Consider the following 72,089-nt stretch of genomic DNA (forward strand, 5'->3'; position numbering starts at 1 on the left):
TACGAAAAAGGATGAAAATCTATTTTATCTGTTATTACCGTTGGGTTAATAAGTCGCACTATTGTTATGATTTGGAGCAATCGCGAACTGTTATCAGTGATCCAGCAAAATGCAAGCTTTAGAAATGTTTTCTTTCAATACTATTAGTGGCAGTGGTGGATTCAGAGGAGTGGCCATGGGATTATGGTCCCTTCAGAGATTTTGAGATTTTTATAAAAAGAGTTTTTAAGGAAACCCTTTCATTCTCGTATTGTAACCATAAAACCAACTTAATGCACTAAACTTTTGAGTATAAGTAGATTTCTTTCTACGCATTTTCATTTCTGTTGTATCAAAATGCAAATCATCTGTTACTGTAAAGATAATGGTAAACTAAAACCAACTTGTTACCTTCCTCCTCCCACCGAAAATCAGTACTGGATCCGCCCTTGAAGCAGTGGTCGGGTCAGGAATATTTGTGGGATTTCCCAAGTTCAAATAGATTTTCTCAAGTTGAGACATTTAAATCCTCTTAGATATATTTAAATTTAAGATTTGGTCACGTCTATCTGCATTTAGCGCCTGGTGGAGTGGAGGGGGAGCAGTTGTGACACACACAAAATGGAACGGGGTTTCTGGCTGCAAATGGCTGTTATATTTATTGAAAGGTTGAATCACAGAGATCGTGCAGAGATGTTTTTAGAGTTTGGATTGTTAGACTTGCCCTGTCTCTGCCATACAAAGTTAGTTTTATCATGCACCGAATATTTCTTCAGAATCAGTTTGAAAACAAACAATCCAAAATCAAACGTAATGAGGTTTTGCAATTGCACGGGGTTTTTCAGAAATTTAGGAGTTGTTCTTGAATAACTTTTTCATAAAAGACAAAAATGGGAGCTCGTACTTGTTCTTATACTTTATTCGAAACGAATTATTTCATAAGTTCGAGCATTGGATTATTATGAAGTTGTCAAATGTTTAACCAGGCTAGATAACTTATCTCTTCATGTATCGATTTTAAATGATGGTGAGGGGGGTTACTGTTGACAGCTGGTTGAATATTGAACCCAAAGGCTTATCGTGGTTACAAATGGCATGGAAATGTTGTTCACACTGGTATTATATATACATATTACTCTATTATGTATATATAGTGATTTTCCCCTAAAAAAGTGATTTTTTAATGGAATTTGCACAAAAATGTCTGTATTGTCTGGTCTGAAAGTATTGATACTTTGTCAGTTGTAACATAATGTTTATACTCACATGGATGAGAACATTTAAGGCATTACACAAGTTTAATATGATTAATTTTTAACTCAGGTTGTTTTAGGTAAACATAAGCCACACAATTAAACATAACTTTAAAACATTGGTGCATATTGGTATTTTAAGCCATGAACAAACCTTTAGCCATAAATTAAATGTACTGTAAATCATGTTCACTTCAGTCAAGAAAGTAGTCAGCAATAAATTGGGTGGGGGTCCAGACAACTGATATTTTCCCGAAGTGGGCCTCATTTTGCTCCTTAAAAAGTTCTTGACCCGTTTCTTTGTTGAGAACCATCTTTCAGCAGCACATTTCAGTAATACTGAATTATTTAAATAATAATAATAGTTTTCTAAAAATTTAATTGAAAAAGAATACAAATTTGGGGGGGCTCTAGACCCCTTGGACCCCCCTCGCTGGCTACGTCCTTGACTTCAGTCATGCTTACTGTTTGGTTTCCGTCTAATTTTCTCCGCAATGAAGACGAGTGACATTATTTTGTATTTAACTGGTGCGGGGCCCCTAGGCGTGCGCCTGTCTCCTAGGCTTCAATCCGGCCCTGCAACTGGAAATGATGTATTAGCGTGGTAGCACAATTTGGACTGTATGTCACTCAGTTGTCAAACACTATTTTATATTGTTGCCATACACTGTCACAAATTGTTGTCAGACATTATTTTGGTATACTGTCACAAGTTACTATAGACTGTTGTTATACATTATCCCGACTGTATAGACAGCTACCACGATGATTATACACCATACCTGGGTGTCCTTTACGGGATGAATAAAAGGTACGGATACCCCATATTCACTTTTTAATGGCCGCACTTAGAAAAACCAAACTCAGTATACGTCTATATGGTACAACACTTCACTTTTCGGCTTTTCGGTTGGTATCGCAAGATTGCCCCCTAAATACCAAATATTGGGCTCTACTAAAATTTTTAAATTTAAACCCCCGTCAAGTTAAGCCCATCGTTTTTGACGTTTTTATGAAAAACATTAAGAGCGAAATGTAAAGGTCACTATCTCAAGCCATTACACGATGGCGGATAGTTTAAATTTAAAATATTTCAAATCGAAAAAGTAAAATGAATTCAACATTTATTGTTTACCGGTGAGCAAAGTCCTTAGTAACATCCCTAGAAGCTTTACCTGATTCGAAAAGTTTAGATCTCCAGCCTTAACAGCTATTTTTTTGACTTAAGGGAACGTGTATTAATTTGTTGATGGTGTTCGTAAAATTAAGAAGTGGCTATTCATATAGTATCCTATACAGTATGGAGCTCAGTGAACACGAAAGTATAACGATTTTAATGATGGGCAAGAGTACACATTTGTTTTAATATATAATATGAATGTATAAGTTTGTATTTGAAAATACGACATTTTTTAACTTACAACGTTACAGAATATTTATATTTTTGTTGAATAGTTAACTATGGTCGAAAAGATGTATAATTATCCAAACGATTGATTTAGATACATTTCATAGGTCTGTATTAGTATGATATCTATTTAAAACCTCACTGACCTATAATTACTGAGAGACTAGGTTGGCTGAGCGTTAGCGAATGTGCTGGAAATGTCCATTTCTGTCTGTCTGCCCGCATGGTATCACAAAGACGAACCGACCCAGAGACGTTATCTAGCCTTTAAATGTTGCATGAAACTTAATTCCAACATAAAAATGAATTCTATAACGTTACGTGCAGTTTATGGGAACTGCCTTAACGACATCGAAGCCCATCACCGAATTTTATGTAACTAAAATAATTCGGGGGTTCGTTCCCTTACTATCAGATGTTCTTAGTAGCCTCAACATGGATGTGCCAACTCCTCCCTGCTTTGACTGGAGAGGCTGGTACAGAGCTAGCCTCCCCTTCTTTCGGGGGGACATGTCTTTGAGATGTTGTGCCTTAATTCTTCCTCATGGATCTCGATAGGAGGCGGCCCCTACCCCCTAATCTTACCTATTCTGAATATCCTGTCACTCCGGAAAGAGTGCTAAGGTTCTTACAGGACTAAGTACAATTTATAAGCTTCTTGTCCTAAGAGAGAGAGAAAAAATTAAAGCTATCACTCAGTAGACTGGCACAATTTCTTTTCTGCCTGCCGCTGGGGAGGAGAGGGTTGTAAAAACTTCTTTTCTGTATGATTGTCTGTCTGTCTATCTACAGGACATCTCGAGAATGAAAATGCTATACGATAGCTTGAAATTGTACTCAGCGAAGCCTTTCACGTTGCATACTTTTCATATATTGTAATATGTAGATTTGAAAAGTATATGTGATCACACATTCAGTTTTACTTAATTCACCTCGTAATGTTACAATAAACTGAAAATAAAAAAAAATTAAAAAATAGAAACTGGTTAACTACCTTTTTAAAAATTACAAAGGCTGTTCATTATTTATTATAAGTTTTTTTGAGTAAATTTGGTTGTTAGCATATTAAAATGTAAATTAATTTTTTCACGAAAATCACATTTGAAGTGGCATTTCTAAGATCTGTAAATCTGTGCAATACTGTATCACGTTACCGATTTCGAGTAGACCGGCTAAAAATAATATAACAATAATTTGATTGAGATTAAACTACATTTTAAAAGTGAGACTTCTTTACAAATTCTACGACTAAAGACTAAGAGGGTAGGGTGATTATGATTTTGCATTGTTTTTATGGAATAAAAATTACGGTCGTTAGCAAAGCATGCTATTCAGAAAAAATTCTGTAAATCTGTTTCTGAATAAAATTAGCCTTGAGGATTATACATTGTAGGACTTTCGTACTTTAAGCTCCAATTGTCTAGCATTTCAAACGTTTTCAAAAAGACAGCCCTTGTTGCAGAAGAGAATACCAACGTTTACAATGCAACAACTGGTTACAACGAATGCAGTGGACAGCCGAGATGGTTGTGGCCCTTACCGTTTCTAAACAATTTCAGGAGAGACAGGACAAAAAAGGACGTGATGGAAAATTGGGTTGACTGTACAACAATGTACCTACCTACTAGCAGTGCAGAAAATGACAAGGCTGGGTGGTTCTGAGTTGGTGGGGGAAGGGATGGGGGTAGAAATAAGGGCAGGAGATCCACCGACGGTCAGTCAGAGTCGATCTAGTCTGGAAGACACTTCAGCTACCTAGCTCGCCATCAACCTTGCCATCCTCCTTCAGTGAATTATCTGTGAGTAGACCTACTGTTGTATCCCAAGTTTTAATTTAATAGCCTATTTTTATAACTGATTAATTATGTGATGCTGTAGATCAGTTAGAAATAAGGTCTTACGTTTTAATAAACGAAATAGTTCATTATATCAAAATATTGTTATGTCTAAAAACAATGGTTATACATTTTAACTATAGTAACAACTTTCGTAGATCAAAAATGTTATAGAGAATTTTCAGTTAGAAGAAGAAACCACTAACAACTTCTTAAATATTGGTAATAACTTAAACTTGGGCAAAGCAGATTGGTAATCTTGCACAAAAGCTATATAGATCACAGTAAATTTTTACTAAGCAAGTATAAGATTGCAGATTTAAAACTAGCGGTTTTATTACACTATTCAGCTTCTTTTATTCTAATGTAATATATTTCACTTTTCTATGTGAATTGTCAACTTTAAACAGTTTTACAGTGGCGCACCCAGAAATATTCTCTGAGGGGTGTTCATACTATAGGGGGAGATTCCGGAGTTTCCCTGGAAAAATTCTTGAAATAATAGGTCATAAATTTGTTTTGAATAGTACTTCTTAACTAATATAAGGAGGTCATAGTGTATAAAGATTACAGTAAAACCACTCTACTACCAATAATCAGGGGAAGCTTACAGAAGGTTTATTAAAATCTTCTGTAACAAATACAGTTTATGAAGTGTATTTAACTAAATAAAATTTAAAGATAACATTAACAAAATAGTTCAGTTTAAATCACAAAGTAAAATCTTGATGTGTTCTCTCGAATCAAAAAGTACAGATGTCCGAGTTTGAAAGTTGACCAGAAAGTAAGTAATAGAGCTACATAACGGGAGTTATATTAAAAATTAGTTTGTTTTCTGCGTTTCTGCATATACAACTATTCATAAAAAAACTTCGAGTTTTTATATCAATAACAACGAAACGATATACGTGTACTGTAATTGTAATTGTGCTAGGTAAATTGTAAGAACAAAAGGTGTTATTAAATTACCATTTAAATTTTATTCTGGTCAATGTGGTCCACAAAATTCGGTATTGGTCACATCATGGAATTTGGCCATTATTTTGAACGTGTAATTTTGCAAATCACTAATTGAAACGTTTAATTTTTAATACAGATTAAATTGAACAAGTTTTTTTTTAATTCATTGTAACCGGTAACTGTTCGTTTTAACGCGCAATCGCCAGACTGCTCAGAGCGGTGTTACCTCGTAGTGACAACGAATGTTACAGTACAGAACTGCTCAGAGCTCGGCAAGTCACTCACTACTGTGACAACTGATCACGTCGCGACTACTGTAACAGTTACTTTGTACCGGTTACTCGTCTATACAGAGAGTACAAGTTACCGCAAACCGAAAGTACCCGGTACAGGTTACTGTTACAGATACTGTACACGCGTACCGCTGTTCTTGGCAAAACGTACTCAGACTAGTTTAACAGTAGCAGTGACTGGAACATGTACCTGTACCATTTTTATTCAATGTCATTTTTTTTAAGGGTGGTGTAATGTATACAGCCCAGGGGCCTAGAATTTATTTAGGAATGGTATAACAGCTGCTTGTTTTGGATAGCTGCCAATATACCCAATAACACATACATTTAAATCTGATGATTTTCATTTCAAAGGTTGATCGCAAATTTTAATGTACAAACTTGTGATCAGGACAAAACACCAACCGTATGGGTAAACAAAGTTTTAAGACTGGTTGTCCATATCCATATCCACATTTGTGTGCTTCTCAACAAACTCTTCCAACTCATTTGTCTGTTCCAGGAAAAAAAATCATGATGCTGCACGTTTTTAATGTGGATGCTGGAAACATGCTGTTCTTCGACGTCCTCATGTGTGCAGAACTGTAAGTATCTGTATCTCTAAATTACATCAATCCATGTAAAATGTGTATTTTTTATTTATTTGGCAGTGATAAATAAAATTATTGAGGAAAAATATCAAAAGAGTAATAGCTTGTAAAAAGGTGGAGAAGTGAAGAAATAACCAGAACCATACTGTACGTTCTGGTCTGTGAATAGGCCTATATGTTTTGGTGGCTTCTACTAGTATATGTAATACAAGCATAGGCGTAATTTGGGGGTGGCAAGGGGTGGCAGTTGCCACCCCAGAATTGTGGAGCCCGGTATTTTGCCACCCCAGAATTTTGAAGTAAATGTCTAAATAATTTACATATAACTTACTTAAAACTGGAAAATACAAGTCTACCAATAGGGAACCTTTTAACTTTATCAATTCTCCATTAATTTTGCTTAGTTTAGCACAGAAAGATAGCACGTCTTTTAAAAACTTGTAAATCATAAACTTAAAATGAAATATTGGTGTAGTAGAATTTACGAAATGAAATAAGGAACATTAAATGGCGTGAAGAGCGAGAATGAGCAATGTAGGCTGCTTCTCGTCTGCCGTCTGGAAACGGCAACTCTGTAATACACAGTTGGCGAGGGAGATTTGGCAACAGGGCACTGTTTGTAGTATATTGTCTTACAGCTAGAAGCAAGACAACGTCTGTCGTGTCGCCTGCCTACTTTAACCTTTACTCCTCAGTAGATGTATTCGATTAGTGCAGTTGCAGTACGATGTGAATTACATTTCAAGTGAACCGTCGTATGATTGCATGGACTAAGAGATGGTAAGTTTAGTTCAGTTATTTCTTATTTCGTAGGTTAAACTTAGGTGTTGGTCAGTTTCTGGAGTTTCCCCATCTTTGTTTACATCCAACTAGGCCTAATGCTGAAAAAATAGAAAATCTTTTTTACTGACTAGAATTCAATAAATGGCCCCCAAAAAAACATAACCTCAACTTCTAACTTTATTAGTTCTGCCAGTTAGTTCTGCATTGTTACGGTTATGGTTTTAGTTGTTTAAACATTTTATAGGTGTAATTGGTTGGTATAGGAGAAGTTTTTGCATATATAAGGGAAGTAGCTTGTTTTATAGTACGGTATGGAATACTAGGTTTATTTTTTGTTTGTTTGGCCACCTAAATGCTTTTACCGATGTCATATAACCTCACATTTAACGCAACACTACTTTAACCTATATATGTAAAAATAACAACGATACCATCCAATCACCTGAAATTAAGTAATTTCAGCTTATACCTCTAATTAGGTTATTGTTACTGTCATTTTAATAAACTCCCGCCTTCCTGTGTTTGACAGCTGTTTTTTGCAATGCCGTGGCTGTCAGGCTGCAGACGTTTGTGTCGAAGAGCCAATGACTAAAAAGGTCATACAAAATAATTAGTAAACATCCAGATCTTTTATGGTCTTGCAATTATTTAAAATACATGTTTTTACAATCAACTCGTAGAGTAAGGCACTAAATGAACATTTATCTTTAGGCAAAAAAAGATTATGTGTAATAAAAAATACCAGATTAATAGCAAATTTTAAACTATTTCGAAACCTGGTAATGTAGGCAGACTTGGGTTTTGTGTACGCCTACAGCTTCTTAAGTACAGTTTACAGTATGCAAATAAAAAGTATGACTGTTTTACTCATTGGCTGTTAGGCTGTGTTTATTCCGATACAAATTTTACACAAAATTTCCCAAAATTACAAAAACAAAACTTTGTAGATAAATCAAAATAAAGTAAAAATGAAGAATAATGGTTTTCTTAAAAAAACACCGTTTTTGAGATATCTACCATTTTGTTTTATTAAATTTTTATTTATATCTCGAGAATGTTTTGACCGATTTAACTCAAACTTGGCATGGTTTTTATCTAATACAATATCCATATTCAGAAGAATTACCAATTTAATTCAATCATTAGTTTCAAAATGATTGCCATTTAAAATTTCTTAACCTAAATTGTATGAAAACCATAAAACTTGAAGTCAAATGTCAGGGCATCTTTTTTGTTGCCCTTTCAATCCCCTATCAAATGGTACGATGTCAAAACAAAGAGATGAGAAATAGTGTCACACACAATAGCGCCCAAAATCAAAAAAATTGTGCAAAGCCTATGCATGTTTATATTAGACTTGTATTAATTTTAGGTTTAGGACTCTGTGTTCTAGTAGCATTTTGCCATTATTTAAATGTTCTTTTGCTATTCTTAATGGGGTTTTTTCAGGCTCAGAAGAACAAAAAAGGGCAGAGTTCGTTGCTGTCCTACTTTAGCTCAGGCCCAGCAAACAAAAAGAAACGGTTAGAAGATGAACTACCAGAAGGAGTTGTTTTGGAACATGAAACCAGAAACCGGCTGTAGTAGACGTTTTAGATTCGTCATCGGCTCAGTTAACAACCACAACTACAAATGAAGATACCACAACTACTCCTACAGATGAAGTGCAGAGTCCTAGCTGTTCCTCTAGTTTCATCTGACCAATTGACAATCACTGTAATTAATAAACGTGATCCTGCTCATGGCCCAGGTTTGGCTAAGGCGTTTTTTAGGGAAGGCTCATTCCAACCACGAGAATTAAATTTCCCTAAAACGGATGGTAGGAAATTTAGGCCAGAGTGGTATAAACTGTATCCTTGGCTGGAATACAGTCCTCTAACTGACAAAGCGTTCTGTTTTGCCTGCCGTTCGTTTTACAGCCCAGAAGAAAAAAATGCAGAAAATGTATTTACACTCAGTGGGTTTTCCAAATGGAAGAAAGCTGTAAAAGTATTTGAGAATCATGAAAAGAGTAACTCGCATCGAAGTAGTAGTAACACTAAACTCAGTTCTTTAAGAGAAGCCGACAAAAGTGGCACTGTTATTGAAAAAGTAAATCAAAAGTATTCAGAAGAAGTACAAGAAAACAGATTGTACTTAGAGGCTTTGTGTGAATCCCTGATATTTTGTGGGAGACAATCTATTGCTCTAAGAGGTCATGACGAATCTACAGATTCAAAAAAACAGAGGAAACTTTTTGGAGCTGATGAGGCCTTCGTTCCAAAGATAATAGTTTAGTAAACAAATTCTTTGTAGAGCATCGCAAAAATTTTCAATATACTTCAGCGACTTTCCAGAATGAGCTTCTGTCCATAATTGGGGAACAAATTAAGTTGCACATTGCCAAAGAAGTTAAAGATGCAAATGTTTTTGCCATTATAGCTGATGAGACCCAAGACTTAGCAAAGCACGAGCAAGTAGCTATTGTCTTGAGACATGTTAATGATAAACTAGAAGTTCATGAGTCGTTTGTGGGGTTTTACCGTGCTAGAAGAACTGATGGCGATACACTGGCAAATGTACTTAAGGACGTTTTGATTTCACTGGACTTGAATATTTAAACATCTGCGTGCTCAGTGCTATGATGGGGCTTCGAACATGAGGGGTCCCTACAAGGAGTGGCAGCTAGAATTTATACAAGAAGCCCCCATGGCAATGTACATTCACTGCAATGCACATATATTGAACTTGTGCATTGTAAGCTGTTGCACAAGCGTGAATTCAATAAGAAACACCTTCTTTTGTGCTTCAAAGTCTTTACAACTTCATTGAGAAATCAACTAAAAGACCATGCTGTTTTTGAAAACATTCAAAAAAGTGCAAAAAGCTTTAGTGGTGGAACAGCAACATTGAAGTCTTTGAGTGATACCAGATGGGCTTGCCGTGTCGAAGCAGTGCGTTCTTTGTTAGATAATTTTGATGCCACTCTTACGACACTACGAGAGATTTCTGAAACAGACCCTGACAGTGGTGGACAAGCCAATGCTTTGTTGAAAAATATGGAGGACTTCAACTTTGTATTTGACCTTCTATTACTCAGGAGAGTTCTAACACAATGTGACATACTGTCAAAGACCCTTCAGTCAAGGCAGTGTGACCTATGAAGTTGTGAAATCTGTAAAAAACAGCACACTTGAAGTTTTGCAATCCTTCAGAACAGATGAGTTTTTCAACCAAGTTGTTCAATCACTGCACAGAAATTGCTGACACGTGCGGGTTTAGAGCTGCCGAGTTGCCAAGAAAGGGCAAAAATTCCCTCAAAAAATCGGGGGTGGGAGTAAAGCTCCATTTGAATCTGTACAACAGTACTACAAAGTTTCAATCCTCTGGCCAGTTATTGATATCCTAAGCGAGGAGATAGAGGCCAGGCTTCAAGAAAACAACCTAGATGTACTTAACCACTTAAGCAAAGTTCTAGGTGGAAGTGATATTGACACAGCCAGTGTACAGTATGTGTGTAAATACTATAGTTTAGACTATGACATTCTTCTGTCTGAACTAAACTGTTTTAACAGAACGGAGGAATCAAGAAGCAAAAAGTATCCAAGAAAGAGCTGACGTTTTTGTACAAACATCTTTGAAAAGTGTGTTCCCTATGCTTTTTGAAACTTTTTTCGTTTGTACTATACAATTCCAATGAACTCGGCATCGTGTGAGAGATCCTTTTCATGCTTACGGCGGTTAAAGACATATACTAGAAACTCTATTGGCCAGGAGAGGTTGTCTTCGTTAGCCCTTTTTGGCTATTGAAAGGAGTGTAGAAATTAGACATTTCAAAAGTAATTGATGACTTCAATTCAAGCCAGAAGAGAAGGCTTCATTTTGTTTAAAACTAACTTGTGGATGCAGTCTGGTTATACATAGAATAAAGTGAAATTTGTTTGATCATGTTTACTTGATTTTTCCTTTTATAAAAAACAAACGGGCTGGGCACACATAAATTAAAATTGGGCACACTTTTGAGTTGTGTGTGAACAATAATTACCTCACTTGTTGGACCTTGTGGTTTAGTTAATAACTCAATTCATTAAAAAATTATTGTTTTAGGCTAAGTTGTTAGCAGTAAAATTTTTGTAAAAATAGCTTGAAAAAGCTTAAAATACTAACAAATTTAAAGCCAGTTTCTTACAATTTTCCGGGGGAGGGCCCCCGGACCCCCCCTCCACCTGGGGGTATTCCATACCCCCCAGTAGATCTTGCCACCCCAGTTAAAAAGCTGAAATGACGCCCCATGAATACAAGTGGCAGTGTTAAGCAGCATATTTATTCTAATTTTTAAAATGATGGGGTCATTATTATGAGTCATTGTTCACATAAAGTGGCAATCAAATTGTTTTGTGTTCAATTATATAATTTTATATATTTTTACTTATTCTGGAATATTACATATTGCTTATAAATGGATTGATGAAGTTAATATAAGCGTATCCATATAAAGCGATGGACATTATTGATTTCCAATAATGAGTTCAGAACATTAATAGTATGACGTATGCTTAACAAACAATGTTTTTTAAGCAGAACACAACGTGAAATACTGTGGAAAATACGTGTTTTAGGATCTTTAAGTAAACATGGAAGTAAAAATAGTTTTCTCTTCAAAATTTAACTGGAGAACATCTAAAGGTATCAGCTTTTGCAGAATTGTGATTGAAAAATCCAACAATGAAAGTTGGACTATGAATTTATCTCTATAAAATAAGTTTTTCTCCTTAATTATTTTGTTTTTGTCTATTAGTTTTCACATTTATTCATTTATTTTAATAACATTTTATACCTTTTCAGAGATTATCGTTACAGTCACCGAAAAGTAAAGTAAAATATAATAAAATAAATAACGAATTTCGGTCAACACGAAAGTTGAGTCAGAGTGAGTCAGTGCGGATGTTAAGACATGCAATATCCGATGTTAAGACACTGGTGCACTCCTTATTTACTTCAATGTATCTAGATATTCCAACTGAAAAGTCCAAACTACATTTTATTCCATAATTAAATAGACATGATAGAGAAAAGAGAGACCATATCAGAACTGATTAAAAATTTAAAATACCAAAACCATTTTTAGAGTAGTTATTAATTTAGTAGCCCTGTTTATGCTAGTACTTAACAAGAATGGAGCCAGGAAAAAATTTAGGGGGTCAAGACAACTGATACTTCCTCAAAGTGGTCAGAAAGTAAGGCCCCATTTTGTTCCTTAAGAAGTTCTTGACGTGTATCTGTATTTAGAGTAATCTTTCAGAAGTGCATATCAGTAATACTGAATTATTTAGATATTAATAATCTTTTACTAAAAAAGTAATTGAAACAATTGAAAATAAGGAGGGCTCCAGACCCCTTGGAGCCCCTTGCTGGCTGCTTCCTTGCCAGCGGCTTGTGAAGTCCTCTAGGTTTAGTGTTTATTGGTTTCATACTAATGCTTTGTGTTCATAATTCCAATATTTAGGCTATGGAGAACTCTAGTATTTTGACAGAGATTATTGAAATGTTCTCTAGATTTATGGTTCATATAAGTGAAATATTCTAGTGCGCTGTCACCTTCACTTAAATGTGCCCGTATTTCCAATATTTGGGCAACATGGAAGTCCGTAATGTGCCGTTGTTGTGTAAAGACCTCTAGGTTTTGGGTTTACATAATTCCAATTTTGGGCAGCAAGAACTTCAAAAAATGTCAAGCAGCCTGTAAAGTCCTCTGGGTTGTTTTTATATAAATGGATTTCTAATAGCTTAATAACATTTTAATTAATACTGCTGATCACATTTTCTAAATGTGTTTTTAAATAAACAAACTACTTGCAGCCAGTTTTAATGTGTTCACTGTTTTGTGTCAACAGAGTGTCCGTACTACAGGAACACATTTTTAACGTGACCAAGATCCCCATAAACAAGCAAGTATTGCTAGTGAGTGGGGGGATAGCACTCTTGCCAACCCAAAGAGTGTGCGCATACCCTGTCGGCACTGATACCAACCCGATCTTCCTGTACAACAAACAATACTACCTCCATCCAGGCAGTACAGTTCCTCTCGACCTGATGGTTCTTGAAGACGGACCAGGTAAATACTGATAAATCCTGTTTAGCTGCCAAATAAGTTGTCTTTTAATTTATGCTACAATGAGGAATTAATTTAATTTACTTATTTAGTCAGATGTAATTCAATAGAAAATTTACTATTGATAACAATTTTTTTGCTTCAGTGAGAAATATCACTTTTATCCACAATAATCCATAAATTCATGTATATATATATATATATATATATATACATATACAGGAGCGGCGTTAGGGTAGGACGCAGTTGGGCGACCGCCCAGGGGCGCCGGACGAAAAGGGCCGCTGGTAGCCTTTTTTGTATGTAATTTAATTGCAGTTAGGGGGCGCTGAAAAAATCTCACCCAGGGCACTAGTAATGTTAAAACCGGTATATACTCGTATATATGTGTGTGTCTGTGTTTATGGGCTTATACAATATAACGCGAGCTTGCAAACATGATAACTGCCGTAACTTTCAAAATATCCAAACTTAAATCGGTACAAAGGCAGTAAATACACTTAGCTTGGATGAGTTTGTTGGTCAGTCTTAACCAATGAAAAATTTCAAGATGGCAGAAATTCATATTTGGGCAAAAGTTTTAACTAAACTATTTCACAATATCAACATAGAAAGATACATTTTTAACATATATTATTTAAGTATAAACATCTTTTATTCTTTTACTGTTATTGATATCTCGGTTTCAAGATGGTGTCCATTTGAAGTTCGGAAAAGGAATGGCTATACAGCGCAATCCAAATTGTATGTACACTGAAGGGATCTTGGAGACTATAAGAGATACAACAAAGATTAAATGGAAAAAAGTTAGTGTAGTAACAAAACTAACAAATCATTGTAGTAAAGTTAGTTATTGGTTGAGTTATTCACTATTGGCACAAACCTTTACTAGAGGAATAAATCTGCTGGATTTAAAATTGTCAGAAGTCGACCAAACATTTTTACTGGATACGAGCTACTAAAGAAGGAACCTTTGCGGATTGATATGCTCCACCCTTAGCTACAAGTGTCTCATACATCACTTTTTGGCAACAGGGTTAAGTTCATGAATTAATAATACATCTTCAAGTTGATAGCCTCATGTAAAATCTATCTTTCTTCCGATTGGGACAGAAGGGGTATATTTCTACCAGATAGAATCAATCGCTACTGTAACAGATGTTATATTCTTATATTAACCGTATTTGGTCAGTGACTATAAAAAATTAATGTTGCCGCAGCTGAATTGTTCTGGTTGTTTGTGCACATAATATACTTTTATAAGTATTCTGTAGCTCATCTAAGAATGATTAAGTATTCATACAAATTATATTATTAAATAGCAGTTAACATTCAACACATTTCTTTGTTGCCAATGTTGGTAAAAGTCACAAAATAGCAATATCAATGCTATATTATTAAAACTATTGAAAAATTAAATTTGTGTACATGGCAAAGAATTAGTCAGTTCATATGTTTAAAAGTCCATGAGGCAATAAAAATCCTTTTTAAAATAAAAAGCTGAATATATGCTCCTGGACAAAAGCGTTAAATAATTTTTTAGTGGTATTTTGTAGTTGGCTATGATTTTAGAAATTAGCGATTTAACTAATGTTTCGTATGTTATGTACAATAACCTCAACAAATGTTCATCAGTTCATGGCTAATTTGCAAATCTTGTTTCAGAATTGTCAGATTTGCAGGATGAGGTGGATGAAGGATTGGCACTTGGAGACAGCATGAATGCTCTTGTCCTTCGGGCACATCTGGCTTTCCGCCTCTGCGGGATGTCTCAAGTAGCCTTGCAAGCATGCCAGCGCCTGGTGCACGAACAACACCTTCAACATCAGGGTATGCACCATAACCTTATTCTCTGATATCTAGGTTGCATTTGACAAAATAATGAGAACAATGTTTGTTTCTATTCCTCTACTTATATCCAAAATCAATGTATCTATCTTTTGTGAATTAACCAATAAATGCTGCATTTAGGTGTATGACAGTGAAAGAGATCCAATAAAAATCAGGTCAAGATGTCAGAATGATCTGCCAGGCAAATAACTACTTATCATTAATACACTTATCAATAGTAATGCCCACACTCCTAATAGGGTCAAAACATTTTTCATGCCTAAAAGTTATATAATTTTTCCTATTTTTAAATTTTATCAGTGAAATATAACTATATATTTAATAATAGCAAAACACTAGGAACCTGTCAAAAGTATAACTTTGCTTTGAAAAATCAAAAATTTTTCCGTTCCAGGTTTCATGATTGCAATCGCCAACATGAGTCTTACAGTGCCAGGTGCCAAATCTAAAACAGAGGAGTTCCTGACCGTGCTCCAGGAGTTTCTGGAAAAAAAGCCACACTATTTACAACTGATAGAAACGTAAGTTTGCTTTAAAAACTGAAAGCTTAGGCCTTTTGGGTTTCTTTAATGTTACTTTAGTCTCCATATGTAAAAGCCCTAAAACTTATTCCTTCCTTTGAGATCTTCTTCCAAGAATTTTCCAGACACATAGATCTCTTTAGATTGGTCGGTCAGAGTAATATAATCGGCATGGCTAAACTTCCTGGATGTATATATTTATTGGACAATAGTGGACCCAGTACTGATCCTTGAGGTAATCCATCATTTAATCTGTACCGAAGATTTTCTTGTTCATTCAGGTGGATCTTGAAACATCTGTTTCAAAACATGTTATTAAGTAGGGTTCTATTTTCTTACAGGGTATAATGCCTTTAAAAGTTTCAAGATAACACAACTGTTTCTTTTTTTAAATCCATTCTTAATGGTTTTTGTTAAAGCCATGACTTATAACAGTTTTGTTCTAAATCCACTATATTCAATTAGGATAAAATTCTTGGAAATGGGTTTGATTCTATGAGCCTTTCCAGTATTTTTAGCTTGTGTTAAGGAGTGTGATTGGTCTAAAATCCTCAGAATTGTTTCATCTACAACTCGCTTTAGGATGGTTACAATCCTATTTTTTTAAATGAACTTCAAAGGTTTCCGGTTGGCTGGATATCGTGGAATTTTCTGAAGCAGAAACCTAAGATGTTTGACAAATTTGGCATCTTTTTAGCACCGCTTCAAATTCTAATATGGTGGTCTTGCGTTATGCCACTAGCAGGTGGATCACCAAAAAGACATTTCCAGTATCTGCCTTCACCAAAACAGCTTTACCATCTACATTACATACTTGGAAAATTTGCAATCATTCCTATCATCTCTGTACAAAAATAATGTAAATTCAGTAAAGTTCATATTTACATCAGTTAAACTAGTTTATCGCTAAGTTTAAAAAATGTATGTTTGGCCAAACTATACTAAATTAACCAAACATTAAAATAATACTTATTTCATAAAAAAGAAGGCCAGGTTTTTGTGACTATTATTGTAGGTACCTGTTCTCATGTCAGCCTTTGCAAGGGTTTTATCAAAGAATAAGGGGGAGAATTAGTACAGTTCAAGATTGCTGTAAAGGGGTGAAGCCACAGACAGGATTTTAACTAGTGCTATCTCTAACTGAGTTCCTAAGACTGACAGCTTACAAAGAGAAAATCAACTGTGAAAACTAATTCTAATGTGTTTATCAAAGATACAAGTTAGCATGTTTAAAAAATGTATTCTTCAGGTCTTTAAACAATTTTACTTCCGGTGGACTCCATGCTTTTGAATTTTAATAATGTAGAAATTCTATTTAATTCTTAATCCTTCTTTCACCAAGGTCGCAGCTTCCTCCTCTTATGCAGCAAATGGCCCAATGCTGAGGATTCAGCGGCTAGGGAACAACATTCCATCCACCCTCGACATCTTTAACGCATCCAAATCTGCAATAAAAAGCCGGCTTGCATCACTGTAGCTGTTATTATTATTGGCTCGTCTCTACACCTACCCTGCCTGTGTTGTGTCTCAGTGTTTTATTTTATTATTCTTTTTCAACACTGTTACCTACGTAATAGTTCATTTCTTGTTTTGCATCGTTCTTGTTAAGCACCTTTCTTTGTTATTGTTATAATATGTATCTATTTATTGTTACACATTACTTGTTATCTATTTATACTTTCTTGTTATGCATCTTACAATTCATATCTATTTGTTCTCATATCTATGTATTCTATTGTTTTGAAACTTACTTGTTAAAATGGTTATGCTGTTGAAATAATAAAAATAAAAAAAATAAATAAATAAATATAAATCTGTTCTGTACGTACTGCTTACAGTTTGGAAGAGGTGGAAGCTACGTTGGCCAACATTCCTCTGCTGCCGAGTCTGGCAAAGCAAGTCTCCCAGGACCCTATGACCTCCATCTCCAGCTGCAAGGATATTGAAGAGCAGAGGGACAACATGACACTACTCGACTGGCTGCAAGCGCGTGGTTCCGGTGACACCGTCCAACAACTCTCGCAGACTTGCATGAGAGACATTCAACAGGTATGAGCTGCACAATAGTGTGACATTAAGATTTAAATGCCAAATAGATTACAGACATGACCATTTATGCAAGAGAAAAACTAAAGAGTTTTGATCCCCTCCTAAACACTTATCAAAACATAAAATATCTGTAGATATATAGTTAAAATAAATATTTAAACACGGACTGAAACTTAACGAAAGCAAATCTGAAACTATTCTCATTGGAACTTCCAGACTTCTGAGCAGTATCGACTTGAACAACTCTCCTACACTCATATTGAACGGTCATCCTATTTCATACAGTGACAAAGTCAAAAATCTTGGACTGACTATTACAAAAAATCTTAGTAGGGCCGATAATGTTACTGAGACTTGTGGCAGGGTATTTGCTGGTATTCATAGTCTTAAGTAATTTGCTATTTATTTACCCTTGAATTTAAAAGTAATGCTAGTGAAGACATTGATTTTCTGTCATTTCAATTACTGTAGCTTAGTTATAAATGACATGACGGTGGAGCTTTCGGACAGGTTACAACGTGCTCAAAATTATTGTACACGCTTTATCTTCAAACTTAGACGATATGACCTTATAACACCCTGTATCAATCAGTTACATCTGCTAAAATTAAATCTACTCCATCAGTTCCACATTCTTAACATGTTCCATGCTATTTTGTATAGTGTTCTATTTTGTTTTTTTTGTAGTTCACCGAAGAAACTGTCTCCAACATACAGACGCCTCTTACAAAGTTGATGGTCAGCTTTGGGGACAAAAACATGAGGACTATCCAAGGCCTTCCAGAGAGGTTTTCTGGTCTTGACAAACTCCTCAATAAACTCTCTTGTCTTGTGAAGGAACAGGGAGACCTCGCAGAGGTAAGCTCTAATTGAGATGTCATGGAGAAATGAAATTTTAAAATAAGAAACCAATATTCAAGTAACAAAAATCGTCACTCTTTTTTTTGTGAATTGAAATAAATAGTGCCAGAATGTGAGACACATTTTTAAGTTTAAAATGGAATCAGTTTTTTTCTTTTTTTTTAAAAGGACAATACCTATTTATTCTTTACATAATATTCAGTCAAAGACATTCTTTGAGGACAAGTACAAACTATCTAGTTCCGAAACGAAACGTAAACTACTAACTAAACTAAATCGAAACGTAGTGTTACTGATTTATTGTGTCACTGAACGATGGCAAATGTCCGGAAAAATCCTGTTTCCTTCATAGTTCCTTCAAATAGCCATCAATGAGCCATTGCAATGAGTTTATGAAATCTGTGGAACAGTAATACAACAGATTGTTTTAATATTCCAGTTACCATTACTCTTTACAAAAAACACTGTAGCTGCTCAAGTTTGATTATTTGAAACAGTTGCAAGAAGAACTTTTACTTTTTTATCAAACGGTTTTGGAACTGTTGTAGCTGTGGAGCATTGCCTGTTCCAATTACAATGACTAATATATAAAGCAAGCTGGTTCTTAGGGATTGAACAGAACAGTTGATTTTTAATAACAGATGATTTTTTTAAGAAAGGAAAAACAGTAAAAACCAGCTATTAAAATTCAAATCTTTTATCAATTGTTTTTGTAGTAACGAGCCCGAAGTATTTAAAAAATACCATTAACAAAACTTATTACGTGGCTGCTGATAATTATGCTCATGGATATCATTAGTTGTTCATATGTGCTTTTTATCCTAACTGTTGGATCTCACAGTTCGAGTAGACATCACATGTAGACTGCATATATGTGTAATCTCAACTCGGTATCGCTGACTTCTGTACTTTCTTTAAAGCTCATAAGGTCCACATGCCTTACTGCACCAGTATCACTGCTAAAACATGAAAGAGCCCAGGTTTAGACCTACCGTGTCGTAGTTTTACTTCTTTTTACGGCTTTTGTTTACGGCTGAATGTATACCCCCAATACTACAAATAATGGAACATTATAATCCAACTTAGCAGTATGCAGTGACACACTGGATTGGTTAGGAATATTCTCCAAAAATAACGGGTTGGAGAATGATCCCATGAGATATCTTTCAATGAACCCATGAACCACTGGCCTTTGCGAGATTCTTACCAAACAGAATAAGGGAGAGAGTCGATACATTACAAGGTCTATGGTACTGATGAAAAGTACTACAGTCACAAATAGGATTTGAACCTGTCCTGCCTCTAACTCAGTCCCAAAGTCCGGCATCTTAGACCGCTCGACTATTGGCACTCCCAAGCAGTGGCGGTAAAGCGTGACAGATCATGCCACGAAGAAAATGGGGGCACGATTATGTGGACCATATGAGCTGTTATTTCCAGTTTATGAATAAATATCAACTGAGAAAGAAGCACCTGACTGTCAGATTGCAGGTCTTATTGATGGCTAAGGGTTAAAGATGATTCATTACCATTTCAGATACATACTGATAGCTGAAAAGCTTTGTTTTGTTTTATTGATCTTAATGCTGCTTACCATATCAGAATCCTACATTCCTGAAGTGAGCTGAACGTAATCAAAATTTAATTCAATACTCACCAATGGAGAAATTAGTATTTTAATTTAGTTCAATAACAAAAGCGTTTGTAATATCCCGATCTGTCCACAGGCTATGGATATGAATTCCCGAAAAGCCAACATGCTGGGAGACACATCCATTCTGCCAGACCTGTGCATGAGTCACCGGCGCCAGTTAATTATAATGCAGAGAAACCATGGGAAAATCATGGAGATTAACTGGCGCGTGGATCATGCAAAGAGGGAGATGATCAAGATCCTGAATGGACGTTTGAAGTGAGTATTGCTTAGTAGAGACCTCTGTGATTTAAAATGTCTTATCAGACAGGCTACACTACTATGGTAGTTTGATACATAAAAATGTGATTCTATTATTATCTTTACTGTAAGAAAGAAAGTAGTTAGGTAGTTTTTAATTAGTTTAGTTTTAAACTTTATACAGCTCTCCTCACTTTTAATATCTTTTAGTTATACTGTTAAACAACGTAATTCTAATACAACCAGTCTTTTCTTAAAATATTCTTGATTATGTTGATAAAAAAATAATGTTATGTCTAGTTTTACTTTAATTATAAATGATACTAACCTACTGCAATAAAATCACACCATTAGTTGTATGATAGGTTTAATCTAATCAAATTTTTGTTCAGTACGGTAATATCAAAGATTTAGAATAATAACAAGTGAGCCAAAGGGGTTAGAGTTCAAAACATTTCAATTCCTATATTATCTGAAACAATTTTACTATGTTGTACTCTGTAATTAAATATAAGTTTCTGATAATGCAACATTCATCAATTCTAAGATTGATTTACACAACCAATAAACTAAAAATAGAATTAGATAATAAGTTTAAGAATTACATTTATTAATTTTAATAGTAAAAAGGTTTACAATTGTGAAAAGCTTTACAAATTCATTTTTCAAAAGCTCTCTTTGTATAATATAGATAATGTGTTGGACCATATGCACAAATTACAAGGACTCAATCCAGGATACCTGGAATATATTATCTTCACTCATATTTAACCTGTAAACGTTTTCCATCTTTAAGTGGTAGAAGAAATCTGTAACATTACATTTAAAGATACGTAATCAGGTGGATAACTAACCTAACACTTAGCTAAAATCTTGGTTAAAATAAACAAATCATATCAGTGTTTTCTGACTGATGCATATTACAACGTTGTATATGAAGGTATAATGCTGCAATAATATAAACTATTATTTCTTGAGTGTTTAGAAAATAACAGATGTTTTGTTTCCTTACTCTTAGTATTCTATCCTAATTTCATTGATGATATTGACAGATGGACATACAGTGTTCAGTGCCAGATGGCAGCATTATTAGAACACACTCACATGAGTTCCTCCGGGTTGGCGACACTGAAGGAAAAGCTAAACTTAGTTCAGCAGATCCACACTGTCCCTAGGCTCTATTTCACAGCTGTGGAAGAAGTCGTACGCAGGAGAAAATTCTCTTGTACATTTCTTAAGGTATGCCCAACCACATAGGCTACTGTTTAAAAATTTCATCTAGGAAGTGTGATTCTGAGAAGCAAATTAATTGCTTCGGGAAACATACATCTCTTAAGTTTTAGCTTATATAGATCACCATTAATTTTTCACCACACAAAATACGTTTAATATTACGCCTCATCATAAAATGTGAAAGTAGACAATGCCTTCTTGCTTTTTTTATTGCACATTTCTTTTTTAAAACTAACAATGATTGAAAAAGTTGAATTTTTATGGATTAGCCTAAATTTCTTATAAACAAATTAAACAGTATCAGAGTTTACTTTATGTGGGTAGTTCCTGCACAGGTGATTAATGATATTGTCTGAACTTCCCTTGACAGATTTGATTAAAAAAGTCAAAATGCAAACAATATTTTAGTTATATAATTTTATAATTAATTAGTAGTATAGTTTTGAAATAAAGAAATATACACAGTCCAATTGGCCTATTTTGTATGCAACATCTACCTAACTTTTCGCACCCATAGGCAAATTCAATGTGATATCGCTTACTAGGTCATTCCGACGCAAAGGTGGACTCAGCCCGACTCGCTGTGATACATGTCATTTTTAATCATGCCTGATGTATCTAATTTTATATATTTATGGACCGAGTCAGACTGGACTGGAATGACTGAGTTAGCAATGTCAGACTGCTATGAATCCTAAAAGGCTAGTATTATTCATTTACACTGAGACTACACAAACTACTGTTCCTTGTTTATAGTTTGTTATTAACGATGGAAGCTTTGAAAGGATAGCAGGATTTCAGACATTTGCCATTGTTATAGGTTATAAAAGGTATATAGGTTATAACGTTGTGTTATATCTTTTATAACCTATAACAAAGGCAAATGTCCGAAATCCTGTTATCCTTTCAAACTACTGTGTAATAAACTCTATATACTGAATGGAACACTACTTCTTAAAATTTATTTACTGCGGATGTTTCATAATATTAGCTTATATGTATTTTAATGTGACTATAAGCGAATTTGACCATTGAGTATTTTATTAATAGTCTTAAACTTTCAGAGCACAGTAAGCAATTTAACAGTAAACAAAGTAATATTATCTGATAATTACTTAGTCATAAGTATCTAATAGGGCCATTACTTGGATGAAAAGGTTTTAAATTGCTATTTTCAATATTCCAGTGGGCCAATGGAATCTCTAGTCAACTAAGCTCAATTCATGCAGCTGAAGTTGACAAACGTGAGCTCTTCCAGGCCCTATTTAAAGACCACATTTTGAGCAGTCTCTTTCCTGGACTACAAGACTTTCCTCCACCTTTTGCAACCCAGGCTCCAGAGCCATTTGATACCAAACTACCCAAGGTATGTCTAACAAATAATTTACATTGTGTATTGTAGAAGTTGGGAAAACTAAAGATTTCAGTTGTAAACACTGAGACTGAAGTGTGAGTCATCAAATTACAGAATTGTAATGGCTTTTTTACTAGACGAGGTATTGAGAATTATATTTACAAAAAAAAGTAAATACAAATTTATTCATTTATATAAACTGATTTAAAATGTGATTTTAATCCTTTCAAAGCTCTGAAGATTTACTTAAGATAAGTCGAGACATTAATATAGTTTACTTGCCTCAAAATCAAGATTAAAATTCAGAGACATTGACCTTTTCCTTCTTAAAACTTTGAACGTAAGCCATAAATTATAGACACATTGTGGTTTTGTCTTATGTTTATCATATCTAAAGTGATTTAAGTACATTTAAAAGAAATATTCTTTTGCAAGCATACAAGAAAGTGTTTAATGAATGGTTACATTTTAAATTTATTATTTGGTCTTCTTATACAATTTCAAACTATCTAAATTTATGGCAGGAACAAAAATGGATATATGAATAGTAAGAACAGAAATATGTACCTAAATTTATGTTTTTGATTTCTGAACAAATTAAAAAGAAGTAAAATAGCCAGATATTTTTACTCAATTCATGCAGGGATATATTTTATCTAAAAAAATCTTGTGTTGAGATTGAAATGTAAATAGGCTTATAAAATTGTTTTCCAAATTTTAAATATTGCAAACCTAAATATAAGGTTTTACTCAGTTTGTTTCTTTTCAGTCCAGTTAATTCCAGCTCTCGTTCTTTTTTCAGCTGGAATTAGACAATGTAAAGATGCTAAATGAAGATATGATCCCAGATTTTTCCACACCAGTTTCTTTGCCTGATTTTAAAGCCCTTTCTCAGTTCTTTCAGTCAAACTGTATTATAAGCCCAAAGAAACCAAAGGAGGAGGAATGCTTGGTGAGTTATTTAATGTTGTTGTATTTTCACAAGGTTACCATTACTAAATTCATATTTTACTATTATTTTGGATCAAAGTACCAAACTTATGTTCCAAATTAGTTTGTCATTATGTTAATATCAAAATAACTTTGATCTGATAACAGATTAAGACTAATAAATGTGAACCATAAATTGATGAAAAAAATGCCAGACAATGACTAATTGGCTGAGTATCAGCAGTGTTGGGCTGGAAAGTTTCATTTCTGTTTGTCTGTCTGTCCCACAATATCTTGATAATGAGCTGACCTCTAGACATTGCATAAGGCTTTGTTTCTATATTGGCAACGTCAAATTAAATGATGGTGCATGTCACCATATGATTTGGCTGAGCATTAGCGGACATTTTTATATCGTCCCTACGGTTATCCCTAGTGATAAGAAAAACTATGGAATGAATAAATTTGTAAATAAGCACTGACATTTTAACATGTAACACATATGGCCTTATGAAGTGAGTTATAGACTTGAAATCTTTTGTGCAATCTCAGCAAAACTGGTTATGTGACAAAAGGTAACTATAAATAGATTGGGTTGCAAAATCGGTGGATATTCAAACCAGTACAAGCAAGCTGAGGATGGCATTTGCTCAGTCCATGTACAGTGAGTGGTAAAATGATCTGTCAGTTTTCACCGCTGATCTGTGTGGTGAGTTGGTGATAAGGATAGACGTGTTCTAGTGCCCAGTCGTGGATATTTTTAGTAGCCATGGAACAATAGTCAGTTTACCCCTGCACATTTGTTGTCGAGACACTTGTTTTAAGGTGGTGATTCCTGCGTTGCTGTTCAGCAGCAATTCTGTATACATTTTAATATGGCTTGAAGAGGCAGAGTCCCTACTCGTAAGACAAATATTACGTTTTGATCCACCTATATAAAATGGCTGGTCCAGCAGCTAAAGCTTCATGATTACACAATGCAGAGGGGCTTACACAAACAAACCCCGTACACTGGACAAATTGAAAGTGGCCATTAGCCAAGACGTCTCAAACATTTCTCCTGCAAAGTTAGAGAAGGTGTTTGATAGCTCCAGTGCAAGACTGGAAGAGTGCATGATCAAAGAATATGATGTCATCTTCAGATATTAAACTGATCAATTTGGTTGGTTTGGTGTAATTTTCATCAGCTTCCATGAAACCCTCTTCTTTAATAAGCAATCAAATATCTTGTATCACTTTTAGTTCTTGTGTTATTTTAATTTTAAAACCATCAGGTCTTTTGGCCATTCTCTTTATATACTGTAGAGAGCATGTGTCTAGTGTGGCCTAACTTAGATGTGCCATCGGTGTATAAAACACAATGAGCACAGCTATCAATTGAACACTGTCATTTAAAAGCAATAAGTACCAATGAATAGCTTTTTTGTGAGAGAATCTGTGTGAAAAACAATTCCTTAATTAGAGTGTTTATGATTGCAGTTGGAAGAAGAGAGAGCAATAGAACAACCCTTGGAGAGCCAACCCTCTGGACCTGAACTGGAATTAATAAACTCGCTAGAGTATACCGAGAATAGAGTAGATTGCAAGGAAGATGTAAGTATTACTGGAATTGTTAAGCATGGCTGGGGTGTACCTTAAATGTCAGGATAGCAAATAATGGGCAACTTAAGTGCTTGAGTTTTTGAATATATGTTTATTGATCCAAAACATCTAAATAATAATTGTACATTGAACACAAGTTGTTCTTACAAAGCTGATTAAATACTGGAGACTACCAGACATACTAAAGAGCTGAGGGCTAGCGTGACTTACCCAGCACCATGGACAATAGGGCCAACAAAGACATGGCAGCACGGAGAATGACACCGGGCAGAACTCGTACAGGACTGGGCCCTGACTTGACTGCGCTGATGCGAGAATGAGATGACGATACAAGAGATGAGCAGACAAGAGCTACTAATTTTGGGTCTATATACTGAGGTGGTGGTTCCCTCTCCAGAGGAGGTGGAGCCTCCCCTACCGTGCCGTACCCCAGGGTATCTGAGCCCTGATTGGCCAGTAGATATTTTGGGTCTACACGTGTGACCTCCAAGAACGGAACTGGTTTCCCACAGCCGGGCCATTAGTGGTGAGCCGACATCCCGGACATTGGTTTTTCGAATGTTATTTTAAGCTGCGTGTGGCCTTTCCTCATGTGGTGTCGTCCTCCCTGGGAATCTTGGCTACATGAGTGTTTTTAAGTTGTTGCCTAATTCAAGATAATCCTGTCTGCATTCCCAGACGCTCTTTAATACCCTGGGAAGGAATGTTAAGAGGGCCACTGTCCTAAAAGCCTCTCAGATATCTGTCTACTTTCCTAACTGACTTCCAATTTGGAGTAGAATGATTCATAACATTACTAAACAATTGTAAGGGATTGTGTTTATAGGGAGTTAATGGAAATTTACAATACGCAGTTGAGTTGTTTGAAATACAGTGCCAAATTTACACACCCTGTAGGTGGAACTTCCTAGGGGTGAAATAAACTTTGAATTGCAAGAAAATAAACTGTTGAAACAAATACTAAAAAAAAAACGAGAACACTGCAAAAAAAATCTAAAAAACTCTCAGTGAAAAACGTTCTGTGTTATATTTAATAAACACTACAATTTGGTAGTATTTTTATAGGCAGCCACTAAAGTGTGAAATAGCCATAATGTGGAATTCTTGTTTAAAAGAACACTGCTAGGGTCTAAATCTAGTTTTTCAGTTTACAGCTGTCATGCATTACATAACTGTGCAGCTATTATTAATGTGCAAGGGCTTGACAGTCAAGAGAAACTTAAAAATATGTTTTACCGTCTTGGTATTAGTGTTATTTTTGGAAACTGAAAAATGGGTAATTTAGAAATGTACTTTAATTTAAGTTTTACAAAGATGCTAGGAAAAATTAGAAGTACATGTTTAAAAATAATGTTGTTTTACTGTTGAAGCAGGAAGTGAGTCAGCTGCACCAGACGAAGGAGCAAGTACAGAAATTCATAGCCACCGTGAGGAATGATCTTGGTTTCGTTGAAGGAATGCCTTCACAGTGAGCACAATCACGTCCACAGCCTACTGCAGCAGTTGACCAGTGCATACCGCAGTGAGGCGGACATCAAGGATCAACATATCTATGAGCTGAGACAGGTGTGTACCTCATTGTATGGGATTGATTCAAGTTAAATGTATTTTTAAATTTTGTCCTCCTCCTAAGTACATAGCCTAGGCAAAATGTTATGACGATGTCAAAAATTGAATCTAGCAGATATATCTGTCTAATTTGAACATATTTTAATTACAAAAATGTTTTTCGTCTAAATATCCTATACATACTCGTATGTTTATAATCATCAGTTTTTGCCTCCTAAAATGTTTAAGAAAGGATAAATTTTTATGGATAACAAAAAAAAGTATGTTAACCTCCCAGATTGCTGCTTCTCAAGTATTAATAATATTATTGTAGATAGTAGAACAGTAGCAAAAAGTATTTTTTTTTTAATATTTATGCTGTTATGTGTTGTGTGTGTATTTATGTGTTTTTTATTTTTAAAACTTTGCACTGTAACAGAAACTATGTATAATTTAGCTTAATTACATTTAAAACATGTAAACCAATATTTAAAACTTTTCCACCCCCCCCCCCCCCCACCCCCCCCCCCCCCCACCCCCCCCCCCCCCCACCCCCCCCCCCCCCCACCCCCCCCCCCCCCCACCCCCCCCCCCCCCCACATTTTTAGCCTTCATCTTTGTTTTTGGTTTGCCGTTAATCCTGATGCAGCAAAGGAGGTGTTTTTTCAACAACAAACATTACCAGTTTATTCATTGTTTTTATATAGTATTTTGCTAGATACTCGTACATACAATATCATTATTCTCATTGTAAATCCCCATCACGTCGCATTGAAAGCATTTAAGTATATATAATCAGCAGTTCATTTCTCATTTCTAAACGGCAGGGTAAATATCAAACATAAAATTTTGATCCGATCTCTCTTATCTCTGAAACAGTGGAATTACAAACCAAAGTAATCTATTAAATCTAAACATCATTTACTGTAAAATTTAGCCAACAGGGCTTCTTAGCTGCTAGTTCTAAACAATGCATTAGTCCGTCAAAAATTACCTATCGATAAGAATGGCCAATGTTTTTTCCAACTTGCCTATAACTTTTTTGTACTGTTTTAGTTTGTGTTGTGCATCGTAAACCATGCAAACAAATAATTCCTGGCATTCAAGCAATAATTGTTGTTTTCACTAGTGCGTTTTAATTTTACAATTTGAAATACAAACAGTTTTGCCAGATTTAGGAATCTTGGTAAAAATAACTTGTGATTTAGGTTATTTCGCAAGCTCGTATTGACACCTTGATTTGTTTAGTTTGTAGAGTTTAGTCTCTCCAGTCTCATTAATTTCAAGGTTGCCATCAAAGCTATCACGTCACACTTAGGGGTTATCTATCACTGCACTGTTACGCATTGTGGAACTCTCTCTCCTTATTTTGCTTCGATTTTAGTACAGCAACCTCATTATATACATTTGCACTGATTAAAAACTAATTGTTAGTGACATGTAAATTTTCATCCTAAATTCTAATTTGGTCTTAATTAACTTGAAACTAAGAAATATGCAGTACCCTTAAATTATTTCACCGATCAAGTTTCTGAATTAATTTACTTGTGTAATGAATTGATTGGTGGGAATGTAGACAAAAAATTATTATCGTAAAACAAATTTTCATTTTGTGCTAAAATAATTTATCAGGGGTACTCTTGTTTAAAGTGTTCTAAATATTTGGAAACGAAAATTTATAACAGGATATTACGGAATAATATATCCTTTCCTATAATACTATAATTTAATACTTTATAACTCTAAGGGAAATCTGTTCCTCTAATAATTTCATAAATAGGTGAAATAACAAAACTCAGCTGGAAGAGTCCCTTCAAAATTGAAGTATCTCAGTTTGAAATGACAATTGTTTTATAGAATGAAAAATAAGAAATATTAAATTTCCCCTTACTTTAAAAAACCGAAACCAACAATTTGGTTAAAACATTTTATATAATATGTAGCATGTATAAACGGGATTATGTGAATATTTAGTAGGCTGGGAAATAGCCTTTGCTCTCTGGAAAAAGATATAAAAAACCAATTTGTTTCATAAAAATATAATACAAATTGAAGACATAAACTATTATTGTCGGAAGCATTTTATACTGCCAAATGTGTTTGTAGCTGCTGATAGCGGAAAGCTATAATTATGTTTCATTTGACTAAGTACTTATTTTTTTTATCATCATTACAATTGTAAATATACTTTTGATGTATGTAGTTTAAAAATAAACAATTGGAGGAAAAGGAACAAATAAATCCTTAATCAGAATATTTTACCTTTAGCCACCTTCAAAGTTCCATTAGCAATGACAACCATTTAAATATTGTACAACCTACAAACGCACGGTGTACCTCTCATGCTTTATATAAAAACACTCTAAAGAGGCAGAAGACTGAAAGGAGCGGTCTTGTAGGACTGTAAGTCTAATATTTTCATCTTAACATTCGAATGCCACTTATTGTCTCAGCTATTATCTAAATATAAAACTCACTTGAATATGTATACTCTGAATATTACACGGTGCATCTTAAAACCTTTCTACCAAAAGCTCTAAGGGGTATAGGGCTGAGAGGATCAGTCTTGTAATAACACTGGACTGAGATTTGCGTCTTAAAGTTAAAACGTCACTTCCTGTCTTAGCTTTTAATTAAATGTATGTCAATCACTTAGATATGTACAACCTGCATAATACATGGTGTATCTCAAAAGTTTTATAGCAAAAGGTCTCAAGGTGCAGGAGACTGAGAGGATCGGTCTTGTAACAACACTGGACTGTTGATCTGAGATTTGCGTCTTAAAGTTGAAACGTCACTTCCTCTCTTAGCTTTTAATTAAACGTATGTCAATCACTTAGATACGTACAACCTGCATAATACATGGTGTACCTCACAAGTTTTATAACAGAAGCCCTAAAGGTACAGGACAGTGAGAGGATCGGTCTTGTAACAACACTGGACTGTTGATATCAGATTTGCATCTTAAAGTTCCAGACACTTCCTTTGTCCTTTTAGTAGGAGAGGTATTTAAGATAACATCAATGCAGAGAGAAAACTGGGTCATTTTGCGTACTAATTCTAAGGGAAATAAAAACATTTTGTTACATTTAGTTAAAAAAAAAACACTCTGTCTATCTTTCTGCACTATATCACTAAAAGGAACTAAACTTTAAACTTAAAACTTTACTTGAAGCCTTGTTTATCTAAGAAGAATACTGATTTTCATGCCAGTGCATGTCACTCCATTAGGTTTGGCTATGCGTTCGCAATTACATTTATTAATTAGCCTTATGTGTAACCATGATGTAAACGATATAATTACAAAACTAATTAATTTGTTAATAAACTCATTACACGTTCAAAAAATTCAAACTTGTGTCAGATTAGCACATGTCGCACAGCTACCTAGCACATATTGCATCATTTTATAGTGTATTCGTGTATGGAATTGTTTTATATAAACACTGATCTGAAGCCCAATGTAATGAAAACATTGTACGTATCATATATCAAGATATTTACACAAAGATTTAATTTAGACTTCAAATTTTCCATAAAACTCCATTTCTACAGTAATAAGTTCTGTTATCCATCAATTTTGTGTTACAACTTTTTTATGAATTAAATTCTGTCTGTCAGCAGGATATATCGAGAATGACCTCATTAAAACCCTACAACGACAAGTGGTGTAGCGGATTTCTATATCCTTTCAAATAGAACATATTTCGTAACTACATCTCAATAAAATTTACAAAATAAAATATGTAAAGGTTTTACAGTACCTTTTTTATTCTATTTTTATTCATATATTATTTATGATTTGTCTATTCCTCTATCATTGACATACCTTAAAAACACACTTATTTATATTTGAGCTTTCTTATAAGATTTCCCAAATTCTGCATAAAATACTTCCAATCCTAGTTAAATGATCAAATATTTTTGTTCTTTTTTATTTATTTCGAAATTTTTTCTCAAACTGCTGTAACATAAATTTCGAACATGATCAAAATAAAATTAACCCATTCGGAATAAAATTGCATAAATATAACAATGTTAATTAATTGCAAAAAAAGAAATCTATGATTCTAGTTTTTAAATAGTTCTGGCTTAAGCATGATATTGTATAGTATTTTAGTATGATCGTAGTTTTATCAGCGGCAAACGGCAATATTAAGAGTCATGGTGTAAGGAGACATGGTGACTGAGCATTTACATTAGAAACATTTTCCAAAACTTCTTTGAATATTTGTTTTCTCTCTTTAACCTTGTATCGCTGCTGCCGAGCGGAAGTATCCTGGATTGTGTCAGTACTCGGCAGATGTCCTAGTGTTGGTATTGCATCATTTCTCAAATTTCTAAAGTTTTTAGGAGAATATTGCAACAACTTGTGTTGCAATGATTGAAAAAACATTCACCTTTAAAATGAACTGAACATTTACTCTTTCAATATTTACCTTGTCTTTCTTCCGACAAGCCTGCATCCACTGCCTTGCCAAATCTTAATCTTTGGGGAACGTTTAATACTTCAAATCAGTTCCTTTTGTAGAGCGGTAGTATTTATTGCAACCAAACACTGCACACCCAGGCATTATAAAGTTAATGTTTTAAAATTAAAGTAACATACACATTGAAGAACGAACCACTAAAACAACAGACGAAGACAGCAGTAAACAACAACCACGTGGAACGGAGTAGGCCGGCGCGTGGCGGCTAGTGAGATCTGCGAACTGGCTGACGTCACCACGCCGCCCGTGACTCCGCCCACATGCGCATGAGCACACCCTTGTCTCCTTACACCCATCTCCTTATATAAAGCAAAAATTTCATCTGTTACCTCTTAATGTATGACCAACATGAGTGATCACATCTCAGGAAGTTTCCCTCAGTTTTCTGAATTTTGTAATATATTAAAGGTTAAACATGTTGACAGCATGGAACCTTATTTAATTTTTATATATTTATTCAGAGGACCTTAACCACTATTAGTTGTTCTTGACACACACTGTTTTAACAATTTTGTTCTCTTTATCTTCTTCGCTAATATATCATGAGATATTAATGTAAAATTATAAATAAAATGAAACACATATACTAAATTTAAAATCCATTTTGAATGTTTATATTTTATTAAAATCGTTTTATAGTACTTATTGTGAGAGCGGTGTTGATACAGGAATTCTTGAGCAAACAATACCCAAAAGCACATCTGAATTAGTTAACCAATAGTTTATATTTTTAATTATTGCCAATCTAAAACTACTTCCATTACACTTTTAAACTCACCAAATCTGATATTAACTTAACTAGATAATTTTATTCAAATAAAAGATACAATTTTGTGTCAAATGTTAGTTATGGATGACAAAGAAGAACCTTTGTTTGTTTTAAGAATAAATAGCTCAAACTCTAGGTTACTGCAATTTATGAGTTCCTGCATAATTCATTAGCTCATCCAGATCACGTACTTCCCTTGTCTCCTATAAAACAAGATTGTGTTCATTTATCTGTGAAATTTCTTTAATATTGAGGCGAACTTAGTCCTCTCTTCTATTTAATCTCTATACAAAAGGAGAACAATTTCCATATAATAAAGTTTATTAATAAAACTAAATTGAATTGAAAATGGAATGTGGAATAAAATAAGGTTTGATAAAAATTCCGTTGTGTTTCCAACAAAAGCATCACACTTAAAATTAAAATTTAATATATAATTGAAACGCAAAACATACAGTTTATATTGAAATAGGAGCTAATAATTATCCTATTTCTATAAAATTTTATTCTCCATTCAGTTAACTTACACGAGATCTCTCCCAGTCCTTCCCACCGAGCTTCTGCAGAAAAGCGCTGAATTTAACACCAATCGCACTTATTAGTATATTTGATGTTATAAGAGATAGTTCTACAATACTCTAACGTAAACAGTGAAAGATGTATTATTTACATCTGTCTAATGATGTTGAATTGATAATAAAGATGCTCCCTTGCAGTTCTGCGTGCACTAATATCAGATATGAAGGCAAAATTTTGGGCTAAACCACTATTAATTATTCCATGCCACAAACTAAGTAACTAAAGAAATATATTTCATTAATAGTTAAACGTATGGCTAAATGTTTGGGTAAAACCTTTTTTTGATAGTATATATATATATATATATATATATATATATATATATATATATATTTATATTTATATTATATTTTAACACAAGCACTAGTAGGGCTACGTTTTTTAGTTGGATGATCACCCTTTGTTTATTCCGTTGTATAAAAGCAGTAATGTTACGCTTGCAGTCCAACTTATTATTTTATTTAAAGTTTCACATGTTTGGATTCTAATTTATAAAAATAAAATTTTTGCATGGGGATAATACAATTATTTTGTATTTGGCCGTTTCTTTCACATATGTGTTAAAATAACCAAACTAACATATGATCGGAAGACCAAATACCTGTCAAATGACTTCTATTTACATTCATTAAATTTGTATAAATGGCAATAGCCGAATATATATATATATATATATATATATATATATATATATATATATATATATATATATATATATATATATATATATATACAGGGTGATTCATGAAGTTCTCCCCCCACTTCTACAGCACATTGTACTAGTAAAAATAATGAAAAAATGTTATATAAACATAGGTCCGAAAACGCTTCGTTAGCGAGTTACAGCTAGCGAAAGATTTCGCCTGAATTCCTGGGTAAAGAGTAAAATAAAGCCATACTGAACTTTTGGAAAGGTTAATTAAGTAAGAAATATCGTGGATTCTTATGTATTTTTACCTGATAAAGCTAATAAAATAGGTTTCAGAACTGTACCTGCAGTAGTTTTTTAGGGATTCAGGGTTAAATGCAAAAAATTGGGGCGAAACAATGTTTTTTTTAAGTTTGATTGTACAATAACTTTGTTAAATTGGTAATAAATACATAAAATTAACAAACATTAATTGTAGAGAATTTAATTCTGAGAAAATTGATATAATCAAAGTCTAAAATAAAACAGAAAATAAGTACCAAAAAATCGATTTTATTCAGTATAATACATTACTAGCTGTAAAGAAATACCGTACGGTATTTAGTTAAAATAAAACAAAAACAAAATGTTTGTTCCTTAATGATGAGATAAATTGAGAAAAACAAGATTAACTGTTAAATAAATTTGTTTGTAAATAAAAATATCATGTTTTATTACGTTGTATTAAAAAAAAATTTACATCAAATGTTCGAAAATAATAATGAAGCAATCATTTTCCCATTATTGTTTACTAATCATCGAAATGCAGTTTTTTGTTTTATTAATTTCTAAGTTTATCCGTTGAACAGCTGATCAACAATGGTATTCTGTACTGTTACGTTAGAACTGTGTATTAGTGGTGTTTTGCAAGCTACAGCAGGAGATCGGGTTCTGTGAATCGTGTTATTAAATGCAATTTTTCTGTGAGTTATAATTCGATTGTTTATTCAGCGAAAAAATGCCTTACTTATTTACATCAGAGGAATACGCTGATATGGTTTTTATTTTGGGTTACTGTAATGGTAATGCTAGAGCTGCTGTAGAAGAATATGAACTACGTTACCCTAATAGGAGGATTCCAGATACCAAAACAATTTCAGGAACTTTTCGTACTCTTCGGGAAACAGGATCACTACCAAGTACTAGAACCAATTATGAACGAGCTGTCCCAACTTGATGATGATATTGTTACTAATGCTGTTCATCGCAGTCCAGGTGTAAGTACACGACGTATTTCTAGGCGGATAGAAGTTTCGCAGTCAACGGTGTGGAGGTCACTTAATCGAAACAAATTTTATCCGTTTCATAAACAAAAAGGTTCAACATCTACAGCTAGGGGATGGTCCGCTTCGCTTGGAGTTTTGCAACTTTTTGAATATTAATAATCAACTCTACAAGCGTATTTTGTTTACGGATGAGGCACAATTCACTCGGGATGGTGTCAATAACTTGCACAATGAACACTCATGGACAGAAGAAAATCCACATGAGGTAGTGGTACAGAACTTTCAACACCGATTTAGCGTCAATGTCTGGTGTGGCCTTTTGCACAATCGGCTGATTGGACCTTTCATATTACCTGGACGCCTAAATGCTGAGTTCTATTTGCATTTCCTTCAAGAAGAGTTGCCGCAGCTGTTAGAGAATGTTTCCTTTACATCTCAGACAAAATTTGTACTTCCAGCATGACGGAGCACCTCCCCACTTTTCACGTGCCGTTTCTGCTTACTTAAATCATCAATTTTCTGGACACTGGATTGGTCGTGGAGGGTCTCACCCTTGGCCACCAAGATCACCAGATCTATCTCCATTGGATTATTGCATCTGGGGATGGATGAAAGACATTGTATACAAGACAAAAGTGAATTCTCGTGATGAATTAATTGCCCGTATTATGGATTCGGCTGTGCAGATACAGGGAAGTCCTGAAAAATTAAGAAACGCAACAAAAGCAATACACAAACGTGCTGCAAAATGTATTGATAATGATGGCCTCATTTTCGAACATCTATTATAAAAAGGTGCGTACGGTCGGCCCAACCTGATTAATTTTGCTTAAAACTAGTAATGTATTATACTGAATAAAATCGATTTTTTGGTAGTTATTTCTGTTTTATTTTAGACTTTGATTATATCAATTTTCTTAGAATTAAATTCTCTACAATTAATGTTTGTAGATTTTATGTATTTATTATCAATTTAACAAAGTTATTGTACATCAAACTTAAAAAAAACATTGTTTCGTGCCCCAATTTTTTGCATTTAACCCTGAATCCCTAAAAAACTACTACAGGTACAGTTCTGAAACCTATTTTATTAGCTTTATCAGGTAAAAATACATAAGAATCCACGATATTTCTTACTTAATTAACCTTTCCAAAAGTTCAGTATGGCTTTATTTTACTCTTTACCCAGGAATTCAGGCGAAATCTTTCGCTAGCTGTAACTCGCTAAGGAAGCATTTTCGGACCTATATTTATATAACATTTTTTCATTATTTTTACTAGTACAATGTGCTGTAGAAGTGGGGCGAGAACTTCATGAATCACCCTGTATATATATATATATATATATATATATATATATATATATATATATATAGATATATATATATATATAATTAATAGTTAAACTTATGGCTAAATGTTTGGGTAAAACTTTTTGTGATAGTATATAAAGTATTCAGGACCTACTATTTTTGTCAAATAGTAATTTGTGACCATTAGGTCTACATAATTACAAATATCCCCACCATAACCATAAAAATCACTCCGTGTCGCGTAGTAGGCTTCGTTGAGGCTGCAAGCATAATTTCAAGTCTATATCTACTATGTTACTGTGTCTTCTGTAAAATGATTGTCAAATAATAACACTCTTTAAAAAAATTTATATTCCACAATTGTTTCTCGTCATGGCTATGAAGCCATGTCAATATTTTCGATAACACTCAAGCAAGACCCGTAGAGTAACACGCTCTATCTTGAAACTCGATGTTGTACATATATTCTTTAAGGTTGATGGATAATTTCAATACTAGATCAGTTCTTTCAAAAATTTTTGTGCGGACAGAAAAAATAAACATACTGACAGAAAAGTAACTTTTCCAACTCCTAGAGTAATAGGATTCACTAAAGCTGAGACTTTTAAGGCCAGTATGACTAAACATCAAATAAAGGTGAATTGAACTAAAGATACACTAGGTAAAGACTCTTAAAATCTAGTCGCTATGGTATATTATTCATCATACTTGAATCACGTGATTTATTTATAAATTTCTTCATAACGTACAGAAAAACGTTTACAGAAAAAAAACCCACTCAACTCATAAAAATATTATGTGAATCAATATTCTTAGCTATTCATAATTTATATGGTTAATATAATTTTTTTTTAAGTATTTCTGTTGCATAAACAACAAAAATTTGTCTTGCGAAACATTAAAAATTTAGTTGCAGAATGAACGGAAAGTTTATTAGAAGTAATAATATTTAAAAAGTAAAAATTGTAAAAGTCTGCTTAAAGGCACCTGAGAAAAAAGTTATTTGGAGTATGGAGTGGTACACTTATAGGTTATCATTTATTTTTAGGTTCCGTAATAGAATTTTACTGGAAAAAACTAAATATATCATAATTTTTATAACTTCCATAATTACAATTTAGACGTCTAATGACTGGCTAAAACGTGCCTTACATGTGCAAGTAACTTTCTCGTGTGCCTTTAAGCCTACATTTATCATTTTCACTTTTTCCTTTATTTTATTTATAATAAACTTTGTGTTCATTCTGCAACTAAGTTTTTGATGTTTCGCATATTAAATTACTCTTATTCTAATGCCATTAAGTATTAATCAATAAGATTAAATAGTATATTTGTAGATATAGGTTTTTATTTAATATGGTAACAGTGTACATCAATGCATTTGGATAATTCTTAAACTTAAAATCGTTTGTACAGATAAAAAAATTGAAGTATTTTAGACGTTTGTAAAATTTTATTCCAAAAACACTATTCCGCATAAATTAATTGTTGAATTCATATTTCTGTTATAGTTGTAACGCAATGCGGTGACATATCAGGAGCTAATTTTAACAGCCCACATTGATAATAACCATATTTTACATTTTCAAAGGTAATATCCGTTTAGAATAATATTATTGGATATTATGAAAGCGAAGGATAATACTTTTAAAAATCGATATTATACAATTGGCCATCAAAAGGATCCTCCGGACAAGTTAAGCCAAGAACTCTGCTTAATAACCTGTTATCCAGATGAAATTTAACTCAGTCTGCCTGGAGTAATTATGGAAGTTACAAACCCTTTATTACTATTGAATAATCTCTTTACTTTGAGAGTGACTATTCAAAGGTTCCCAGTTCGGGAGCTCTGTTCGCTAACTTGTACAACTGCAGTATGGAGATATGACACTTTGTACCAATGAGTTTCTTAGGTAATCATATCGGTTAAGTTCAGGTTATTCTCACAGAACTGTAATACATTAATGTTAAATTCGATCATATTTGCTATTACAAAGGATAAGTCTAATCAGTGTTATTAGTGATACTGTATATTCATATTGATTCATTACAGTACGGTATATGTCCAATAAGTATATTATTATTTGCTTTACCTATATTAAAACTAATGACCAAACCCTTTTCGTGACAAATAATAAACTAATAAAAGGAATTTAGGTTTACACTTGGTACTCCTCCACAATTAGGAGTTTATACAGTTTTATATTAATTATTCCATATATCAAAGTTTTAACCTAAATAAGATATATATATATATATATATATATAAAATTCCACCATAGGAATTTAAAACGCGTGTCAGAGCAGCCATTTCTCAAACTATTTACGCGGCTGTGATGACTGAAAAATTTTATACTATTCCTCCTTATTAAAAAGCAAAGTGTTCAAATTTTATTATTTCGTTCTCAAACCAACAGTTAAATATATATCCTTTTTTATTTAGGTAATTTATAGTTATATTCCTTTATCACACTTAGAATTAAATTAAGGATGGAATATTGTTGTACTACTGTTATATACGGTTTTTATAATATTTACCTTTTACTTAGAGTGCCTAGGAATGGTTTTACTCTACTAATTATATTTTCTCTTAGCCTATTACTTTATCCTTTATATAAAAATGGCTTCATTAATTTTATTACTATAACCAGAATTATATTTTTTTAAATTATGTCATTTTTAGTTTTTATAATGATGATGGTTTTACGGTAACTTACGGTAAAGACGTATGGAGTAGTGCTTCAGCATGAAATCATCGTAGTACTATAATAAGAAGGATTGTATACTGTGCACCTGTACTGTGATCATACAAGAACTCATTAACCAAAAGTTCACCATACAGCATGTTACAATCTCAGAAGGAAGATTGTATACTGTACGCCTGTGTTCTGATCTAACCCCAGCTCATTAGTACATCATTAGACCAAGTCCTCGAGGACATCCGGATTGTTGAAACTTTTGTTCCTTCTTTTACAGACTGTCGCTGAGTATTATAACTACAAGTAATACTATTATACGTCTAAATGTATACAATAAAGAAGTTTGCCACACAGAAATGTTACAATCTGAGAAGGAGGAGTGTGTACTGTGCACCTGTGTTGTGATCATACAAAAACTCATTAGTATATCATTAGACCAAGTCCTCGAGGACATCCGGATTGTTGAAGCTTTTGTTACTTATTTTACAGAATGTCACTGAATTGCATAACTATAACTAATACTATACTACATCCAAATACACACAAGGCAGGAATTTACTACAAGGAAAAAGAGAAATTCTACGAACTTAGTGATAGGGTTCATTGATGCTCAGACAAATCTGTGATTAATCATCATACATCTCATTTTCATTTTTTTGGTAATTTGGTATTGAAAGAAAGTTTATTTAAAAATATAAAGTATAAAAATAATTATTTTTTATATATTGAGGATATTTCTGATATGTATGTTAATATGACGCACGCTAAAACTGTATACGGTTTTTCAGATTGTTTCAAAATTCATTTATCCTTTATTTTCTCGTTCATATCAAACTTACCCGTAAGATCAAATTTAAAATGTTAGTTAACATAAACTTTCATAAGCTCGATGATCCTTATGTATAAATGCTATTTAATACAACATCACGAGTAGATTAAGAATACTCATAAGATAAATACGTCCTATTTGGGAAAGTTAAAATACATGAAAAAGATACTTAATTTGGTTTTTGTATATATCATATTTATAAATAATAAGTAGTTTACACGCATGTTAATAAAACAAATTTGTAAACGTGACAGATGTTTTCCTCAAGACTTTTGCCACAGGTCATTGATTATTATTCAGGATCTCAAATCGAAAAAAAACTCTATTAGATCATTACATGTGCCGGTATGTGATTCGAAAATTAGAAGAGTAGATAGAAAGTGTTACAATTAATAATCACGGTCAAGTGTAATTGAGTTTAACGACGATTGCGTTTTAACTAGTGTATAATTATTGTCTAGGAATAATTTAAATAATACATTAATTATAAAAAAAAACTCTCATAAAAATAAAGCAAAGTGGTTTTCTGAATTCTAAATGTAATATTTATAGTATAAAATGTAGTTTTAACAAGGGATAGATAGGCTCGCAGTAGACTAATATGCTTCAAAAGTAATACAAAACAATCCTAATTTAGAAAATGGAGTAATAGAAAGGGAAAATTTCTCAAAACTGTGGGTCAAAGATTTTAATATTAATAAAACGAGAACATATTTTTTAAAAACTTTTATTGAGGTTGTAATAAGGAAATAGCCGTTTCGCCTGCTTTCAGTTACGGTACTTTTATTGGTAATTCTGAATAACGAAATAAAAATGGAATGCTGTAAATAAATCTTCCTCCGTAGACTAATGGATACGTTCGGCTCTCTAACTGAGAGATCACGGGTTCAAATCCCGGAAAGGTCCAAAAAAGTTTAGATATGATAATTATGGTGAAGAATAATAAACAGTGTGCACCAAAGCCGGCATAGCTAAAGCTGAGGCTTAAATGAGAGGAAAATAAAACTTAAGGAATAAAAAAAACTAGAGACTTTAAATAACTCAATAAACAGTTACAGTACGGTTTTAAAAGTTCACTTAGAATATAACAATAACATAATAGTTTTCTCATAATATCATAAAGTATCTAATATATATTTAAATTTCTTTTTCAGTTAATAATTAGTCTAATTAATGTACACATTACTCGTTTCTATTTAAAATGATGAATCAAGTTCATGAATAATTCTTTTAGAATATTGATTACATAAATGTAAAGAAGGAAAATATAATAAATGCAATGCCTTTAAAAACGTTAAGCTTCCTTTGTTCCTTATAAATCTGTGTAACCACCACATTTCCGTGACGTATATTACAGGCGAACGTTACATGTGGTCACCAACATTACTCCTTAACGGAAACACAAAGGCTTTTTTGTATATGAATGTCTTCGTGATATTGGTTTGCGTCAACTTCTTATAAGGGAGGTCAACCGTGTCGCATAACAAGTGTACCTTAGATTACATGCACAACCATGTTTATGGGTGATATCATTCTTGAGATTTGGTGCGGGTAGACAGACTGGCAGACCATTATACGAAAGTCTTTAAACACACATGAAAGTATTTGCATTTCCTCGGAAGATAAAATAAATATTGTTTCTTATCCGCTTAAATATGAACATTGAAAATATGTACCTGATATACTAGATGAATACTTAATTTCAATACATATAGGAATCTATCACACCAAATCATAAATACTTCCACCAAGAAAATCAAGGACATCGCACTTAGTGTTCCTCCACATAGGTCTAAAATAGTCCAGGTGTTTTAAGCGGTTTACTGTGTATAATAAAGAATCTAATGGGTCTATCTTTTGGAAAGAATTATTGAATAGAAATATTGTTTTATTCTATTTTGTTGTTGTTTTTACAGTGAGGTGTTATGACGTTCTCAAAGGCATTTCCCACACAAGCGTCTTATTTTATAGCAACACAGCATAAACATGCTTTAATTTAAAACTCCTGTCATTATATGTTTTAATAAAATTATAACCAAGTTTTTAGAAAAATGTCAAAAATAAAATTTGTTTAGTTGAATTTGCATTAAATATTGTAATATACAAGGTGTATGATTGTCTTTTATCATTAAATTTTTTCTCTAAAACTGAGCTTAATATATTGTAAAGTGAGAAGATTCTGGCATCACAAAAACGTGTCATCCCTTACCTGTGAGTAGCAAATAAATGGGTTTTCCCATAAGTACATTCCAAAGTATTTTATACAAACATGAGTATATTACCATACCATTAATTAAGTTTAAGACAAAGTTTCATACTGAATATACATTATTAAATACAATTGGGATCTGAATCTCCAGCATTCCATAGTTTTCCAGTTTCCCCACATTATTCTGCGTTAAACTCTAATATAAAGGTTTTGTTTCTATCTATTACATATATTTTACAAAGCATCCATAAAACCATGAAATAATATTAATATCAGAGAGACTAAGTACACACGGTCAATTGATAATTCCAAAACTTCTGGGAGAAACTGTGGTTAAACCAAAACCAACTTCCAGTCTGATGTAAGTTCTGTTTTCCTCATGTGTAAAACGCATTACTACATATAGTTATTTATTGTATTTTGCTACAAACTATGGAAATATATTAGCATTATATATTTCTATTGTGTAGTATACTTCGCTCTGTAATACACGGTTATAGCGGGATAACGAAGGTTCTGACAAAACTTGACGAGTTTGATCACACAGATAGGCCGACAGACGAATGGACTTCCCTTTTAATTTTTTTACCTATATGTGTAAAAAATCTAATAATTTTCTTAGTATATGTGAATTGCCTTGAGGCTTCAATACTATCAACACCAATAATATAAAAATTGCTAGAGTGTCAACTACATGGAAATTATTGTTTATCAGTTTATACTTATAATTTAAAAGGTCTCTTTTCACTTATAGAGCACATAAATGAACAGTTCTTTACACTAAATATTTTACACCAGATCTGCATATGTACAGTTTGAAAAGACAATAAGATCTTCATTACAAATTTCTACAATCATCATGATCATCATCTAACGTTTTCGTTATCACGGGTCGTCGTACACAGACTCCTCCACTTTTGTCTGTTATTTCCAGGTCTCCTCTTCCTCCACCTGCATTTTCTGTAGTCCCCTTCTCTCTATGTCTTTCCACACTTGATCCTCCCATCTTCCTCTCGGTCTTCCTCTTGGTCTTCTTCCTCTTTCCTCGTTCTCCAGTGCTATTCTAGGCATTCTATTATCTCCCATCCTCTTCACATGCCCCATCCACTATATTCTTCTTCTTTCCATTGTCTCTTGCAGTGAAACTACCTTCAATCTTTCTCTGGTTATTTCGTTCCTTATTCTATCTCTTCTTGTAGTCTTCTCCATCCCTCTTAAAAATCTCATCTCTGCAGCTTTCAATCTGCTTAAATCATTTTTAGTCCACGTCCACGTCTCTGCTCCGTATAATAAAATTGGTTGGAAATAAGATTTATACACCAATACTTTTTATTCTTTCCCAATGTTCCAACTCCACACAATCTTCTTCACCATATTGAAAAACATTCCACTCTTCCATATTCTGTTTCCTATCTCTTCTATTATTGTGCCTCTATCTGTTATGATACTTCCTAAATAACAGAAATTCTTAACCTTTTCGAGCCTTTTTCCTTCAACTAACACGTCTTTGTTATTTCCTTCCCTTCTCTCTACTTTCATTACTTTACATTTTTGTATGTTCATCTCTAAACCATATTTCTTCGCCACTTTTGCCCATTTGTTCAACTCTCGTTCTAACTCTTCTTCCCTATTTTCCCATATAATTATGTCATCCGCATATGCTATCGTCGTAAGTTCTTCTGCTCCTCTGTTTCCTTGTACTTCTATAATAATTTCATCCATTATAATATTAAAAAGGAAAGGTGACAATATACTTCCCTGCCTTACTCCTCTATCTGTTTTAAAAGATTCCGTATATTTTTCTTCAATTCTCACCCTGTTTTTACATATGCCGTACAGGTTCTTTATTCTTACTACTATTCCCTCACGCAATCCTCTCTTTCTCATACTCTCCCATATCTTTTCTCTCAGTACCTTATCATATGCCTTCTGTAGGTCTATAAAAGCTACCATTGTATCTTTTCCGTATTCCCACCTCTTTTCTAACACTTGTCTCATCACAAAAATAGCATCCACCGGTGACCTACCTTTCCTAAAACCACATTCCTCCTCTCTTCCTGTTTCTTCCAATACTGGTCTAATTTTCTGCAACAGAATTTTTGCATAAATTTTTTGTGTATGGCACAACAAAGTTATTCCCCTATAATTCTCGCATGTCTACAAGGACTTCGTAATTGGGTTAAGGATGAGTAAAATGAGCTCTTTGAGTTATATTTAGTGTCAACAATAATTATTTAGGGGTTACAACACTTAAGTAAAGACTAACAATTCCAAGTGGAGATCTTCGGCAAATAAACTGAACCTTTTTGAAATAAAATATCGTATGAGTTACAAACGAATCTAGACAAGAGAGAGACTCGCGTTTTTATGACTACAATCAAAAGAAAAACTCTCAAACGATCACACGCCGAGCTCGGTTGGCATAGGTCTTGTCACATTAGTATAAGCTTTGTGTACAGGATGTAACACAATTCTCTACACAGACTTTTTAACGTTATTCCATTAACATAGAGGAGTTAAAAGCTTGTGCGACTTATATATGTCTCTTACTTTTACTATACATCTTTATGTATATGTTGTTTAGTCCTTTTGGTACAACTGTTTTTCTTGCAGTCTGAGAAAAATATCAATATAAAGTTATATGGGGTAGTGTACGAAAAGCGGACCCGGTTTTTTATATGGAAATTAACAAGCTATATTAATTAATCATAACCCTCGATATAATCAAAAGATACTGATTAATTATTTTGAACAATTAACTATTGATTAATTTATGTTAATCTATATGAACAGTTGAAAATACTTTCAAATAATACAAGTAGGGTAATATTTCAAATTTACATAAGTAATATTTGATTATTAAAATTGTCAGTTAATTTTAGAAAACTACACGACATTGCTTTGAAAGATGATAACATGCGTTCAACATGTTGGACTCGTACCAAAATTCCCATTATGTGAAATTTGTGGGAAACACTGTAACTGTGAGAGAAGCAAATATGGTCGTCTTCAGTTTCTCCCAAATTTCGTTATAATAATTTGTTTGATCATTGTAAATATTAAATTCATATTTTAATTAAAAACATATGGTTGTTATTGAGGACTATAGATACTTTTATATCGATTGATAGTCTAGGTTTTGAGATGCGAATATTAGGTATCGATGATTACATTGTTCGATATAAAAAACCGGGTCTGCTTATTGTACCCTACCCGTTATATGATGGTGAATGGTTGAAGTTTTTAAGCATAATGTAAAATTATACTAAACACAAAAAACATTTTTAAAGTATAATGTACACAATTAGATTACTTTAGAGTAGATACTACAAATAGTTACTGGTTTCTGAAGCAGAAATAAAACTAAAAAGCACACACATACAGGCAGGACTGCAAATGAAAAGAGATTATACCATTGGCTGAATTGAGATTTTAGCTCATCTTTGTCCATACAACAATATACTAAAGTGTGTGTATAGAGTTTTCTTACACCCTTTATATTTGTAAAATGAAAGCTTTTTCATAGAAGAAAGAATGGACCAAATTTGCTTCACAGAAAGGAAAAGTTAAATATCTTTTAACATTTACATAATAAGCTTGAGATAAACTTTAGAGATTATGGGTAGGCTGACGCTAAAACTTGTATAGAGATATTGGAGTAGTGAGATACTGAGTTTTATCCTTTCTATAGACATGGCAATATTATGTAAGATAGAACTGTTAATAAGTATACTTTTATACATCGAATTATAAATTCCTGTCACTATTTTAAGTTCCGGTATATAAGAAAAACATTAACAGTAAAATATATTATTTAAATAGTTAAAAAATAGAATCACAGTATGTTGGGTGTGCAGTGCATAATAAATATTTTAAAAATGAGAAGAGGGTTGATAAATTATAACGAAAATTTCTAATTTTAACTTAATATATACGTTAGAGCAATAATACTGGCTTAGTACCTATCGGAATACTAAAGTATATCCATAAATGAACATAAATATCCTTGATGAACACAAAATACACATAAAATCCTCGGCCGACGTCACAATTGTATACAGACGCTTTAATAATAGGTAACAGTTTGACTCGTAGTTTGTCAAAATATCAGCACAATAATGAGTCTTCAGTTGTATCAAATCTGCTTCCAATGATGCAGAGGGAGGTTTTATTGTAAGTTTTATGCTTGTCTTTTAGATTTAAAAAATGTGGATTATGAAACATTGTTCTTTTATTCCGGGAATCGTTAAAGTTTAAGAACTATAAAACTAGTACTATCATTATATTCTGACATATAATTTAATCCTTAAAAATTACTTTTAAGAAGTTGAAGAAAAGTTAGTTTTTACAGGCTTTAATTCACACTAAAATCGGAGACGTCGCAGGTTTCATAACAATTTTATTTGAATCTTCGTGTTATTGATGATATTAATATTAATGACAAACTATTATACACGGATACACCAACTAGAATTTAATTTTTTGTGTACGTTTAGTTCCATGGGTAAGATTTTAGTAATATATATTATATATATGCATATATACATACACACTTAAACCTCAATTGTGAGTTTTTACTATGTTAAAATAAATTTATATGAAATGACAAACTCCCATAGGAAACGTCAAGCAATCTACGAAATTCTGAAATGATTATTATCATAAAGTCCAAAACCCAATCCAACAACAGAAAATAACCTAATAAGGGTTTCAATAAACTTGCAAATTTAGTCCATCGAGGAGGAAACTAATTTTGAGTAAAGTAATGAGCAATCTACCGTGGTGAAACTGTTATTGTTACTAAGTAGTGTTCCGACTATTATTTATCCTATACCAGAATCTTGTTGCATACTTTACGCAACTATTATTTTAATATAACCCTATTAATACACTAAACAGCGATCCAGGATGTTAACAAATTACGTATATATATCTTAAACTAAATTATATACGATTTATAGTGTTACGTAAATGTTTTAAAATGAGTAAAGTATTTTATTATAATAAATCTATCACTAAAGTTTATGCTGTATTACACTGATGATTGTCTTTCCAGCAGTCATTGGGAAATTTATTTCAGAAGCTGCTCTTTTAAGTCCATCCCGTCTTCCACGGTTCAAATAATACATAACAAACTGGACCTAAATAAAGACGACAATGTCCTTAAGAGTTAGTTGATTAGTTACTCCAATTTTAAATCAATTGAAATATTGGTTATTGCTGGACACTTTAAAATTATGAACCTAATTATTTTTACTAACAGATTTAACTGTACCCAGCAGGGCTCACTTCTGGCTGGTTTATATATAACTTCCAGTTGACATGACTTTAGATTAGTACCTAAGGGCTTCCTCGTGGATGTTGACAGGAGGGGGCGGCCCCTACCATAAACCTTACCCATCCAGAAAGGCATGTCACTCCGGAAGCAGCATAAAGGCCCTTAAAGCACTACGTGTAATTTCTAAGCTTCTTATACTAAGATTACAAACAACTACTTAAAAATGATTCTTTTATTTTGCTTTTATTTCAGTGTGAAACCACTTTTATGCACATTAAATTACAACTGAATTACTATTAAACATGCTGAGATTGTAATTTTAAAACAAACAAATAAATATTTTTATACATGAATTTTAATGGTTAAATCCAAATACATATGAGACTGCTTAATTTATATATACCTACCTTTCCTAATGTGAAAACACTTCTCTCCTACTACGAAAATTCTTATACGAAACAAGATATATTAATGAGATCAGATTTAGTTTATTATTTAAAACGTTGAAAATGTCACCTACGACTTTATACAGATCTTATACCTCTTCTGAAAATGTAGCTTGCCATTTTAAGAGTAAATGTTAAACCTGTAGAGTTTATATTATTGCATGAAATGGTTGTGCTTTAACCGAGACCGTGATATTTTTATGAAGTATATTATATTTTCATTAATACTTTTTATTTTAGGATATTAACAGTTATCATAGTTTAAAACGTATGAACTTTCCTAATTCTGATTCAAACCCAATAAAGCGTTAGTTGTAGATTTTTTAATTATTTGGCAACATAAGTTCATTCAATAATGAATTTTTATTACGTATCGACAAGTATAGTTTTAGCATGAAACAGAATATGTATATTTTATATGAACCATGAAATATTCCTGACCTCTAGCAAAACTGCGCTGATTAGATTTTAGTACCTTAAAGAAATGCTAGTTGCAATAAAAAATTTCTTAATTATACGTGATAAACATTTTCCACAATAATAGGTGGAAATATTTACTCATATATTTGTTAGTTATCTTAAGCCACCTCTCAAGAGACTAAACCAGAAATTAATTAAAAATATATTTTGCTGTTAAACAGGGATGTAGTATTATTAATGTGTCCATTCTTATAGGTAAACAAATTATAAATCTCATCTCAATACCCAACTAAAGATAATTACATTAGTTACTGTTCCTCCCAAGCATGTAAAGTAATGAACACTCAATATAGTTGCTAAGAGGAGCTAAGAAAATTGTAACAATGTGATATGCGCAGCTAGTTATGGCTGACAATGGAGCAACTTGCCAGTTTCTTCAAGCAGTAGCTCAAACTTCGGGTTATTGTGGAGAACTCATACTCCTGTACAATTCATCACAGTCATCCCATCTTGTATCACATACCTGTCCTTGGTTGGCACACCCTTGTTTCGGCTACCAAGAACCTTTGACACCTAGAGATCAAACCTCACTAACTCCAACAGTCATCCCCAGTAGTATTACTAGACCTACTGAATTACCCTTGCACTTACATATGTTTGTGTATATATATACCTGTGACTGTAACAGTGACCAGATTGAAGTGCCTTAAGTGGCTCGTGTATCAATGTACACGACTGCAGGGGAAAAATCACTGTGCATAGTGAATGTTTCTACTAATATTTGGACTTTTCTAGACTTCAAATCAAATTCTTTTATTGCAAGGACAACATTAATGAGTTGCATAGCAAACGTCAATATTGTACGAGTATATTCTAAAATTTTAAACATTCATACCACATTACCTCATTCAAACATACAGTTTTACAATCACGCATCTTTCATTCCTGGCCAATGAAACCCACTTCAAACATTGGAGTCAGTCATTCCAATTGTGTGGTCTCCCAGTCGAATTAAAAAAACTCATCTGCATTATAAAATGCATGCGACACCAAAAGGCGTTTTGAGACGAGCTTTGAACGAATTTGGCGTTGGGGTAGTTTTTATAGAGTTGGGCAGTCTGTTGAGGAAATTAACACCTGCTTGCGAAGGCAAGCGTTCACAAACTACCGTTCTGTGTCTTCCCGTACGGTAGTTTTCTCTGCCTCGTGTCTCATACGTGTCCCGGCCTCTGGTTAAGGCACATTTGTACATACAAAACATGGTTGTTTCCAAAATTTAGAGACACACGGCAACGTCAACAGCTGCAATTTCTTGAAAACCGGCCGGCCTGCACGACTCTCTGTAATTGATTTTTTCGATGATTCGAATCGATTTTTTTTTGAAGTCTGAAAACTCTCTGGAAGAGAGTGTTTGCACACGCTCCCCACAGAACCAGACCGTAGGACAGATGGGGATAAATTAAGCCGTAATACGCCGTTATCAGTACCTGACTGGGGCAGTATTTTGCTAAAGACCTCAGAACGAAAATTCCTGAGGAAATTTTGGCACAAACGTGGTCAATATGATCATTCCAGGTCAACCCTCTATCAAGGTGTATTCCCAGGAATTTTGAAGAGCAGACTTCGTCCAGTGTGGAGTCCCCCAAGAAAACTGCGGGTTCACTAAGGTTTTCCACCACACGCAAAGAAAAATTCAAAACATTTGATTTTGATGAGTTTGCTGTGAGATTGAGGCTGTTGAAGTGTTGGACACAGTTGTTGATGTCAACAAAAGCCTGTTGTTCCAAAACTTCACTGGATTTCCTACTGAAACAGAGAGTCGTATCATCGGCATACTGCACTAGTTTTCCATGCCGAAGTGATGATCCTACGTCGTTGACATAAAGCAGGAAAAGCACAGGACTGAGTATGGATCCCTGTGGGACACCATATTTCAGTTTTATTGCCTGGACAGTTGATTTGAAATTTGGACAATTTGGGATCTGTGGCTTAGGAATGAGCTAAGCCATTCAAGGGGCACGCCTCGAATGCCATGAGACTCCAGTTTGTCTAGCAGTGTGTTATGGTCAACGCAGTCGAATGCTTTGGACAGGTCAAGAAACACACTCATTTTGTGTTTTCGATTTTCTATCCCCTCCACAATCATATCAACAAGACTAACAACTGCGTCAGTTGTCGATTTGCCCTTTCTGACCCCAAATTGTTCATCAGAGAGCTGATTGTATTTGTCCAAAAAAAAACATTCTTATGAGAAAAAGTTTTTCAAATATTTTGCTCAATACTGGCAAAATTGAGACAGGCCTGTAATTATTGATAGACAGCGGATCGTCTTTCTTAAATATTGGGACAACTTTAGCGACTTTCAGGAGGGAGGGGAAAACTCCACTTTGGAAAGAAGAATTTATCAGTTGGGTTAATGGTCTCACTAAGTGCTTGAAGACACTTTTAATGAGCCATGTTGACATAAGATTTAAATTGTTTGATTTTTTGGCTGGGAGCTGCTGAATAATTCGTTTAAGCTCATCCTCAACAACAGGCGCCAACACCATGGAGTGTGTGGGGCTCTGTCTTCGCGAGGGGCGTACTTGAGGTTCAGATGGTCGAGGACTCAGCCCACCAGCAACGGTTGCGAAAAACCGTTTAAACTGGTTAGTAATCTCAGTTGCATCTTCCTCAAGTTTGTCCCCAATTTTAATTTTGACTTGCTTGTGAACTTTTGTTTTATTGTTAATGATGCTCCGAGTTGTTTTTGAAATGTTTTTGGAAGAGAGAATTGATTTAGAGACATCATATGCTTTTGCAGCTTGGATCACTTTTCTGTAAATGCTTTTATATTTACTAAAAAAAATTGAGTTGTCATTAGAAGTATTTTTATAAATTTCCGAGAAAAACTTTAATTTTTCTCTAGAAACCAAAATGCCTTTAGTGATCCAATGTTTGTTGTTTGATGTTTTTTCGCAAACACTAATTTTTTTGGTAGGGCAGCAGATGTTAAAATGAAAATTTAGAGTGTCGTTAAACGTTTTGAATTGCTGCTCTACAGGATCAGATGAATTTAGAAAATTCCATGTCTCTTTAGACAGGGAAGTGTTGAGGTGAGCGATGTTTTCTGGCCTTACGTCTCTTACTGTTTGTATACTTTTGGGCTCCCTTTCTAATTTTATTCCACTTATTATGACCTCTTGTCCATAGTGGTCGGAAATCGCTGTGTTTACCACAGACACTGCGACACTTGCGTGATTGGAGATGACGTTGTCGATAGCCGATTTAGTTGTAGCCGTAACTCTCGTCGGAGTGTTGACAAGCAACTCAAGGTTAAATGACCTCAATAAATCGACTAGTCGAATGGTGGACTGATGACTTTTGTCCAACGCGTCAATGTTAAAATCTCCCATTACGACGAATTACTGACGTTGGTTAGTCAGTTTCGTACGTAATTGTTCGAATTTTGAAAATAAAGTGTCCTTACATCCGCTGGGAGACCTGTAAATTCCGATCACTAACAATTTAGATTTGTTTGTTAGCAAATTGATTCCTACTGCTTCAAAGTCTTTTTCGGCTAAATCTTGGATCGGAAATGGGGAGAACATGAAATTTTGTTTCAGAAAAATTGCAACGCCCCCTCCTTTGGAGTGAGGTCGACAAAACGCGCAAGCCAATTTGTAATTTGGAATTTTGTAATGTGCGAGATTTTCCTCGTTAAACCAATTTTCAGTTATCACAAGGAGATCAGTTTTTTTATCCTCGCACATGAGTTGGATTTCTTCCAATTTGTTGGTTGCTGATTGTGCAATTTGGTGAAGCAGTCTTATTTCAATTTCTGGGTGATTATTTGAGATTTTCCGATTTTGTTTGTTTTTGTTTGTCAATTTGGTCCTATGAGTTGAAGCGGGGTCCCTAAAAAAACAGATTCAACATGTGATGTTGATGGTCTATATTGTCCTTCAAGCACTGTAGCAAGAGGAGCCATTCTCACCACATCCGCGTAACTATCGAGCTGGAAACCGGTGACCCGGGGCGGAGGCGGCGGTGGTGGGGTCTCTGCTGGGGTGGCTGGAAGAGTGTTGGAGCTGGGAGCCGGTTGAGTAGGAGGCACTCCAGGCTGTAGCTCTATCCGCAGAGACTCGCCAGATGGTCCAGAATAAGCTCGGCCAGTAGACACTTGCCCTCAGGCTCAAGGTGCATTCCATGCCCAGTGAACCACCGCCTACTGATGGCGTTGAAGTTGAGTAGATGTAGACGTTTGTGTCTGACACACAACTCTTCCATATAGTTGTTCACCAGGTGCGTTTGTTGGTTCACTGGGTGGCGGGCAGGTAGGTCGTGTCTGTGGGGGACAGTAGCCAGTAACACACTGGCCGGGCCTGTGCGGGTGAGGATGCGCTGCTCGAGGTCTCTAAAGATGGTCTGAGAGTCTCCGGCTGCGATGTCGTTGGTACCGGCAAGTATGACGCAGCAGCTCCTCGATGGCGGTGGTGATGCAGATGTAACAGCACCCAGCTTGGCCCCAGGCTTGCAGATACCCGTCACTGAAGTCCTCCGATCCACTCGTTGTTGGAGAAGAGCTGCTAGACCACGCGCGTGGCTGTCACTCTCGATCACCACTGAGCTGAAATCCAAGGTTTTTCGTGACCCCCATGTTGTCTGATTGCAATTGGCTAGTTTTCTCTCGATTGTTATTTTTTTGTCTGGCATGTTGTTTCTTCTTTGCTTTGTTAATATTTCTATCTACTATTGGATTTTATATTCTTGTTGACTTCTTGTTTTTTTATTTTCTTGTTTATAGTTTTTGATCTCGAAGGGATTGTATTTTTTTCTTCAGGAAGTGCATGATAACGGTTTTGCAGTTTTATGTGCAGTTTCCTATTTTTCTGGATTGTCGATTCGCCATCGCCTTCTTTGAAGCATTCACAGGTTTTCTTTTCAGCTCTTAGTGCAGCAACTTCCGCTTCAAGAACCAGCCAGCAAGTTCTGATTTTCAGCGCATCGACTGTCAAGACAGCCGATTGATTCGCACTGAACTGCCCGATCTCTTGTTAGGTGGCGTTGCCTTGACCCTGCGACAAACACTTGGTCAGTGAATTGAAGCAATCGTGTATCCGAATCTATTGAGTGGTTTAAAATTTTCTTCCGGTCCTCCTTCAGTAATTCTTTTTTGAGTTTAGAGTTTTCAATTTCCCACTCAGACACGACCAAGGGAATTGCCGCAGGTGAAGAAGGGTCGACATCACAGGGCGGAGCGCGTGGAGTGGACTTGCCGGGCTCAGCCGCGGGTGACGAAACGCGCGGGGTGGACGTACCAGGCTCAGCCGCGGGTGACGCGGAAGGCGGCGAGATGTTGCGTTGTGGAATGGAGAGGCTGCGCATAGTCACAGGATGGTGTCCAGTATGTTTAGCGTTTACTGTAATTAGTTCCTTCTTACTTTCATCCGTTTTAATTGTAGCGCTGCAGGTTTTGCCTAGACATCTCCAGACCACTTCACCATTTTTAAGGGAATAACTTTCTCTATACTTAAAGTTATCATACAGGATATGTGGCTTGCCACTTTTGGATAATTCAAAAGAGAACATTCTCTTGTTCAATTTTAAAAAGTTGTACAGTATTAAGAAGGACAACAACCGTATACAAAAAATATATATATACAATGCCTTTTTGATTTGGTAAAATAAATATTTTTGAATTTAATTTCTAAGGAATTTAGAGTAATATATTAAATTAGTTAAAATTGTAAATAAATAAAAATAATGTGATAAAATAAATGCACTAAGAATAATAAAATATAATGTATGATATAAAAATATACAAATAATTTAAAAGTTTTAATACGTTATATATAAACAAATATTAAAAAACTAAATAAATAGAAATCAGCAATATAAACAGTTAAAAAACTACAACAAAGACAGGACAATAAATTAAAATTACAACAAAAAGAAAACAATAAAGTTAAAATTACAACAAATAATGACGTTAAAACTATGTACAGAAACAGAGAGAAAAATAATAAGTTTCTAGTAAAGGGGTCTCAATGAAGAGCAAAAATGTTTTGCATCCGGGAGGAACCGTACCCGCGTCATTCAGATTGGCAGTCCGTGACGTTACCGATACCGCCACACAGTAGTGATGAGCATTGGAGTAGAGTTTGTAGATCGCTCTCCAGTCTCACGTAAGCAATGAACAACCTGTTCCAGTGTGCTTTCTCGCTAGGTTCAGGTTAGTCAGCAAGTAGGGTTATGTGCACACTGGCGAAACTGTTCACTGTACTCACTGAAATCTAAGTGTCCAAACGTCTCCTCTGATGTCTCGTTCGTTCCGTCAGAGCTTCACAAACGATTTGAACCTGAACACGGGCTTAGATAATTAAATAATTTTTCTTGTTTTGAAATAAATGATAGAGCGACATTCAAGTGCTGTCACTCAATGCCGCGCATGCGCTCACTTCATTTGTACAAATAAATACCATGTAGAGCTTAGAAGCTTCTTGGTAACATGAATTATCAAGTGCTAGAAGAAGGAAATCCAAGACGTTATCACTTCCAAAAAGCTAGATGGCTTTAGAGATAAAGATATCTAAAAGACCGAAAAGCATTTAAGGAAGATAGGTTTGCTAGAGATATCAAATCAAATCAAATCAAAATCAATTTTATTTCAAAATTTGCAAACAAGCACAGTACACATAATATAAATGAAATTAGTCCCACATGGGCCATAGAGGCTTGTGCGTGGTGACGAGTCAGTTTCTAGTTGCTGTGCACAGCGGTATCATACATAATAGTTATCCTTAATAACAATAAATTATTTTACATCTATTTTCAAAACAATTATTAAATATGAAATCTGAAATAATCTGTGTAATTTGTAGGCCACAGACAACATTAATTATGCCACAATACCCAATAGTCTAATTATTTGATCTAAAAGATCATATAAAAAATAAGGTATGTTATTTGCTATAGTGCAAATAATTAAAATGGAACAAAATTAATTACTAACGATACTTAGGTTAAGTTTGGTTTATTAGAGATGTTCAAATCCATCGGAGAGGCGAAACGGCGCAAGACGGCCATCGTAACAATAGTGAAAAACAGTTTGTTGCGTGTAGTAAGGTAAGTTAGTCCAGTAAATAAACGTGATCATATATTTTAGTCTAGTATATAGATGAGAGCAGCGACTCAGCGTGTTCAGCGCCGACCTCCAACAGCCAATTAGAGACAAGATTTCTGTATGCGGACAGCGGAACCTGCAGGTCCCTTATGTGTTGCGGAATATTTCTGAGTAGGAAATTTGCGATGTAATAAGGATTGGTGTAATTATAACGATTTTACTACTCGGGGAACCTGCAAGCCCACGCTAACAGCATTCCTTGTAAAATATCTATGTGTGACAGGGGTGACGATCTCCTGCCTGTGGCTTCTCGCGAAGACCAGTAAGCTTTTAATATATAGCTGCCGAATTGATAACAATTGTGTCTCTGTATAAAGCAAGATAGTCGGGTATCTGTTGTGTTTTTTGAACGCTGCCTTAATAACTAAATTTTGAACAGTCATTAACGGATATAAAATAGACCTGTAAGCCCCTCCCCATACTATAATACCATATTGTAAAATTGATTGTGCATAGGCGTAATAAATAGTTTTAATTTCATTGGGATTTAATATTTCAGTTAATTGATGGAAAACGTAAATCATTTTCCTTAGTTTAGATTTTAACATGTGGATGTGTGGTTCCCATTTTAATTTTGAATCCATGATGACTCCCAGGTACTTGTACTGGTGCACCCTCTGTAACACCCCGACAATCACAGGAGCCACTGTTCGTGTCACCGCAAGAGTGGAGTACCAATCCCAAGTCCACAGGCGGCTCGCCCGCGCTGCGCAATGAGATCGGCATACATTTTGTTTTTTAAACATTCATGGTTAGAATATTTTCATCAAACCACCGTTTTACTAACGCCAATTCTCCCGCAGCAACACGGTAGACCTCCTCCCACGATCTCCGCTCAAACAATATTGCAGTATCATCTGCAAACAGAAATATCCTACCAGTAATCTCGAGTTTAACAATATTATTTATGTAAATTAAGAATAGAAGTGGACCAAGAGTGCTACCTTGGACTACACCGTAATCAACACTCATTGTGTCACTTAAATGATTGTTTATAGAGACTGTTTGCGTACGTCCGCTCAAATAGCTTCTGAACCAGTTCAGCTCTAATCCGCGAACTCCAACACATTCTAATTTGCGAAAAAGCAGGTTTCTGTTTATACTATCAAAAGCTTTTGCCAGATCAATGTAAAGAAGTAACACTTTATTATTGTTATTTAAGGCATCTGTTATACATTTATTAATTGCGAATAGGGAGTCTGAAGTATTTTTGTTTTTGCGAAAGCCGTATTGGGACTCTGACAGAATATTATTATCTTCGAGGTATTTCTGTAATTGAGATTTTACACACTTCTCTAGTACTTTACTTAGCACACTTAGCAATGATATTGGCCTATAATTGTGCATGTCTGATTTACTATTGTTTTTGTAAATTGGGATTACTTTTGCAGATTTGAATAATTCTGGATAAACACCTGAAGATATACTGAGATTTATTATATGTTTTAGAGGGGACGCCAGCTTACTAATTTGTTGCTTGAGCAGGGCTACGGGGAGGCCGTCCATACCGGGAGCCGATCCACCTCGCATTCCCCTGACACACTCCTCCACCTGGCTGTCCGAGACCGGGCGCAAGCGAAACTCATGCCCCTGTACCCTATGCACTGTATCATCCACCAGCAGGGGACCAGTTGATGCCGGCACTTCCATGGCCAACTTCCTTCCCACTTGCGAAAAAAAACAAATTAAAAGAGTTAGCCACTTCCTTTGTACTTCCACCAGGATTGTCACTGTTTTGAGTAAAATGGCGCACAGGAAACTCCTCTCTCTTTTTCCTGACAGAAATGAACTCGTTAACAGTTCTCCAAAACATTTTTGCGTTTCCCGCTGAATTTAATAATTTTTCTTTGAAATAAGCCGTCTTTGCTCTTTTTATTTCATTGCTTAAGTTGTTCCTAAAAATCAAGTAGTAGTTTCGTAATCGTTCATTAAATGGTTGTCTTTTTAATATTTTACTTAATTTATCACGTTTTCTAACAGCATGAATTAAATTATATGAAATCCAAGGTTTCAGTTTTTTATTTCTTGTAGATAGATATTTTGTTCGCAACGAACTTGCTCTGAGCTTGTCAAACGTGTTTAGGAAAGCGTTACAGCTAGCATTTACTTCTTGTAAGCCGAGGACATGGTCCCACGTCTGAGCCGCTACCAGCCCATCCAACACCTTCATGTCCAAGTACGTGTTGTTTGTGTCCAAACCGCGAGGAGAAGTAATTGGAAGACGTATCATAACAGTGACAGCATAGTGGTCGGTAATTCCTGTTTTTAAAATACCTGAGGTAATAAAGTCATAGTTATCATGTTTTAAGAAGATATGGTCAATACACGTCAAAGAATGAGCAGTAACCCGTGTTGGTTTGTTTATACAGTTAATTAGTCCAGCTTTGTACATTATATTTAGATAACTGTCTTGTTGAGCGTCGTTTATTGTACTATCTAAGATATCAATGTTTATATCACCAGTGAATATGTAGGAAGTATTGTTTGCCAGTTTCGAGTAGTAAAGTTCTAGATCAGATAAGAATAATTGGCAGTCCATCGCAGGGCTGCGGTAGATAGCTAATATGTCAAAATGTCGGCCGTCAACGTCAAAGTCAAGTTGTAGTCCAGTCGCTTCCCCTAGTTTAATTTGTCGCGAGCCGCCGCATAGATCTGTTCTCAAGTAGACCACCGTACCATCACATCTGTTCCAGTTGTCAGTCGTACAAAATACCTCATATCCATCTATATTAGTTAGAGTCTTGTCTGAGTCAATCCACGATTCTGTAAACACAATGATATCATAAATAATGTTCAAACTTTGTATTAATATTAGTGCCTGGTCGATATGTTTATAATAACTACGTATATTTAGATGAAATATTTTAAAACTTCTGTTTATCCCGTTATGGAAACATTCAGTCAGTTCAGTATGGCAGTCAAACTCCTCACAATAAACTTGTCCGTGGCCGTCAAGCGCAAGTAACACGTCCCTATCCAACCTTAGCAACAACCCGTCCGTCCCGCCACGACCCCGTCGCGCCAACAGCCGCACTGTTTAATTTTACAGACTCCTATGTTCACAATTTGATTACAATTTAATAAATATTATTGCCATTGAACTTTATAATAATTTTAAACATGACAGTTATAAAAGAATGTTCAACGATTTTAAAATAAGTAAGTTTTATCGTTTATCGCCGCCGCGACCCCGCCGCGCCAACAACCGCAACGTTTAGTTATACAGGCTTATATATACACAATTTAATTGTAATTACAATTTATAATAATTTTAAACGTAGCTGACTTAAAAAAGATGTATAAGAATAAAATAATTAAGTTATTTAACTATATCTTTCCGGTACCGTAGGTGTTTCTTTCGCAAATTTTTCTGTTATAAAACAATGATTAGTTACATCTCCGTTATTCCCATACCAACATTAAAATCTTTTCGAATAACTTATACCATTGTTACCACTTTCTTGCTTCTGAATATTATATAGCCTTTATCCTCAAACAAAGAACATACCTTGTACATAATTATTTCTAACGCCAAGCACACTCACATACAGACCACACGTACCTACATACAGAACTATACACAAGTTGCATGGTATATTACAATTATCTACTGAAAAGTGTAAACAGGTAGTGCTTATGTAACTAATCTATGTAACTAAAATGTTAAATTTGACTTGCTAATTTTAAACATGCGGTAATAGAATTACAGAAATCGTACACATAGAGATAATCTTATAAGAATCATCCTAATGCTGATTAATTAATTAATTACCATCACATTATTCAATGGTTTAATAACATTTTATTGATCTCCCTTACACACACATTCATTCTACAAACATTCATCTCCATTTATTGTTTACAATTATGTACAAGTTATAATATACGAACATAAGTATTTTTGTCTCATAATTACCACAATGAGAGTACACGGATTCATTGTTTGATTAAACCATTACTTGTCGTTACTTATGTAACCAAAATAAAGAAAATAGGAACACGTTAAACTAAAAACTGATAACACTAGAAGTACTAACCTACCCAAATTAGTACTATTGAAGTAAAAGAATCTGTCTGTTGCTTTAGATACTACTTAAACTGAAAATAAACTTAAATTGTCAGAACCTAACAAAGTACTAAATGAAAAAAGAGAATTATTCATTGAATTATGCTTAACCTTAGCTTAAAATAAACTAACACATTTAAAATAAAGATCTTTTTAATAAACAAAAATTTATAATTCTCATTAATGTAGAAAGTTATATAAACAAAAAAAAATTCAACAAGAACCCACGTTACTTACTGGACCGAGGACACTTATCGGACATGGACTTAAATATGGCTATTCATTCGCTAGAAGCTCCAAATCCTCAACAGATTTTACAGCCGTCGCCGGTGAGTCAACGCCAGCTGTCTTCCTGATTAAGATGCGGCAGTCACGGGTCCAGGCGAATGCGATCTTCTTCTCTTTCACGAGACTCCTAGCCTTTCCGAGGATCATCTTGTTGTAGGGGGTGAGGTGGTCGTTTATGTAGACCCTTGTTGACGGCCAGCTACTGTAGATATAAACTGCAGAGTATTTATTTAGATTGGATATTTTGCAGGACGAAACAGCTAAGAATTTAATTCTCTTACTATCATAACCTTAGTACCGTAAACATAATTTGAAAAATATTTATCATAAAAAATAACTTCTTTGGTATCATAACCGATTATAATACTTTATAACCGATCTGAATACTGTATAACCGATTTGAATACTGTATTTCTTACAGGTTCATTTAGTGTTAGCCTAGCTGACATTCGCTACACATGACCTGTAAGTTTCCCTCCTGAATCCAATACGTAAACGGGTGAATTAGTTTTTGATTTATCTTATTTGTCGTATCTAATAGCTTGCAATTGTTTACTGAAATATTATGAAAGTATATATTTAACCATTCTCAACCTGCAACTCTTCTTATTACACCAGTATTTATTATTTGATATTATTACTTTCAAACAATGAAGCTCAAAAGAAGCAACACGAAATGTTAGATATCAACGAAAGACACGAAACAGCAATGTATTGCACATTCCCGGTGGAGCAAACAATATCTGGACATTCTTTCCTGAGTGGGAATTTAAGGATAAAATGTAATTATTGCCGTCTATAGGTCAATCTTCACTTGTAATTGTTTATAAAATAGTCTGTTCTAATAAATACGCATCACTACTTAATGACATTTAATCCTCATTAAATTAATAAGTTATGAATATTTTTATGTTTTAATTGGTCTCAAATATTGAATAAATAAAATATTTTAATCATGATCATATTTTTAATTTTAATCATAATTATGTTTAATTTGTTCTTTATTGACGATTAGTGCCTCCCCTCCCTGCCCCTCCACCACCAGAGGAAGGATGCACTTAGATGTTTAGTACGTTATGTTGCGCTCAATTCCTGTGTAAGTCATCCAAGGTTGGTGGATTTTACGGTGCCCATTGTTGTTTCCTTAACACATGATGTGGAGCTGTCGGGAACTCTTGAAGGTCGAAGGGTCTGACTTGAGTGGTTTTTGCACTGCGAAGATAGCCCAGGAACTGTGCCTCGGGAAGGTTCAGTGTCAAAAACAAAAGTTGCTGACTGGAACTTTTACCTACGTTTCTCTGGGTCCAGACGTATTTGAGTTTGGATGTCCGCAGTGATGTTGATGCTAACAGTGACCGCCAAGAAAGAAATTTTATTGGCAGACCTGAGCGGGCGCCTTTCCATCTCTGAATGTCTTTGAAAGTTCTACTCACCGATTATCTGCAGAAGTAGTTTAAACTGTGGAAATTTTAATGTGGAAGTAGTGGATATGGAAAAAGACAATTTACAAAGGCTGAATTCGCGTTTTACGTGCAGAGGACTTCCGCGGCCTGAGGCTTCTGCTGAAGCGACAACAACAACAAAATAAAATAAGCTTTATTTTTTTTAGAACAGTTACCGACATTCATCCATTTCCTCTAAACTGATATATTATTTAATATCAATATATTGACTACAATAATTAGCTACGAGTTATTAAAAATCATTACTCCAAGGGCGGGAAGAATTATTGAATTTTTACCTGCAGTTCTGTCTGCACGATTCACGAGAACGAAACTTTTTGAAACTGAGATTCACTCATATATAGGCAATATAGGGTCCGATCATAGTGCATTTGAGCTTCTTGAGATTTTGTTGACCATTACGAATATTTTTTAATTTGTCTTATGGTTCACCATGATGACAGTTGCTTACAGATAAATTCGTAAACAAACTTAGTACACTTATGAGATGTAACATAATTATCTGCAAGATACGAATATTTTGAGAAAGATTTGCCCTCAATGAACTTTAATGTTCGCAATTCATATAGACAAGAATGAGCTCTATTTGGTACATGTATGTCAATGGGACCCTTTTCCGTCAATCATGAAAGCCTATAAGTAAGTAGGGTGAAACGATTTCTCTTTAGTTTGTTGGGAGATATAGAAATGGCTTTGCTGGTTTATTTTTTGTTTGTACATCTTTTCCACAAGTTAAAAACTCAAAATTAAAATGCTGCAGGCCTTGAATTTTTCATTCAACATCAGCGAATGGTGTTACGAGACATGTGGATATGTTGTTTTAAAGACCTTGAAAACTAAAAACTAAATGGCCAGTAGTTACTTCAGGTTAGTCACCATTTAATTTTCTGTATGTAGCACGTTCAATAAACTTTAACAAAAATACCTGTTCAATACTACATATTCCTTGAACGATAAATAACACGAACCGTATAAGCAGTTCCATTTAATCGTATACTAGGTACAATTAAATCTCATTAGAATGTATAGCATTCTCATATTATGATGCATTATCAAATATATCGATGTTTCTGATACAAATCTGACTCAAGGTGAAGCAACCGAGTTTTCTACACGTACTGTAGACCTCTCAATTGTGCACCTTATGAGACAATGAGAACACATCTTTACTTACATTACACTATATAATTTAACCTACGTTTATTTAATGTCGAAGTGAAATTATTTTAATATCCGAATGTTTTTATATTTGTTCAGTTGAACTACAGATTCTAGGACTGCATGCATTAATTCCCACCATATATATGTCATCTGTAGAAACAACCTGTAATAAATCGGATTTCAATTAAGAAATGCACAACATTTGACAAAAAATTTCCTATGATATTATTGGTGCTAAAAAAAGTTTATGTTAGTTATGTGGAGCACTAGAAAGGAGTACATGCATGACATTTTAATGGATAAAACACAAGAAATTAACCGACGAAGATCTTCATGATAACTTTGTAACGTATTTAGGCACATAAATCATCTTAAAACTGCATATTTAGGTTCCATCATTCATACATTTAAATTTATGGTATTCCAAAATATACCAAGACCATCAAAACTAATGTGCTTCAAAAGACTATACTGACTCGATGTGCGCTCGTTGTAAACATAACGCTGTATATTATATTTTTTCCTGATTTTGTCAATCATCTTAAGTTATTGGTTTCCTTTCATCCACGTTTTAGTTTAATTTTAACTTGCTAGGTCACAACATTCCAATCGCTAGGTTATTCCTAATCCAATGCCTATGTACATCACCAGAAAACGCATTAGCTCGTACAGGCTTAAATATAAATTTAAATCTCTTCATGCACGTAAATTATCTTTTAAAAATCTATTTCCAAACAATTTGGGATGAGAATTCGGAATGAGGTTTAAAAACTGATTTGACGAGTATAGGAGAACCATTAAGTTCAATTTTTAATAATTCGCGATTTTAAAGAAATCAAAAATGTTATTCTTATAGTGAAACATGATAGATTTAAGGTTCTTCCTAATATTAAACAATCAAAATGCTTAGTCCTGTTTTGAAATATTTTACTTAACACAACATTTTGCCAGATTTCAACATTATTAGTTTGGTATTTGCTTTTTAATGAAAGGAAATTTATTATAAACACTGTAAATATTTTCCCAAATGTTACTACTATACAATTAATCGGATTTTGAATTTTAAACTTTAATATAGTTAGATAGCCTCAAACTCACTTATAGGTATATAGTCTTTTATCTATCTCTTTTTCCCGAGAAAGTTGAACGACTGTTAATGACCTGTTGTGGTAGATTTAAGAAAATAATCCCAATGAGAGCAAAACATCGCATATCTGAAATTGTTTTGTGGTATAGCGCAGGTGAGGAGGTTGAATAAACCTTTTGAGATGTTGTTGAAGGGAGAAGTTCAAAAGATAATAAGTAACCGGGTGTAGGAAATAGTGGTGGGCCGGTGGTGCCTGGAAAGTTATGATGCCTGGAGGGGATTTTTCTACAGTGCATAAGGTCTCTTCAGTTTCCGGTATTAGGTGCTTTCCCGGGAAACCTCTTCCCTGATTTAGTCTGACTCAGACTTTTCAGCCACTGTTTAAGACAGTTGTGGATCTACGTAGACCCATGGTAAGGAGCATCATTGTTCCTGACGTACCAAGGCTATCTATTCAGGAAGCGCAGTGTGAAGTGCTGAAAGGCACCGTTTCATGGTCACATCAGATAGGGAAGAAAACAAGGCAGGCGTAAGTAAGTGAGGACTGGACAAATAATGATCTTATACATCAGCAGCTTGGTTTTGTCAGAAAGGGGACAGGTTGGTTTGGGTAGTGAAACAAATCGTTCTTATACAATCAGTTCCGATATTATGCGGGGTGATGGCTCTAGGTATGGTAGTCAGGGTTCGAATTAACAGTAATCCAAAGATTTTATGTTTTTGGTCCAACACCATCTTGTGGCCTGAAGGGGGGGGCTCTCACTGGCTATCACGTTTTCCTAATGAAGCAAATAGCATCACATTTGTCCAGTGTCCACTTTTATTATGTTACCCTTCAAAACAAATATTCACTTAAACCCACAATTACTTAAATCATAACCATTCATGATCTGACATTTGTTCTCTGACACGTACCAGATTACAATGTACGATAATGTAAGCAATAGTTACAGCTCAGTGCGTTACTCGAACCTGTAATTAATCAAGCCGGCCTGGCGGACATATCAGCTTGTCACGTGACTTAAGTATGCACGTCGTGTTACTAATGTACTGAGTACTATGGTAATCTGTCATAGCCACACCTACTGTGTGCTCGTGATCGCAATTTACTTTTATATATAGCGTGAGGCAATGGTTGGTAATTTATCAATGAAATCAGACAAGCGGCCATAACTACACGACAGTGTTTGGCTTGTATAGAGTTGCTGTAGTCAACATGCAATGTATGTACGAGGTTTTATAAATTAAAAAAGACAGTATGACTTGTTCCGACCTAAGTTTAGTGTTTATATTTTGAAAGATGTGATATCGGTGTAGTTAAATGTAAATATCTATATTAAACACTACCAGAACTTAGATGCTCATGCAGTTAGCACTAAAGACTGTTACAGTTATATCTCTAAATATTTAAAACCTCGAGTAATAAGTTATTAGTAATACCTCATGACACCTTTACTGTTTTTCTTTCTTTCTTCCTAGAATTTCCGAACAATCAATGTGTCGTTCGAGTTGTTTGATTTAAGGACAGGAATGCATTCTGGGATTGAAGGATAGTACTTTATTGGGAATAAGAACTGGTTCTGTTTAAAAATTATAGAGATCGAAAATGGTACAACAAGGGACTTTCATTTCTCTTCACTACTAGCAACTTAATTTTTAAGTTTCTTGACAGTAATTAATATAGTCAAGAAAATAATGCCTTTGTCATTGATAAAATTACATATATATGTCTCATCTTCTTCTTATAGAAGATAAAATATAGTTCAAAAATAAAATTACTCAAAAGTTATTATTTTTAATCAAAACTCCAACACGTCTCATAACTTTGACACTAAAGACTTTAGAATTAGTATGTATTGTGTGTGTGTAATTATCTATGCCTATATTAAATGTTTTATGTCTTTACAGAGAGCTCTTTACACGAAGATCGTGCAGAATCTAGAGCTTATCCTCATTAGTAACAATGCATTATAAAACAACTCATTACGCTGGGCTAAACTACCACTTGAATATTGAGACTCACATATTACAACAGTCTTCATTGTTATTCCTCTTTGTGACGCTATGTCGTGATTAATTGTTTTTTAGATATATTTTACTGAAATAAGTATTAATAATGTAATATTATATTGCTTAATATTAATCTTGAGCCTTGAAACTATGTATTTCAATCAATGATAAATGTCTTACATTTTTGTATTGTATATAATTGTAAAATAACTTATTAATACAAAAACTAAATGATGTACAATTCTTCAACCTGCATTTAAATTAATTAATAAGAGGCTGAGAATTTATGAAACCTATCATTCACGGTGCTATCAAGGTTTGCATATGTTTATATATATAAACACACACACAAACACATATAATTTAGAATAAGCTAAATTTCATCATAATCAACATTGAGTTTGATGATGGTAAATCTTACATGATGGTGGGATTTGACCATTTTCACATAGGTTTTACGTGTAACTGGGATGGCAAAGAGAAAATCGTAGCACAAATAACTTTCTAAACGAACTTCAATACATTCAAAAGAAATTTAAAACATGTGATATGTAATATCACATATGGCCTAATTATCACAAACATACCAAGTCATTTAAAAGTAAATTGGTTTGTAAAGAATTTTATTATTTAAACACTGCTATAAAACCCAACGTGTTGAAAAATTATATCTGAATTTATCATACACCTAGATATGTCGCGAAAATTATCTTTTTAGACTTTAAACTGTGGATAAAAGTTCATTTTGTTAATACGAGATTTTGTGAAGGTATCTGGATATTTAAATTTTGATTACTCATATACTACCTAGTGGATTAATTTAAAAAAAAGACTAAACATACATGTTACTTACTTGTATTGAAAAAAACATAATTGTATTTTTTTTTTTTACACCACGCATAAACAGATTTGAAATTTATACTTATAATGCTTTATGATAATATATCAGCTGTTGTACTCTCATGCATATAATTAAGGGGAGTATTATGTAAATGTTGTATCAATGGCAGTAGTGACGTGTTCAAACCTATTAATGTATCCCTAACCTTACTTAAATTTACCTGGAGTTAGCTCCTTCATCTACTACTGTAAATATGCCGTCTTACAATGGCAAAGGATACCCATTTCCCATCTTCTATGTAAATGTATTACTATAACTTATATAAACTTATTAAAAATTTAAAGCTAGAGTTCGAATTCGTAATTTTATCGTGTGACATGTAGCCTAATTATCCGTTTACACTTTATTTTTCATTCTTAAAATTTTACGTTGACAAAAATAGTTCTTTGATGGAGCATCCCCATGCATGGGAATGGACTGAGCGTCATTGAACCATATACTCAGTAGTGTCCCATAAACTGATTTTTATTTAATTTATGGTAACGTCTGGTATCTGACGCTGTCTCAGACTTGACTCCTGGAGTCTTGAGTCATGTTCGTCTGAAGAGATCCAAAGAAGTCGACGACGAAGAAGCTCAAAACGTAACATTTACATCAGAGACACCTTTAAATAGGTGAAATGGTAGTCTCATCAGGTACAAAATTGCTCCACCGTGCTTAGACACAATGTCAGTCACATCTTAATGCATTTAGTTATAATAAACAGTTATTTATATAAATATTTGTGTATATATTAATATTATCATACATTTCTAACATTTTACTTTGCATTGCAAATCTTACAACATTGCAGAGACATCGTGTTTCTCTAATATTGTAGGGATTATCATAGAAATGCACGAAATATATTATATACCCAATAAGTTTCCCCATAATCCCAGAATAGCACAAATATTGTTTTACGCTTGGATAGGTTAGCTGACAAGAGCAGTGACACGTGATGTCACATTCAGCTGTAAGTCCACGTGACCAGTCACGTGGCAGGTTCTAGTCAATCACGTGACCAATATCCCTACCCGAGCACAGATTAACGAGATTCAGTTACTTTACAATACATTGCCGTTTATTTCTATTCCATTTAACTTACCCTGCGGCATTAATAATAAAATTGCAATGGTAACCTTATTTAACCACACTGATCGCCGTTGAAAGGGTTTGTAATGAAAAGTACATTTAGTCTTTTTTCATCAAGGTGAATTAGGGCAAAGAAGCCCTCTCTAACTCTTATTGAACATGTTTACAATTTAATACTATGAGTAACATCTACAGTTACTTAAAAAATCGTTGTGATTAAAATATCTCAGAATAATACGAGTTGCGTATGTTTTATACTATGTTCTAAGCAAATCTGTTAGGCACTGTACATTTTGTTAGGAATATATTTATTAAATAAGGCATCAACAAATGTTGGTGTAAATGGTGATAGTAAATATTTTAAGATAGTACCTATTGGTAATCGTGGTATAACATTGTGTAAAAACAAAAGAAACAAATACAACAGAATTAATGTCTAGCGCTTAACTTTTTATTCAGTAAATAGTATTTCTCACATGTTTATCTAGGATATTATGTCACCTAATGTACTCGTATTACGCACTGGTCATAAGATGTGGTAAATTCAATGTAGTTGTTGTATTTAGTCGTGATAATCCTATACATCAATTATTGGCTGAGCTTTAGCGAAGCCTATCACCCATAGGGCTGGAAAATTGTCATTCCGTGGTCTGTTTTCCAGCATGGTATCATGTTGACAAACTCACATGTTCACTTAATTGTGCATGCAGCTTCATTATTATATAAGTAAAAATGAGTACGATTATGTGCATGTGACTCCATGAGATTTTCTCTCTCTCTCTCTCTCTCTCTCTCTCTCTCTCTCTCTCTCTCTCTCTCTCTCTCTCTCTCTCTCTCTCTCTCTCTCTCTCTCTCTCTCCTCTCTCCTCTCTCTCTCTCTCTCTCTCTGTCCATCTATCCGCAAGACGTCTCGAGAATAAAACAGGAATATTTAGAAAGAATAATATAATTATACCTATCGATTTGAAATTTTGCACAAAGACGTGGGATTTAATAAATAACGAGATCATCTGCATTGAGCCTTGCCACTCCTGTTAATATATTCATAAAAAATTTCAAATTTGATGAAAAATTTGTTTCATCTAAGAAGAAAAAACAATTTCCTCTCACACAAGTTATGTTATTTCTTACGGCATCACTGTTAATATAGATATTTAAAATATATATTTTCAAAAAAATTCGAATTTATTTCCATCATGTTATGTTTTAGTAAATGTTACATAGATTTAAGGTAATCAGCTAGAATGCAGCTAAGTGAAACTTGAATACCGGAGAGTAAATAATGTATTACCTGATTATATTTCAAGTATGTTTAAAATATACATAGTGTCAGAATATTATATTTGTCTTTGAAATAAATAAAAAGATTTGAATGTGTATTATATAAACAATTTCGATTAATAAAAATCATTTTTACCATCTTATTTTCTGTAAATATGCAACACTGATGTTCATTAGCCAAATTAAACAAATTGTTACATGAATAATGCATCATTTGCTTTTATTTTAATGTGGGAGGAAAACCACTTCAATGAGCGTTCCGTGGCAAACTGAATAGAATATAATGGGATTGTAATTGGAAAAACTAATGGAGATCGTTTTGTGTAATTATTTTTAAATCATGCATATTTTGAAGTAATTAATTTTTAAATTGTCATTATTGAGTGATATAGTTTTGTTTAATATTAAAGTTACGTCATTGAAAATGCTTATTATACTTTTTATACTTGTATAATGTACGAGTATGTTACACTACGTGAGGCATAACAAGCTACAAAAAAATTTCAAGTAAAATTTCAAATCTGCATCTAATTTTATTTTCAAAATAAAGAATGGAGGAGGTTTCATTGTAAATCATTTTCCCTAATAATAAATCATTTTTTCCTTGTAAATAATTTGTAGTAAAATATTTATTGTGTTCTTCCTGTGAATAACTTAGACACATTCTAATGTAGAAACAACATTTACTCGGTTTACTGATCTAAACATATTCCTTTGAGTCTTCGTCAAACGTTCATAATATTAATTTATTTATTCATTAAAATTAACTCTAGTTCAAAATGCATTAAACACATACACTGCTGAGGGGATTTTAATGATCAACCCCTATGAAACTACGCAAAAAATGGTTTAATATAAGAGGTCTTGATTTGTGAAATCATCGGCTCGATTTAAACACGAAGGGATAGTGTAGAAATAAAGAATGATAACCTAAATTGTTATTGAAACAAAAGGGTGCAAGTTAATACTGTAAGCTAGTTTTGCCAATGTTTTAGTTTTATAGTCTATGTATAGTAAACCTCATGGTAAACTACAGGGCCATAACGAACTTACCCATGGCGGTGCCAACTGTATAGTGTCCAGAAAGTTTTGCGTTGGTAACGACCTTATTAAAAAAAAAAAAAAAAAAAAAAAAAAAAAAAAAAAAAAAAAAAAAAAACACTAACATCTTTAATAGTAAGTACCAATACTGTTTCCAAACCCTAAATCTTTCTGGCAAGTAATCGTGTGGTTCAAATATGGATATTATCGGGCACCATTCTATTTATAATCGTAAGAAAACTTTAAAAATTCGTATCCATACAGTATTTCAAACCTCGGTTTTCAATTTTATGTAAAGAGTAAATTTGGGTTTTCCATGTGTTCTAACAGCATGTTAAAAACCTCTGTACAGGCCATTTGCGAGTTTATTAGAAAAGTTTACAATTTATAAAATTTCAATTCAATACAAGTTTTCGCTAAAAATATCACATTTAGTGGATCTCCGAAATTAAGCTGTTACATTTTCAAACGCATTTCTTAGTGGCCGCCCAAAATCAAAGATCAACGTTTATAAAAATGTAATGTAAATCCGTTATGTAGCTTCTTATAGACTTTATGATGAGTGAAATAAGTGCTTTTATGTATATTGATAAAACAGTAATTTTTTACACTTTCTCTAGATATGATATTGATCTGATGTACTTATTTGTACCATCTTATATACCAAGAATAAATATTAATCGGTTGCAAAGTATATGTTTTCAATCGATTGTAGTTTCCTTACAAAGATAACGAGTATATAAAACATGTACGATAATATGAGTTTAAGGATTGTTTAACTCAAATCAAAAGAAAAATAGAAGTTAGAAGGTGTTGAACTTCAGTCATGAAACAATCCTAGCTTAAATCTTACGGTTACGAAATGTTAATTGTATTTACTTTTCAATTTTATTTCTTGAAAAGATTTCTTGAGAAGGCTTAGGTGTTAACAGAAAGATTTGTGTTTGTGGTCATTGTATTGCTCCTCTTCGATTCTTGCAACAATTGCATAACACAGCTTGTCCTCAGTGTCAAGATAAATATCAATTTCATCTGACAAGGAAGGGCAGAGTTTCGTATTTCTCAATATAATTGGACAATATAAAAAACAAATCTCAAATGTGAAAAGTTAATACAAAGGTCATTATAAAAAATATCTAGTTGTTTATGCTTCCCTCTCAAACGAGACATAACTGAACTATACATATTTTTTGTGTACAAATACATGATTTATATTTGAAGTAGTGCGAAATTTTATATGCCTTTATATGCTATATTTATTTTAGGGTTGTCGGCGTTGTTGAGCTTTGGAGTAAATAATATATCTAAACTATGATTTTATGAATGTTAGTATGTAATAAGTAAAAGAGAAGACTATATAGTTAATAAAGTCAGACACCATATAAATATTTACTCGGGGTCACAAACTTCATCCAATTGGTTTTATTATACCTTTTAGCTTAAACAGTATAATAGTGTAGGAAGTAACGTACAGCCTCCAGCGCATGGTAACTTTGTACTGATGAACAAGAAAAGGCAAATTTGTTACAAAGTATATCATATAATATTTAATTCAGCTTAAAAATGGATATAATAAGTATGAAAGTCTGAATCATTTCCTATCTATATATGAATGTACTATAACATGATATAGTAAGCAAAATTATGTAAAATTATGGCTAGGAACATAATTATAATATCGTTTGTATGTTTGAACTATTTTAGTAAGTATGACTTCAGCCTACATTAAAGAACACTAAGAAAATAATTTAGTCAAGTAAAAATCTGAGGTCATAAGGAAAGCCAAGGCCTAAATATTTAAAATTGACGTATGACTTGGTTTATATTGATATACATACAGTTTTATTCTTAATATAGTAACGAGTTTTCAAAATTACGCATAAGGGAAATGTAAGAATATAACGATCATCAAATTCGCATTGGGTGGCAGGTACCATTATTGAACTAACTGTTGCTAATATATACTAATATATAAAATGAAGCTATATGGAAAATTTCATGTCAATAGGTCCATTATTTTTATAGAAATGGCGAGGACGAACGAACGGACAGAGTAAGAAACACGATTTTTCAGCCCCTCGAGGGCTTTGCTAACATTCAGCAAACTATATTTGGAATTAGTATGTATTATTTAGTTTCAAAACAAACTGTGTTTGTTCTAGCTGCTAAAAGTAACAGATTCAGCTACTATATTTTACTAACTACGAGTTGGTACTCAGTTTATTTAGCAATATGTGTAACTAATATATTACTTTCAAAATCCCATTTTAAAGCAATGCATCAAGCATAAACTAACTGTCATGTAGTTCTGATAGCGTGTCTGATTGCATGGATTAATATTAAGCAGTTCGTCACGCGATGTGTAAAAGTAAATTACAAACATGTGCTCCACGGTAGGTGTAGCTACGACAGATTATCATTGTAATTATTACAATAGCTATAGAGTGTGCTTAATTGAGTCACGTGACCAGCTGATATGTCCAACAGTCTAGTGTGTCTGATTGCATAGATTAATAGTGAGCAGTTCGTCACGCGATGTGGTAAAAAGTAAATTACAAACATGTGCACCAC

At 33.9% G+C, this 72,089-nt stretch overlaps 1 protein-coding gene across 1 annotated transcript; it reads left to right on the plus strand.

Moving 5' to 3' along the window:
* Positions 1 to 12,948: 12,948 nt before the first annotated feature.
* LOC124365318 (RB1-inducible coiled-coil protein 1-like) lies at positions 12,949 to 26,959 on the plus strand. The gene is made up of 11 exons (XM_046821291.1): positions 12,949 to 13,195; positions 14,858 to 15,022; positions 15,438 to 15,564; positions 17,403 to 17,613; positions 18,301 to 18,471; positions 20,202 to 20,386; positions 21,421 to 21,607; positions 22,788 to 22,967; positions 23,758 to 23,907; positions 25,365 to 25,478; positions 26,861 to 26,959. Exons 1-11 carry the CDS (start codon positions 12,949 to 12,951, stop codon positions 26,957 to 26,959), a joined length of 1,836 nt encoding a protein of 611 aa, XP_046677247.1.
* Positions 26,960 to 72,089: the final 45,130 nt, after the last annotated feature.

This window comes from Homalodisca vitripennis, chromosome 6 (assembly GCF_021130785.1).
Source record: "Homalodisca vitripennis isolate AUS2020 chromosome 6, UT_GWSS_2.1, whole genome shotgun sequence".
NCBI lineage: Eukaryota > Metazoa > Arthropoda > Insecta > Hemiptera > Cicadellidae > Homalodisca > Homalodisca vitripennis.

Coding starts and splice junctions, on each gene's coding strand:
- LOC124365318 (XM_046821291.1), top strand. CDS start 12,949: ATGTGTTCACTGTTTTGTGTCAACAGAGTGTCCGTACTACAGGAACAC. Junction 13,196..14,857: donor GGTTCTTGAAGACGGACCAG/GTAAATACTGAT, acceptor ATCTTGTTTCAG/AATTGTCAGATTTGCAGGAT. Junction 21,608..22,787: donor TCTCTTGTACATTTCTTAAG/GTATGCCCAACC, acceptor TCAATATTCCAG/TGGGCCAATGGAATCTCTAG.